This window comes from Epargyreus clarus, unplaced genomic scaffold (genome assembly GCF_041222505.1).
Source record: "Epargyreus clarus isolate Ecla_fem2 unplaced genomic scaffold, WU_Ecla_fem_2.2 ptg000001l, whole genome shotgun sequence".
NCBI lineage: Eukaryota > Metazoa > Arthropoda > Insecta > Lepidoptera > Hesperiidae > Epargyreus > Epargyreus clarus.
Window position 1 is genome coordinate 10,964,956 of NW_027332209.1, and position 72,089 is coordinate 11,037,044.

The following is a 72,089-nucleotide window of genomic DNA, read 5'->3' on the forward strand; positions in this document are numbered from 1 at the left end:
ACAAGTTATCAACACTCTTTAAGTTTCTATGTGACAGTCTACCTATCTTAAACCAATGTTGAACTCATTGTAAACTTGCACCTCAAGATAAAGTCGTTTCTTCCGTCAAGTTAAAATGCCTACGCAAATTAAGTTTGCCTGAAAGCTTAAAAATAGAAACACCCCTGAGTGGTTAGCTTAACTTTTTATTTCACCCATTGACGTGTAAAAATTGGTTACACGCGGAATGTTAACTTGTTAAAGTTAGGTACTAATACTATTACTTCTGTCAAAGATACTATCACTTAAAAAGATTGGATTAAATTAGACTAATAAGAACTGTAAGGCAGAGATTTTTAAGTTAAATAGGTTGGTAAGGGATACTATAATTTGTTATATTATGCTGAGTTATACTACTCTAGGTATAGATAAATCTTTTTGACGGAGAATGTCTTAAAATATCTTACGTTAACAATACAACTGCTAAAAACTAGGAAATTTTACGTTTTCGTAGTGGTAAATTAAAATTAGTTAACTTTACATAGTACTAAGACCAAGAATCAAAATAAATTAAATCAGACATAAGATTGTAATACAAATATATTTATACGGGTACAGTATAACCATTTATTGTCGTTCACATAAAAATCAAATCATTTCTAAGTTTACATCACTTAGACGTTTAGATATCGAGTGCCCTAACTGAAGTTTACATTGTAAAAAAATCGATCATTCCAACAAATGGCAAAAACCCGATGTCAACATCCACAACCACATTTCTAAACTCGATACTTTCTCAGATATAACGTTACGTGTCTCAAATTGAGCAATTTCTATATCCTGTCCCACATCTGTCAGGAGGTAGAAAAAAGTATCCGTTGAAACGTTTAATTATAGAAATACCAGTAACGGAATTCGTCAATCAGTAAGTAAACTACTAGAATTTATGTATTTTAATGAAAAGTTAAAGGTATCCATTTTGAAGGTAGAATCCTCTGTGGTTCGACTCTTGCAGTACCACCACCATACCTATTTCTGCCTAATAAAAGTAGTGTTAAGCGCTGCTGTGTTCTGGTGTTGACAACATTTCTAACAGATAATAAATGACTAGCTGACCCGGCAAACTTTGTACTGCCTCAAAATCTATTTATCAAATATATTTCATATAAAATATAGCCTATGTTACTCGTAGATAATGTGCTTTCGAATGGTGAAAGAATTTTTAGGTCCAGTAGTTTATGAGCCTATTCATTACAACCAAACAAACGAACAAAGTTTTCCTCTTTTTAATATTAGTGTAGATAATTTCTTAACCCTAGGATTATTTTCACGTATCTATTTTCTACCAAGAGATATGAGAATCCAAAAAATAACGATCGTTTTCGTACTGTTTTTCTTTAAAACCAACTATTTTTCTACTAAAACGACCTGCCAAGTAAAATATTTGATAAATTGCACGGAAATAACTAAATATGTAATTAAAATACGTTCTTAACATTTAACATGTGATTTTTTGGTTTAATAGGAGCCTTTCTATAGTTCGACTTCGAAATGAACCCTACGGAATTTTCTACAACGCTTTTCACGCCGCCTAGCGTCGAGTAGCGTCCCGAAAACCTTCACATACGGGAGCAAGTTCCACATACTGCACTATCCCTTTCATATCGCCCACGCGTCCCTACATATGAACGAGATGGACATACATCGGCCATTATCTCCGGCGCTTTCCACTCGAGAAAACGGACAACCCTATCCGTCTCTATTTTCACCCTGTACAAGCTCGATTTAGAGAGAGATAAAAGCTTTTTCAAGGTTATGTTTCGAGCTGGACACAAGATGACCCACGGCTATTTTCGTCGTAGTTTTATTTTTGTACAGCCTCCCCGAGAAGTGTTTGTCAGGCTTGACAACATTCTCATAAGTACTTTAGTACAACCTTTTGCTAAAATCTTTTCGAGAAATAATTAAATTTCAAACTCAAAATATTATTTTTTATTAAGATACCTAGACTTAAGCAAAATTGATAAAAGATTTTGTAAAGTACCTACTGGTTTTATATTCAATTTGTTGTAACATTCACCTTTCTATCCAAAAAAAGTAAAAAACCACTAAACAGAAACATTGACCACCTGAAAACGGTTTAAAATTTCAATAATCGAACGCGGCAATTCGAAAAGTTCTCGAAGTCAGTTGAGAAACAATTATGAAAAAGTTCTTTTTCGTCGCCGTTCGCGCGCCAGTTAAGTCTCGACTGACACTCATAAAACTTATTAAAGTCAAGGACCGACCGAGATAAGTTCCTCGGAGCTTCTTAAGTAAAATAACGTTGGGGAAAAAATACTCCGTAGCTGTGAGTGAGAGTGAAAGATCTTAGTGGCTTTCTCGTCTCGTCGCTACGTGTTGCGTTTAGCGATACCGACCCATTTATCGTGATCGCCTTTTTTATTATTTAACCGGTGGATACTTTAAATTTTTCTTACGTTTAAGGGAAATGTATGGAAAATATTTTCACTGTACCTAGTATTCGTACTATATGATAAACTGATGGTTATTACGGAGTAATATACATTTAATCGGTTGTCTACAAGGTGTTCTGAACTCTACATTGCCCACCATCTACGGAGACCGTAGCCATCGTAGCACTCGCTACGAATCTTCCTGGTAAAAAAACACAACTGATTTGCCGATTGATTAAAAATACATTCGACTCGATTACTTTCAAAACATGCCTAGTAATTAAAATGGAAGATATTTTGATATAATTAGCACTTACATTGTACAGAGACCTTCAAACATTTTTTTCTAAATTTTAACATTAGCTCGCACAAAGTTCTTCTACGAAAATACGAAAAGAGTTTACGAACAGAAAATTCTGAAATAAAGTTATCCTTCGGCTTTAATTAACGCTTTATAAAAACGTAGACTGACCGCGCGACGCTGGTCCATTCAATTAAAAATTCCATCTCCTAATCGAGTCATGAAATATGCAGGCAAATATTATCCCTTTTCTTTTGTACGCGCTGCATCTTCGCCCCACCCGCGCACGCACACCGACGCACGGCACTTATGATTTATGCCTATCCCTTTCTCTCCCACGCATCGGTGGTAGGGGGCGCGCGGTGCGATCTCTGTCGAGCAGCCGAGGCGGTGGCGACCGCGAGTAACCCCTGGCTACTTCATACGGACTCGCACGCGCCGTCGTCGGCCGGCCGAGCGAGACGGCGCGAGTCGTGGACACGAGGAGGCCGCGGAGCCCTCGCGCGAAGGGACACAGGACAGACGTTCTCGGACACCGGGCGAGAGCGGGCGACCGGCCGCGCACCTGCCTCGCACCGCTCCGCACGCGACGTACTCGATCGCGACGCTACGACAATCACAAACAAAATAGACTGTTACCCCGCATTCAATTATCCTGTTCTGTTTTGGTTCCATAATTTTTAGACACGAAAATAAACTTTCTCCGGACGCTCGTTATTTTTCCGGAAAACTTAGGAGTGAATTTTTAATTGCACCGGACTGAAAAGTGAATACGAACAATGCAGGAAAAAGTGTGAACTCTACGAACGTCTAGCTCGCAAAATTACAAGATCGCCACTAGGTGCGGACAGATTAGATTACTGAGACGTATTCGAGTGTTGATAAGACTTTATGACCAGTCAATTTTGGCTAGTAAACATTCGCCCGATGTGTAAACTGACTCACTGCACTATGAAAAGGAAAAAGTAGAGCCGTGAAATTTAAGTTTGCAACGATGAGAAAATCGGGAAGATGACTAAAACTTTTGTTTTGGTTTGTTGCCGTCGGACTTTTGTTGAGGATAATTCCGTGACATCTCGACCCTCGTTATCAAAAACGTTTTAAACAGGACGATAAGCCGCCGGACCGACGGCGGCACATGTGAAGTGCTCTAAAAAACTGTCGTCTGATATCAAGATATTTAGATAAAATTTTCTGAGGATAAAAGAAGTTGTTGAAGATATAAAAATAGGTGACCAAATCAAGATGAGAATCAAGATGCCAGCTGTACGCATCGCGCAAGGTAAGCTATGATTATTTTATCCTTAATCCCTATATTTATTTTTATTTTTATATACAAATTTTCAGTTATAAGTTTCAGGTCCATATTTCTGTTTATTTTTTTACAATTTCACATGCCTAGATCCATGTAGTGTAATTTTATTCTACAATAAATCATTATAATTTAAAATATTTACGATAGTTTATAAAATAAGAGTTCGAAATATAATTTAAAAATTAGTATCGTAAAATTGGAAATGACGAAAAACTTACAATGATTTCCCGGGATTTTTTTGATACTATACTATGTCACCATCACCATCACCATCACCATATGTGATTGTTGTATCACAATTGACGTAATAGCTGAATATTCTTAAAAAGTTATTTATTTATTATTTTAATTTCTTATAATCGCATTTGCATTCAAAGATTCTCACACATTTTAGTAAGTATCACGTCATCGAGGACAATAAAAAAAAACAATTAATTTTTAAATGATAATAAATTTACTAGCTACCTCTAAGCAAAATTATCGGTAGTTTTAATTTTACTTATTTATAAGATTACCATAAAATGACAAATAAAAAAATCATATATGTAAAAACGAGAGAAAATAATCCTTAGAATTATTTAAGTTATTAAAATTCTGTATATTTGATATTGAAAAATGATAATGACTGATTCAACATTCTGATAACTAAATTCTAGAAACTTACCATATTTCTAAAAAAGGTAATTATATTTTATTATTATCCGTTATTACTATTATATACAAGCAGTAAGCCTAATGTAAGTTTTTAAACTACTCGTACTAGGTAATTTTTAAACCCGTGTTCTAACATAACAAAGACATAATTAGAGCCAAATTAATATAATAATTGATTGCTCTACATTTCATACTCTATAATTTTCCATGGATATTAATTTCATATCTGTCAACAGCCAATTAAAGTGTGGTTGAAACTAGAAAGATAACGTATGATTAAGTTTGTTTTATTTGTGGTCATCTTGACCGCTTACTCGATAAGGCAATCAACTCCATTATCTATTTAGGTTGAATTGACAAAGTTCCGTGAAGTATCTATATATAAGTTAATGGTCAGTTTCAGGAGTGAAGTAGTAGGTACTTATTACAAAAGTTTTTTTTTAAATATTAATATATGACTTACCTAAGATAAGTGATACATGCAGTCTAGGCCTGGGCATTACCTTTCTCAAATATTCGTACCTGATACAAAAAATGCTACCAGCCTCTTACCAAGACAACACCGCATTTTTTTTTTAATTTCCAAGGTTTTGTTATCTCGTCTTCATATGCTAAAAATAAAAAAAACAAGCGTTAATCTTAAAAATAATCACATATTCTACTCTACATGAATTTACCAATAAAACACTAAATTACCTTTTTGACAATTGTAAAAAATCTGACAAATTTACTTAAATAAATATCGAACGTCGGATAAATCGTAAGATTTTATTACACTGTACTATTTCATCTTAAACAATTAAATTAATCTTTTAACACTAGATATGACCACTGTTAACACTAGTGACTAGATTTTTTAACTATTTACAAACCAGTTTTAGGCAAAGATTGTTTTCATGCCATCTTTCTAACCAATTAACATTTAAGGTTACAATTACAGTAAAAATCGTATTATAATTCAAGTGCCGCGTAGATATTATCTTGGAGGCTCCGCCAAGACTACTCAAATTCACAATGAGTTAATTATTAGTTAAGCTTGACGCCGGGCGCTTGGTGTCAATATTGCAGTACTGCGGTCACATCACTGACCAAGAGCCTACTTAGCTTATGTTGATACTGGCTAACTTATAAGTCGATCATTACACTCCTCAGGAATCTCTCGTTTACTATTTCAATCTTATAACACCATGAGAATTCTTTTCACATGTTAAAACACCAAATGTAAGATGCGGTCATTTTACAAAACGGTTATTGAAAATCATGGCACATTAATTTGATATTATCTTCCTTTTACCATACTTACTGAATCTGGACACCGTCGCACATGGAATCTATATGACATCTATAATCTAGTTCAAACATTATTGAAGGCTTACCTAGGATTGGACACAAATGAACACAAATCTGGGATTAAATTATAAGATATTGTGTAGGGGTCTCTACCTTACCTCTGCAAAGTTCGCCTGTATTTAACGCTGCTATTATGGATTATTGGTGGTACTAGTATCGTATTTAGAAGCACTTAGAGATGCACACTTAATGCGAGTATCTTGTACTCCGTTTTTCAAACTCTTTTTGTAATATACACCTTTGTAGTGGGCAGACATTGGCAAGTCAAAAACAATGTTATATTTTCGTTATAAAATTATGTAAGAGATTTATAGTCTGTGAAATAATTAGCAATTGGTACATTTGCCTGATTTAGATTCAGCGAACATTAACGATAACCAAGGGGTTTATTGAAGTTAGATCAATATTCACTGACCAATTTTCTACGATTACTTTGACATCATCTCACATTTTTTTATAATATAGAAATAACAAACAAGCATGCAGTCTACCTGATGGTAAGTGGCTACTGCCATCTATAGACATCTATAATTCCCAGATAAGATTAGATTCCTACCTGAGGTTGGTCACAGATGCGTTACCCTGAGGACTAAGTTGGAACACCTCCGCTAATATTCCAAACGCAAATATGAAATTCGCTCTACACCAACTCGAGCGAGACTCTATTCAGAGCCACAATGAGCTACTTAATAGCTCAGGGCTGAGCGCCCAGCGTTCATGGCAAATATTTGCACAGTACTGTGGTCATCTCGCTGACCGAAAGGGATGGGGTGAAAAGACTCGTGTAACCCTTCAAATATTTAAGACTTTCCCGTAGCTTTCTAAGGAAAGGACACGGTAAATATTCTGCGTTGTAACCGAAGGTGTAACGGGGTAAAATGTAGGTTGTATGTGAGCATCAGTCTTGAGAGAGTAAAATATTTAGATTAAAAACATAGTTAAGTGGTTTGGGAACGTAAATTATCTATTTTAAAATTATTATTTTAGATTATTTGAAAATTATTGCCAATGTACAATTTTATCATACAATTACGTCAACCCATTTTTACATGTAATAAATATGTATCTAAGTCGTCACGCTTAGCAAATAAAATGTTATTACTGGTTAGCTGTTTATTAAAAAATATATCTATTCAGTCTATTTATTTGTAACACTATGTTTTTTTTACTTTTTTTTATAATATAGGAGTAGCAGACGAGCATAAAGTCCACCTGATGTTAAGTGGCTACTGTCGCCCAACTGTCTACTGTCAGACATCTGTAATCAACCACAGATAGGATTACATATTCCCACCTGAGGTCGGCCACAGATGCGTCGCTACCCTGAGAACAAAGCTGGAACGCCTCGGAAAAGTCTGTCTCCCTTACCACACCCTTCAAACCGGAACACAGCAGCGCTTAACACTGCTGTTATTAGGTAGTAATATGTGTGGCGGTGGTGCCGCCGGAGTCGAACCACAAAGGGTTCTACCACCTTCGAAAATACAATATGGATATTGATATTAATAGTATGCCTATATTGCCTACAATATTGCAATATGGTTATTAGTATTAATAGTGTAAATCAGGTTGACGTTAGTAAGAAATTTAAATGCTATATTGATTTTAGTAATATTTTAGCAATACAATAATTAGGATTGAAATAAAATTATGTGGACATATGAACTAATGAAATACATACAAAAAAGCAATAATTTTACAAAAAAAATATTTTGATAAATCTCTATGAAACAAATAAAATGAAACAAATAACCATTAATAAGAAAACAAACATTTTTGACCATAGATTCAAAACTGGGTACATTTTCTTGTTAGGAGTGAGTAATCTTTACTAATCTATGTTTTTGACTATCAAGTATTGAATGATAGTCTTTATACCAGTTCGTTATTCATAATGCTTTTACCAACCTTACAATGTGCTTCTAATATTGAGGTATAACATTAATACAAAGTAAACCGTTTAACAATTTACCCAGTTAATTAACTATCGAAAGCGATAAACTATACATTGTTTCTACTTCTCTACATTATTTTATGTCCAGTGAGAATCATGTCCAATATTAAATTTGAATTTTACCTACTTGTTAAATACTTAAAAGGATTTTTATAACTTGTAGGCAATTGGTTACATTCAAATTTAAAAATGGTTTTACTTAAATCCATTATTTCTGTCTTATAATTAACGCCAGCGGAAAGAAATATCCAAAATATTTATTTCATCAATTAGAAACTATCTTCATGAACCTAATTATAGCCGCTCTATTGTTTTCCGAGCGCAGTTCCCAGTGTTCTCACTGCCCAAGTGCCATTTTTATTTAATTACACATTTTATTCAAAACCGTAAGCTTAACGTTCTCATGTTTTACTTTAGAATTCTCTAATGGTCAGAAGTGACAAATTTAATATTTATTATCCTCTTAAATGGGACGGGTAAAAAACAAAAAAATATCAGCAATTGTGTTTGAATAACTATAAGTGAATTATACATAAATTCAGAAGTTATTTAAAAATGTAAGTAGAATTTAAATGAGTCAACGAATAATTTGAATTTGGAACTCGTTTAGACTACAAGAGTAAGTAGGCACTCATTATGTCAAACGCATGCGTGTGCGCCGGCTCCAGCGCTCGGATTCTTCTCAAACCTAGCGTTATCGCACACATAGGCAATTAGTCCAAGTTGACCGGAGGCGACAGCCCACTGCGATTGGTCGGTGGCAGCGTGACGTCACCGACGACGACGGCCTTCGCGCCCGATTGGTCGACACGCGTCATTTCGTCGATGACACGTTTGTTCTTATTTTGAACGCAAGAGTTCCGAGGTACTCGCTTTTTGTTGTACACAACAATGGAACCCCCATTGTACGGGAAACATATTTGTGTGTCGCGTAATTATTATTTCGCTTCCAGAATTAGACTTTGCGATTCAACTATTATTAATTAGGAATGGCTCCGATTTTGAACACTTCGCAAACGTTGCCGTAATTGACACGGGTCACAGATTAAAGTTTAAAAACTGTCTAAAAACTTTTAGCGCGATCTAAATTACGGGACAGGAGCTATCTCCGTGAGATCCCGTTGGCTTTTAAAAACCCTTCTCAAAAGTGTGAATTAGGAAATCGTCAAATTACTTTATCAGATGCGCGGGCCAGACGGCGAGGGAAACCGTTGGCGGAACTTTGGGAAAGTTTTAAAAATCCACGTTAACTTTCCCGGTTTCCACTCCGGCCCTAAATAAAATATTAACAGACGCGCAGATTTGTTTTTGTTTTAAACGTGTATTACTAATTGATATGGGGTTCGTGTACTTAGTTACCTACATGTTTTATTAATGGTGCAACTCTTCATGATTTCAGAAGCAACACCTAAATACATTGGACTTAGTCCTCAAAACCAGTCTTATAATTCGATGTATTTTTTCATCTTAAAATATAATCTGTCTCCTTCAATTGATTATCTGTACCCTTAGTATGAGCTTTTACGGTTTTACAAAATTACTGTTTTTGTTTTTGTTTAAATATTTCCCATACAGTTCTGATACATCAGTTCTGATACAATCTGCTAGGGGCGCTGATTGGAAATGTATGGGCAAATACACAAACGAATACCAAAACAGTCATTATAAAACCGTTAAATCTCATACTAACCCTTAGTATGAGTTGGAAGCAGACCAACTGGTCACGCTCCTTCATTTTAACCAACCTAAGAAAAAACAAAATCCCACTGATAGTTAGTCAAAGTAACGAACTCAACTTTGTATCCTCGTTCGTATCCGTCATTGTTTAAAGAAACTAAGAGTATTATTTTATCATTAGCAATTGCTTCTTTTTTCGAGAATTGAGCGGATGCGGCATAAAAGAGCCGCACGTCAATTTAAAACATTGCCTATATCTTGTCTTTTGCCGCTTAGCGATTCAATATGTCTTCATTAAGCGAATATCGAAGCATCGCATTTACAAGCGGAACTCTCAATCTTGATCCTTGTCCAGGAATTATTGCTGCAACGTTCCTCTTGATACTTGAACTAAGTTCAACTTGAAATTCCTAGATAAGTACGGATTCTACTTAATGCATCTGGATTTGTAACTTTGGTTTCACTTTAATGGATGCAAATTTGTATTACCTACTTAAGGAAAAATTGTTAAATTGTAAAATAGCCGATTGTGACATAGATCATAAGTAGATCAATAGTAAGAATTAACTTAAAGTTGTTTGAAAATCAAATAATTATTATACAGGTCACAAAAATACAAATATTAATTCAAATTTACACATACATATTTAAATATACATTTTCAGGAGTAAAATTATACACATATCTAAGTATTAGAAAGTAGGTATAGTATATGAATGTTCTCTATATTTTGTTAAAATACGTAAAATCTATCAATCACTATTTCATCAGTATAGAAAATGACTTAAATTATTAATTGTAAGGGAACATCTCAACAGTGGGATGGCAAAGAATTGATCTCAAATATGATATAATTTGTATAATCGTGGGAAACGATATCAAGATTTTAATCCAACGAACGTTCAGTCAACGAAATTCAATAAATTTAATTCGTCAACTGAACATATAAATTCAGCAATCGACGACCATTAGAGCAAGACAGAAAACAAAACAAAACATTTTATTTGCAAAGTTGATATTTAAATTATGGGAATAAAGTTAATTTAGTATTAGAATAACTACGGCCCGCGGCCACCCGTTTTGTATTTTCAACTGGACTGGCTAGTTTTTAGGGTTCCGTACCCAAAGAGTGAAAACGGAACCCAATTACTTAGACTTCGCTGTCTGTCTATCTGTCCGTCTGTCACAGGGCTCTATCTCTGGAACCGTAACAGATAGAGACTTGACAGATAGAGATTTTTACAGAGGATGCATAACGGTGGCCGCTATAACAACAAATACTAAAAATAAAACAAAGTTGAATATTAAAGGAAGTCTTCATACAACAAACCGGTATTTTTCGGCATTTTTCCATCTAACTGTTAAACCGTACTAGGAAGACAGTTGAATTTTTTACAGAGTATAACGGTTGTACGGAACCCTCCATGTGCGAGTTCGACTCGTACTTGGCGAATTATTTTTTATTTCGTTTCGTGTCCGGACCGATCGGCATTCTGTATTTGTGATTCTTAAGATAAAGATGTATGGATTTACATATGTTATGTCAGCGGAGGTCCAGGGAACATTTAAATTGGATTTATTAGTCCGCTATTAAGAAACAACTACGTTGGAGGTTTTCAAAGCAATACAGTCATGTTAGACGGGCGGGCTTTTTCTTAACTAGAATGAGTTAAGAAAAAGACGCCCGTATATATTTATTTAAAAAATACAGCGTTAATACGAGTAGTTAGTGGATAGGACCTACCTAAGCGTTTTGATAATCCAAGAGAACCTTAATGAGCATATTCAATTAATGTATATTCTTCCTGAATTTATAGTAGATAATGCGAAAAAAAATTACTTATTTAGAAAACATTTTTTTCCCTGAGGTGTCATTTTCATATTTAATGGATACCTATCAATTCTCACTCAGTCTAAATGGTTAATTAGGGTTTTCGCAATCTTAGACATTGCCCAATGCCTTGTAGTAGGAAAATAACGATTACATAATACTTACTTAATCACCGCAATTAGGTACTAGAAAATAATAGACAGGTGTAAGATTCGGTAGCATTTTCAAAATCTTCAGCTTTCAAAGCTTACACTATTCAAGCTTATAGCTAAGTAGCTTTGTTGTTATATTCTTTGAAAGGCCACAAACAATCCTTCCAGAAACGGATTATAACAATACAAATCACATTACAAACAAAGCAAATATTGATATTTTTCGTAAAGGTGTTAGCAACTCAATCCTTAACTACTCGTAGATATAACCGTAAGATTATAGTAACACTTCAAATAAACTTATCATAAACAGGCAATCTACATTGTGCTGTAACTTAAGTTGTTTGCAGGAATTTATTAAGATTAATCTATTATCTATTTGAACTATTCTTGTAAATGTGATTTAAGATGAGCGATGACTAAAATTTTATAATGATTCTACAACATTCTAGTAAAATAAGTGACTTTAATATTTTTTTAAGATTTGTCTTGACTACAAATAAAGGCATTTTGATAAATTTTGATTAAATCAAATTATTTTTTAACTGGTCTAAAATGCTAATGAACTACTACTACAGCATAATACTTAAAGGACTGTTTGCTTGTATGCTATTTTTTAACAAATATTTCAAGTTTCTTTACGAGTTCGCAAAAACTTTACGGTAGTTTCATAATACATAATATATTAATCTTCAAATTTAACAATTAAATCCAAATAATGACGCTGACTATACAGGTCTGTACTATTTTGCTATCGTTTTATTAGAGCAGATGAAACCCACGAAATGAATTAAGTACAAAACCTTTAATAAGACAAGACAAGCCTTTATAAAGCCCTATTCAGAAAGAAATTCAATTCGGCCCGTATTGTGAACGAAATCTCCTTTGACCAATGTCCGCCCATTAGACTCTATTACGAGGCTAGTAAAATAAATACTCAACCCAAATACAATGGGATAAAAAATGTTCATAACAAGAATTAATTTATTGTAAGCGGACGATCAATAGGAGAAGAGTGGGTGGACAGTTTCTCAAGAGTCCATCTTTGTCAAGCTTTGATACCGATTTGTTATTGTCGGCATTTCAACGGAGTCGATTTAAAGTTTGGTAGGTGTTAGAAACGTTACGTTTCAAGGCTTAAGGCTTCGCTGACAAAGACCTGATTTATAGATCACTGCTCACCTTAATGAGAATCTAACTCAGGCTACTGTTTTGACGATTTGAATTTCAAATCTTGATGTAGATTAAATAACATTAATTGCAAACGTATAACGAAATCGATTTTCCAAACAATAGAGATATAATCGCACAGGTTGACAATGGAACCGAATTCGATAGAGCCACCTGAAGCTGGGATATTTTCCCATGGTCAAACTCCGATAAACACCTTAACAAAAAAGAACGCCTTTGACAAACATTTGGTCAAAGGGATTTTTTTGGCCAAAACAGCTTCAGTGTGCACCCACATGACTCGAATGTCGAATAATATTGTAACAATACGGAATAGGGTTGGCACCCAGTCGCCTTTAGGCAAAATAACTATTGTACATCATTATACGTGGCCCTTTCATCAATTTTAATAGAAAAGGGTTTATAAGTGTCACTTTCTACCTTTTCTATCATTTTTTCGTTGTATGCATTCAATGGAATAGATTAGAGTGAGATTCGTCCTTTTGGAGTTTATCCAGCGTTATAAAATGTATTATATCGGTTTTCTGATCAATGATTTTTTATAATGGTAAAAACTGAACAAGACATTTGTATACAAGAAACCCATAGAATAAAGATAGTATGTAGTTAGTTGAAAGTGCATTATAAATAATTTGCTTAAATAATAGAATGAAGTAATCTGATCCGTCTACAATTTCTATCTTGTACTTATAAATGACGCGTGGTAAAACTATTCACATGGCCATTCAGAAAGTCCTAGTTTCGAACCCGTGTTAAGCTAGATTAATCTATATCTGTTCCGGATCTTATTTATATAATTCTAGTGCTGGAACAAGACTATTCATAAGCTGGTATCTACTTTGATATTTCAAAAACTTGTAAAAAAAATCATAAATCCGCAAAAACATCACTCACAACCGCCTCAAAACTTTGATTGACGTAAAGATTGCAGTGTTACTACCTGTTCCTTTATATCCTTGCTCTTGAATCATGCCTTTGACCATTGTCCAACCTTTTGATCCAACCTTCGGATTCAATCGCAAAGCATTCCTTCATGTCAGGTTGGGGCACATGTATTGTATTGAATTACAACCAGTTCTGAGTTTTGAGGTTTGCTATGGTCGATATTATTCGCGGTTTGACCACGTGGTGTGTAGTCGGTCTATTTGATCGGCCATTGGATTGAAAAGAGTTTCGCTTCGATTCCCGATGGGTACAGATGGGTACACGTTTATATCAGAAAATTATTTCGTGCTTAGTTGTGACGTCTCAAGTTAAAAAAAATTGATACAATTTTTTATGTAACTTGAAGTAATTTTGATTATTTTTAACAAATTACGAAAAAAAGAAATATATACAAAAATATAGTTATAATAAGCGTACCTTAGGTAATTATTACATATCTTCATTATATTAAAGTAGTATAGACCGCGTAAAACTGCTAGTCCGCTCTGAATATAGAAATGAATCGCGTCGCCATAACAAATTGTATGACTACACCTGCTCGCAACAACTTCAGAGCGGACTAGCAGTTTGGCGTGGACTATACCTACTATATTAAATATTGTTAATATGAAAATAATATAATCAATATTGACAATAATATTGTATGTATATGAACATACTGACCTTTAATTATGTATACAATAAACATGACGTTACAAAATGATCAGTAGTACTACCTCCAGTGTTGCTTTGACCACATTGTTACATTCATAACAATAACATTACAATTACATTAACATACGCACAATCAATTTTTCGACAATCGAAACACGATCCCATTGCCTAAACAACGAATAGACAAGAGCAATTTTTCCAACCGTTTAGCCTATACCCATCAATGTTGCAATGTCTAAAGGCTCATTGTTTCTAAAGATTAAGTGGGTGTTAAAAATTATAAGACAAAGTCAAAGGAGTGAAAGATAGACCGATGTTCATTTATGATTTATATTGTGTTGTGGAGTATGTTGGTGTATTGTTCGTTTGTCGGAGCAAGTGTGGGCGTTCTGTTAGATTTATAATAGCTCGCCCTTTCCTTTAACTAAATTATGATATTTAAGCGGGATTCAATACTTGATATCTGCTTATTCGTGGTCTAATCGCGTCCTGCGTGAAAATTTTAATGAAATGTTTATATGTGTAAGTTTATTTTTAGATTCTATTATTGAGTCCGCGTGGGTAGATGGCAAATGGAAGAAATTTAACATCTCTCTCAAATACACCTTTACTACCTAAGCTGTACTATTTATGTTTTTTACGTGCCACTGATCTTACAGTATTATTATATAACTTATATTACGCATCACAGGCAATGTTAGGGGAAGTATTATGTTTATTCTATATGTGTGTCAATATTTTCGTTCCACAGTAAAATAGGTAGAAACATTGTTTTTTCTTCTTTTCTCAATTTCTCAATATAGTTCTAATTTGAATTTGTCTTTTATAATAGTCAAGCAATAATAATGTCATTATCATTATCTATTATCAAACCTATGTCGTGGATGTTATGGTCACGCCCTAAAGTACACACACGCCCAGACATAAACCAGTAGCCCAAAATCTTTATTGTGGAGATTCTGGCCAGAGATCAAACTTGAAATCCTCTTTATGTCCAACCGTTCATCCAGCTGTGCTACGATCGTTAAAATCAGATGGAAGCACTAAACAATTTGGCCATTAGTTGAAACCTAGACTTATAAAGATGCCGCATTTCGCATGATGTGTTTATTCGTGAATAACCCGTAGGTGTCAGTTGCATTTCCGGACGCTCCAGCGGCATAAGGTCGTATCTGCATACAAACGCTGGGAGCTTTCCCATACCGGGCACTTCGTGACCGCTCGCCTTGTTAACGCGATGACCCGAGCCGAGATTATGCACTTACATCCGTTTGAATGATGACTGCTTAATTGAGGCCATGTGAAACGTGTGCTTACCGTAAACAAAGCGCAGCTTTTTGCAATGTCCGTCTTATATTATATATGACGGATGGTACGACATAGTTTCGCATTAATACCGGATCTTAAAACTATATACATATAACCATCATCAGCGCATCATCATCAACCAATTTCTGTCTCACTGTTGGACACGGTTTCCTCGCAGAATTAGAAGGGTTAAATTATAAAAATACAGCATGTAACGTTTTATTAAGTACTTTTTTTAATAATATTACATGCTTACAGTTACGTTGTTTATATAAGTAAAGTAATATCTAACTGCAAAGACACTCAGACGGGGTCAGAACATCATAACCCTCTAAATGTAAGTACGACCAAATCCGAATACTGTCCAGCTATAAAGATAGCGAAATTAGCATTGAATATTTACTGTAGGCGCTTAATGTCACTGCATAGAAGCAATGGCATGTATAAAAAATACCTCTACATTTGTCTGTACGTAAAATACAAATAAAAACAAGCATAATTAAATATAAATTCTCTTAGAGCTTTCATACAATTTTATTGCGATAACGTAAAAATGACTGACTGTAGTAAAATGATTTACACTAACTCATAAAGCACGTAAACTTATGTAAGTAACATTATCAAAAACCAATATTTTTTACTAATCTCTAAAAACAAGCAACGCCACGCTCACCAACTAGTGTTCCATATAGGACACACTTGAGTAAACCACAGAGCGAGGCTAACTGTAAACGCAGAGGCGAACAGTACAATAAATTTGACGGCGCGGCCGCAACCGAGATCGGCTTTCTTCCGATCGCCAGATAACCGAGGAGTGACCCGTGCGAGCCAAACATGGCCCATTGTCTAAGACGGTTCACGTCAGGTGAGACACGGAACGATTAGAGCGGTACGATTACAAATATCACGATACTAAATTTGTTTCATCGACTTTTCAATTGAATTCCGATTTTCAAATAAGGAAGCATTTTGTATAAAATGACACGGTTTTCATGATTTGTCGGCGAGCGACGGGTTAAGGGCGCGGACCTTTGCAGCGATTGGAGGCCATAATAGTGAATTTATTTCATCGGTTTCAATTGAGCTTGTTGTTTTGAATAAGGGTCTACTTTGAATAAAGAGGTAATGTTGACTTGATTTGCTTTCCTTTTATAGACGTCGAATGCGAAAACATAAAAGTAACATTTTAAAGATTAACTTAATTACTTACAGTATTTTTTCTTATATACAAAACGCATGCTTAATATTTTTATTAGATTGCGTTCATCATTTGTTTCTAGTCACGTTTCTGTTTTGTTTGCTTGCATTTGTAGGTACAGTTTGTTGCAATGTTCTTGATAAAGTATTTTCATTCTTTCTTTCTATTTTGTTAAAGGCAATAAAATGATAATATAATAGTTTTTCTTATTTTTTCTCTAGACACGTCTACGCATGCGTAACTCTGCGTGAACTGCGAACTATTAAAACTGTGTGACTTATTTCACACAACATTTAATTGGCCCATCAACGCCGTAAGCCCATATTTACTGTACGGTAGATGACAGTTTCGATTGCCATCGCACTCAAAGACATAGGTCATGGATCTTAGTCACACGTAATAAGTGATTGAATATAGAAATAGACTAAATATGCATAAAAATAAAAATAGTGTATATTAGTAGACTTTCATTTTAAAATTAATTTTGCCATTACGATATTCATTATGATTTTTTTATGGAAAATATAAATCTACTAAAAATTAAAAAATTAACTCTTTTTTAAAATTAAAAAAAATACATTAAAATGTTCAAACAGGTATTCCCTGATGCGATTTAAAAATCCAATTCCGTTTTCGGTCCTTTTAAAGTAACCATGGACTACATTGACCACTTAATATTAAATGAGCTAGAGTTTATACAATCACTTTATTTCTTACGTTTAAAAAACCCGCTTAGAACTTCCGTATAAAAACTCTCCCCGCTATCATGAAGCAAACAGAACTATCTAAGATTTTTCAAATTTAGAACACAGAACCACCATTAGCGCGACACAAAAAAAAATCTAAAAGGTTAATATTTGCCATCGTCCGGTCTCTCACGCTGTCACCGCGAATTTTTTCTTATAAAGGTGGCATCCAACCCTTTTGATCCAACGCCATCAATACACTTAACAATAGTGTCCACAAAGGATTCCTTGACCAGAATTTACCACATGTGTGAGAAATTTTTTTGCAAGTGTCACTTACTGCGTTTTGCCTCTTAACCTAAATTCACTTCCTGTGTTTCTATCAAAGTGTTTATTTCATTTCTTTATTTTTAACCGACTTCTCTTTAGTGAATATAATCAAATGTTCAATGTAATAAAATTTATATCACAGTAGAGATGTTATGTCGATTATTAAATTTTGATTATTAATTAATAATAATAATATTAATATTGATATTATTAAATTAAATAATGATTTTTTTTAAATCTAATAATAGTAGGTAGTAATCGTCTTTAATGTCATTGATTTGCAAAATCTGTATAAATACACAGTTAGTCAGACAAAACATATTCTCGGTATAAGTAGGTTTTACCGTGACCAATGACCCACACGGCTCGCCTGACCGTTTCCACACTTACCAACTGATTCTCAGGTCCTTCCGGTACAGATGTTAATCATTAATCAAGTCCAGGTTAATGAACGTGAAAATAAACGTTTAGTAATGAATTATGATAAAGATTTCTAATTTCGTTAGTTAAATCTCAGCCTTACTGTTAATGTGTGCAGATTGTTTATGACTTGTAATAACGGTATTTTAATTAATAAATAATGATAAAAAATTTAACAGCAGTCACTATGGGCAATATATAGAAAAACCCTATACTTTCTATACCGTTTTATCACTACTTTTAAATATGTAACGTGAATATCGAAGAATGAAAAGATATAATAATTACTTACAATATTTTCCGCATTCGCCTCAAAGAATGCGACCTCAATTTTAACAATACATCGAACACAACAGCAGTATTGCACGAATTTTTAATAATATAATAACTTGAAATAACTCCTATACACGCCGCGAGGAACCGCAAACGCGTCAATCAACTCCCGCGCATCACGCGTCGTCATTGTCCGGCCTTAGGCTCCTTAAACACGGGGCTGTTTTGGAAACTGTTTTCTTTTTTACTGTAAAAACTTAGATTTAGATAGATAGATTAGATTTAGATTTCTTACTGTAAAAATTTAGATTCTTAACGTTTTGTATTGCCATTAAAATTACTTACCAATGTAAAAATATTGAACATTATTGTTTATCATGACTAATTTATTGTGTTTTAAGAAATGGTTATGTTTCAATGCATAATAATATTTTTAAATTCAAAATTGTTATTAGTAGAAAGGTATTAAAAATCGTTGTTTGTCATTATGGGTAATTTGATAGGTAATTTTATGAAATGATATTAATTGACCCATAATCATTTAATAATCTATCTGTAGGTAACGTATTTTAATTGTTAAATCTTAAAATTATGATTTACGAATTAGAGGGGACGTAATTAATTTTGGATGCCATTAGAAGTGTATCTTGTGTTTGAATGCAATGCAACCCTTTTTAACAAAGCAAAATAGAACTAAAAAATAATCATATCCAGTAATGTTAAAATGCATTAGTACATATACTAATGTTAAAATATGAAAAAAATCTGTTTCCAATTTAATTAACCAGCGTCTGACCCGCCCCAAAAACGCGCCGCGTGAAGCCGCCCTTAATATGAGCGATCTGATCTTAATACAAGCGGTCCGGTCTATAATTACCGGACTACAGCCACCTGTTGCGTTTTCACACGCTCAGGTAGAATCCGAATCGGACAACGGTACGTAACTGTATCCTTTTTTGTTCTACCATCGATTGTTTGACGCGCAATTTTAGGAAATGATCGTTTTCATTATTTATCAATAAAAATAATATAATTATAATAAAGTGTTGCTTTTGCCATTCATACATAGTACGCGAAAATATATTTTTTAACCTTTTATTAGTGACTTTCTGGTATTTAATAACTTTCTTAAATTTAATACGTTATCCCATAGGCTGCGTAAAATAGTATCATTTAGCCTCTTTACATGGATGTCGTAGTAAGGATTTAAATCAATGGTCATGAATAGGTATGCATAGTGAAGGCAAAATTACTCTTCGAAAGCGTAACTCCAGGAGGTGACTTATAAAGCTTAATAAAATAGATTAAATTTGATAAGATCAAATACCATAATTATGAACTACGGTTTAAATGTTAACTTCAAAGTGAAACATCATTTATTAACCATATTTTGTTTTTTATTATTATTTTATTATTTCACTATATTTTATACAGCTTTGCTGCTATCGGACGAAAGATAACTAACGTTTTTAACCTGAATACAAAATACAGCTAAAACGAAAATACATTTCCTCCGTGCTCCATAATTTGTCCAATCTATAAAACAGCACACGCAATTTGCGCGACCTAACGCAAATCGAATTACGATATTGTTTATCGCAACCCTCATTATTTGCGTCAGGCGTCACCTACCAGATGTACACTAGACGTCAATCTCCGATGTTTGTTTACGTAGAAACAGCAAACATTCGAACGTAGGGTCACTACGAACATTTTGGTCGCCAAATTTGATTGTCATAATTCTGTTAGCGGTAAATAGACGCAAATCCGGACGAAGATTAAATATTGACGCAATAATATCGGAAAAATACGTTATGTAGATTTCTAAACTGTCCCTAAATTGTAATATCGAAACGAAGTTTATGCTTAGAGATTGAAATTAAACCATAGTTTTATATTTTCCAAAAAAAAAACAAAAATAAAAAAGAAAATCGAACGCAATGCTGCTACAGATTTCATCTAAAAATCTTGGTAAGTAATATTCCCGAATTGACTGCGTTCTTACCAGCGCTATACCAATTTCTTGTAACAGAAATGTAGCGCTAGTGTGTACTGATTTGAAGGGTGTGGTTAGGCAGACTCACTTATTTGAAATAATCTAACTTAGTCCTAAGAGATCTATTACATTTGTGGCTGACTTCAGATTCAAGGCTCTGAAAAGCTATATTTTTAGTTTTTTTAGAAACATTCTAATGTTCACTGGATCTTAACATTTGTATAATCTTGTACTGCAATGAACGATATAATGCAGAAATTATATCATAATAATGCAGAAGGCTTCATAAGATTGTGTTTGATTCCGTTTAACAATTTCATTTTTAAACTTTTAAACTAATATAAATTAAATTATAATATAAATTATATTGTAATTTAAATTTTTAAACTGAATAAAATTTGTTTAAAAATTGTAATTTTTTAAAAACTACATTGTCGCATTTACAAAATGGCTATAATTGGCTTATTACGTTACAGTAATTCATGTCACTTACACCGACAGACTAAGCCCAGAGATTTGGTCCGCACAAAAACCACGTCGAACCAATAATTCATGCTAAATATAACGCGACACAATTATAAGCCATCCATCCGTTTAGGTCTGTACAAAATCATATTCATTCACTAATACCATTTTCGCAGTGACATGCACTTTTTGCTATTCAAATGGGGGACAGTTGGAGTTTTTTTTGTATGGAGATTTCGTCTTGGTCCCCACACTTGGTTCCGTCGACGATTACGCATATTTTCGCTCAACGTTATTAGGGGTGCCGTGTGTGAAAAAAATGTGCTATTATAAATAAAAGTATAACAAAAGGATGGGAGAGCGATCGGGGTCACTAGGAAACGGCGGTTTTGATACGGGATTTTTTTACCTGGAGTTCGGGGGGCTCTTTTTTCATTAAATTTTGGGTCTCAAACTTTATTCAGCTAGCCAGTCAGTCTGTGTTCATCTGCGAAGATGATCACATGCTTTACGACTTCAAGTTGTCTGGTACGAAGTGCCCAGTGGTCTCTCGGACTTGCAAACTGTTGTATCAAGTTGATGTTTTAGTTCTAAGTATTCATGGACAGTGTTCAGAAACTATTCTAAGTTCCTGTGATCCTTCAGTGAACGTATCGAAAGAAAATGGATTTGTCTTCAAGGAGTAAGTCAAGATTTTTCGACTCTGGCATCGACTTAAGACGAAAAGGTATTTTCTGTGAATTTTGTTAATATTACCATACAAAATCGGTCATAGCTTTTACTTGGGAATTCTTGTTTGTGTTTGATCGAAGTAGGAGTTAATATAGACAGGGAGGGTCACAAAAGGAGGCAATAACCAGTGGTGAAGACAAATTGGAAAGTAATAAGGCAGTGAAAATGATATCTGGCCCCGAAACATATCTCTGTATGAATCGCAGAAAATCGGATGCCATTTACATTAACATATAAATGAGTACGTAAGTGGCCTGTGCGTCGTATATTAGGTACAATTCTATAGATCGAACGATACGTATTGGCTATAAAGAGATGTCGTTAATTCTTGCGTACTCAAATTGTTTATTATCCAAAAATATATTCTAACAGGCTAGCTTTTATATGACCTTTTCCATAGGTTTTATGTAGTCCAACTGACAATTATAGACAAATATTTTTTCCCACAAAAAGTAGTAATATTCTATAGATTTAAATAAACATGGTAATAGCGTTTATAAGTCTATTTCGTGACGAAAAATAAAAATATTTTTATTATTTTCAAGTGGTGCGACATTCTAAAAAACCGTTCACATTTTTTTATAAAACGCGCGTTTAATTTCCCACTTGTATATAACACGAAAAGCTTACAAATTCGCTTATAATTAGCCCGCGAAATAAATGAATGCTGTGCCTATATAATATTGCAACTTAACCTGGTTCTGCTTTCTTCATTCAGACTAAAAGCCTGTAGAGCTTAACATCAACAGAATAAGGTTTTCGAATAGAAAGCGTAATGCAAAGTGCTTATGCCAAGAAACCTCAGTATATCAACGTAAAGCGATATTTAAAAGTATATTTTAGATAAAAGTGCATTCCTCGGCTGCATTGACCGCAAATTTGTAGCTGCGGAGGCAGTATGTCAAAATAATGACCGCCAAGTAATAGGCTAGGCCCAAGCTCTGCCAGTGTAATTTACCAGCTTTTGTTTGGTGAAAGCTAATGGAATTTTTATCTATGATTTACGCAAATCGCCTCCGACTAAGGCGTTTGCTATTTTTGCATCGATTATAAGTTTGAATTCGTTGTATTGCGAATTCTAATCTATGTAGTTCTAATAAGAATATGTTGAATTTTTTATGTTAATTTTTTTTCACAATATTTAAAAAAATATAATCGGTTTTTAATTTAAAATTATAATCACGCTTTGGACTAGATTTTTTATATATAGAATTTATTTACAAATAGAATTTGTATATTTAATATATTTCAATGAACGTCAAACTGAGCGTCCTCTACGAAGCAGATCACTTTGACAACCACTGCGCTTAAATCGCTAAAACTAAAACCCTTGAATTTTAATATTTTTGACAGGAGAAATAACCTTTTATTTTTCGCTCCACACTTTATTACTGACAAACTTGCAAGGGTTAGTGGTCGCTGGCACTTTTCCGACCGGACGTCGCTATGACCCCACTTTTATTGCCTCGGAAAATATATATCTCTGTTTTGCCCGGAAAATACGGCTACATGCTGTAGAGAATGTATCGCATCATATGTTTTAAAAATTGGTTGAGGACATTTTGCTGGATTTTTGTTGCCATTCCTTTATGTACTTAAACTTCTATAAATGGGTTTTATTAAAGAGCGTCAAGTCCTTCATGAAAAAGAAATACGTATTTGTATGCTATTTTTACCCTTTATATATCTGATTTGTGAGATTACCTACTGACTAATTTATTGCTGCACGTTCACAACTAATCGGTATAATAAAAAAAATCAATAGATTAGAATTTATAAAATAAAAAAAAAAATATGTTTCTAAAGTTTACATCGTAAAATTGATTTCATTGCCAACCGACACGCCAAGCTGGTCAAGGGTGAATTTTAGAGGCCCTTCAGAACTTTACAAAGAATTCTTAGGACTGTATTCCTCACGTTTTCCGTCACGGTTACAGCAACTGATACCTATACTTAACTTTCATACAAATATAACTTCGAAAATTCATTAATTCGTACTTGGAAATTGAACCTAAACCTCAAATTTAAAAGGTTTAAACTCATTTATTAATTAAATAAAAATATTTTTAGAACATTTCGTATTGAAATGTTCTAAAAATAATTACAAATGCTACGCGAAAGCTTACTTTAAGTCAACACCTCAAAACTATTTACGGAATACTTTCTAAAATATTATTATTTTATTATATTCTATAAAACTATTCCACACATGAACCAGTGGAATAGAAGCTCTCGTTGAAGAAGCTCTCGAAGAAGATACGGTTCGTGGCAATAATTACTGTCGGGCAGTTAACGACAGAAGAGAATTAAGATTTTTGCCATAAATGCCCGTCGAGGAGATAAACCCGCGCCACGGATTAGGGGTTAAGTGTCCGCCTTAACGGGTAGGTTCTTAGGGTTGGGATTATCGATATCGATTTATTAAAGCAATCGTCATATACCTGTGTTCAAAATGTACAGGATGCTTAGAAAAATCTCAACTTGAAATGAATAGCAAACTCGGTGTGCTCTGTGAGTTAAATTTTACAGTCGTAGGTTTTTTTTTCAATTTATTTATTAATACAATTCATAGACGTCAAGTGTTAAATAATTGAATATAATGGGTAACTATGCGTCAAGAATCTATAACTGTAGTTTTTAATGAGATTTTGCCTTTGTATAATAACGACATTACGTTAGTTTGATACCGATACCTGTTAAATACTAATAGGGAAAAAATAAATTTTAACAAAATAAATCGAAATAATACCTACACACATACAAATAATGTACGGTATTGGCTCTTATAAAGCTGAAGCATGAAGCTTATGACGATAATTTTTGAATAAATCTGGTGAAGTTACTGCAGCTTCTTAGAAATTGTGACCATTTATCGAATCCACATCGCATCCCTAAAGTGTTGTGGTACAGAAAGACAGTCCGGTGTGGCGTTTTTATTGACACTTGTACCGTGACAAATATCCTTCGAATGGCGCACATTCCTTCCCTTACGCACCACGTATAGAATATGTATTTTCGTCTCTATCTATAGGTATGTTGGTTTGGAAAAAATATTTCTAGGATTCACAAGAATCTAAGAATTTATTTGAATCTTAGAAAGAACTATCTTCTCCATAAACATTAATAATGCATCGTGGTTCATCATATATGTTATAAGAGGTATTTAACAACCAGAAAATATATAAAGATGCCACGGACTAAGTTGTAATGCTTCGTGTAAGAATGTAACGCTTTTATCAGTAAAATTATTTAGTAAAAGTTAGGAAGCAAACATGAAACAATATTAATTACATATTATAATTTTACTTTAACGCCAAAAAGCATTGTTACTATATCTATCTGCCTGTAAGTTCTCTACCAATAAACTTTAAAAAGCATGCAAAGTCTACAAAATCGCACATCGTCAGCGAATATCTGGCTTAAATACATTTCATTCTGAAACACCGTGCCCAGCAGTGGGGCATCATGTAATCATGCACCAATTGGTCCATATTACTAATTCATAAATAGCCTTGGTGCAATAATACAAAGTAGGTACAATTAGATCTCGTATAATGTATGGCACGAATACTATGACAACTGTATAATGAATTATGTTAATTCAAATGAGAACATGGGTTCTAAGAACATGTTTGCTATGTAACATTAAGTCACTAAGTATTTTTAGTCTCATAAATTAGAATAAAATTATTAGTATGCAAGTTATTGTGCAATTGTGCCGGTTTTCTGAGTAGAGACCTTAGGGTCGTATTTTCATAGTAGGTAATATTGTTACCATGATAAAATAAGATCAAAGTACCTAATAGGTAACTAAATCTGCTATATATAATAATAAGAAAAGTATATAGTATGTTATTTAACTAATAATAATAATAATAAACATAAACATTTATTTCAGACAATATAGACAAAGATACAAAAGTATAATTGAATACAGAGGTCCATATCATATATACCTTACAGACTAACATACATACTAATATATACTTATAACTAACTAAGTTAAATGTAGAGTCATCTACAAACGTATGTATGTAAGTAATACGTTATGAAAACATAGAATTTAAAAACGTAAAATTATATACTTGCTTTAAAATTTATAATGAATGAATTCGCTTTGAAATCTGTTTGGAACTAATCTGTTTTACTAATACAAGTGACTAACTGGAGTATTCCACTTTTGGACAATATAATCCTGACATTAGTCACCGGCGCCAATGGACATCTGTTTACACAATTATTCCTAAAAGCACAAAAGTTATAGAAACTGGAACTAAATCAAAACCCCTCAGAACAAAGTAGTAACAAAGTACTAGTCTATACTACTTCAATAGTATATTTTTAATTAATATTTTTGTTACCTTTTGATTCCAAAATCTATAATATACCAAATTATATACTGCGCTCAGACTATTATCTATGTAGTTAAATGTTACTTACATAGTGTATGCCGATTTACCTACATAGAATGTATTGGCCATATTTTAATTCAAAATAATAAAAAAAACACTTTTAATAGACCTTTAAAATGCGACGTTCCGTACCAAAAGCCTAACATGCATTTCTGTTGTTCTATTTCCGTCCAATACTTAGAAACAAAGAAAAATATAAACACCGCCTACACTACATTATATTAATTGGAAAGCTTAGCTTACATTCCATTTAGCGGTAAGTAATTTACTCGATACCCACGTCGATGCGGCAAAACCATTCGGTGTGAATTTTCAATTTTTTACTACCAATATTTTTCTATTAAGGGTTGTCCATCTCTCCCCCCAGGCGGTGTTACGTTACACACCTAAAGCGAAAAAGGTATAAAAAAGAGAGAATTCAAATCCCTCTAACGAAGAGGCCAATACACAAGAGGGCTCTGTTTTCCTCTGGTTATTTCCAATATTCGACCCAGTATTGGATATCAGTAACACGATTACTGACCCAGCCTTAATTCGATCAGTCGTGGTCGTTTTTTCGGTCTCCGAGGATTCTCCATTTGTGTACCTGCTCGCAAAAACGTGGTAAACTCATAATTCATTTACCTACTTTGTTGAATCGCTAAATGTTGTTTGTTTTTAACGGTGTTCAGTTTGGTAACGATTTATTACGTTACTTTATTATTCAATGCGGTTTAAAATACCTATAACGAATTGATTAGCTTTTTATTTGCCCATCTGGATTATAAAGTCTTTGTCATTTTGCGACAATCTAACTTTTATATATTTTTGCAAGAAATTTGACCTTTTTTAATCAATTTACATGTTATGCTGTGATTTGTTAAATATTTACTTATGGCTTTCAGAAATTGTTTTTTTTACACTCGGTTCTAAAAATATTAGAATTTAGCTTCCATTGTAAAATTTAACTTAGACTTTATTTTTCTTTAAAATGTATGTAATATTCTATGACAGATTTTTAAAATTGAATAGTAATGAGTAAGTTCTGTTACTTACCTACAGTTATTGTAAATTTAATTTTAACAATATATACCTAGAAACAAAAAATTTACCTCTTTAATGATAAATATTACAATATTAATTAATGCTTAATTGTTTATCTTCTTAAATGTTTTGCCATGTTGTTAAGATCGGAAGGTTATTAACAATCGATAATTAGTTTATTTCTTAGTCAAACCAAACTTAACATTGGCTATCCCTTTGCCCTAGGGAGCAAAAAAAAAGATAATCAGTCGTTTTTCTCGTTGGAATTACGTCGGATAATTCGATTAGCTATCGGTGGGCGAGAGCGTCCCCTTAAGAGGTAATCCTGTTTTATAGGTGCGCCTCCTTAATTTGATAGACTTGGCCGATCTTGGCTGGCTACTGAACACCTTTTTTGTTTATCTGTACACAGTAACGTTCAATATTGTAGTGTTCGATCAGTTTTATAGGGAATTGTAGACGGCTAATTGTGTGAAGGTACGCGTATATTTTTGTGTATTAATTTTAATAAATAGAAAACTAGTGTCAGCATATGGACTTACGTGTGACTGTTCATATAAAAATAGTCTTTACATAAATTAAAATACCAGAAAGTTGTACTTACAAGACCAAGGAAACTAAACAAATATTAAAACACTTAAAATATAAAGGACCTATGTATTTATGTACTACAATGACTTTGTTACAAAATGATCTTGACTTTTCTACACTATAAGTTAGAGTCATTACCTACGGCTAATATAGTAAAAATATAAATAGTAATGGCTACAACACTTTACTAACAAAAAATAACAGAACATTATAGTAACGTATAGCTATAGCTATGTTTTGAAAAGATAAGATTTCAGGTTGGTAAAGAAAATTCAGAAACCTTTATTCCAACTGACCGGCCATACCGAGCCCGCCCATCGCCTGGCCCACTTCGCCATTCATGGCTGAAGGCGGGCTGTGTCAACAGCTATTTAATGACGTCACTCATCCGCACACCATTAAGCGATGCGGCTTGCGGCTGCGGCTTGCGGCTGGCCATATACCTAGTAAAGGAAAATTTAGTTTTCGTTACGGTTACTACTTTAGTACGGACTATTATTGACAGCTAGAATTCATAATGCTGATTAATAAGGCATCCACAAACATGAACCTATCAATGTAGGACGAAAGTCTATGCAGATATATTGCATCTTTACTCCATTTTTAGCCATCACTATTGCAGTTATAGTCAAGGATTTTTTTGTAAGGCGTGAATAAATTTCGATTCGTTGATTTAAATAATATGATATGATGTATCTTGCAACTTTGCGGCAAAGTTTGTTTCATCATAACCATTACGTATTTTTGACTACAAACATTTAAAAACACACTTCAACAACAAACACTCAAATATATGAGGATATAATTCATTCTATATAAGAATCATTTCATCGATCATTCAACTTATATAGAGTCTAAACTACTAATGTAATTAATAGGTGCATGTAAAAAAAATCGAATAAGCCCCTCAAAATAGTATATTAACAACTCTATATAATTCCAAGAATCACAAATAAAACATCCGCACAGATTATAAACAAAAAGAGAAGGACCGAATCGCAATTTGCCGACAAGGCTTTATACCGAAAGGCTTTGAACTGAATGTCCATTTCCGACAACTTAAGCCATTGAATAAGGTTATCAAAGGCTGACGTCAAATTCGTGCGGTGGAATTTTAAACACGCAAACACACAAACAGACAACAAAACACGCAATATTATTATTGCTTATCAATGGCAACGGTAATTTAACAAAAAAAAAAAGGATTGCACTCCGGGAGTGCCGAAAGAAATAAATCTTGAATAAGTTGTTAATGTTGTGCGTTTTGATATTTTGGCATGGTTAGGAAATAATTTTGAACGATATATATATTACATTATATTACATTAATACATCTTACGAATTTTCGGCCAGACCACGTGTTCTGACGTGAATTTAACATTTTTTACTCATCACAAAAAGTGCACAATGCCGCTAAAGAAGTTTTTACTTAAAAAAAAATGGCAGCCTGTGTCTTACTTATTAAGAGAAAAGCATGTGATAAATACAGTCGAAATACTGGTAATAATAGTTTACTCAGGTTATTTTCCTGCACAATGTTTGGGAGTCTACATTTGTATTAACGTACAGGAAAATAAATATGAAAAATAGTAAAACAAAGAGCGTTTTCTTCTAAAACGTATGGAATAAAAATAATTACATAATATGTACGCAGAAGTTACGTTTTTGTGGTCGGTTTGACCGTCGCTTCGTAAGATGCAATTATTATTTAGTGTATAATTGTTATGTATAATGCATTATGAATTATAAATTACAAATAATAGCATAGTTAAGAATTTGTTAACTTACAATTGTGTGTTGCAATCTTCTTACATAATGCAAGTTTCTTTCTTTCTTTGTTATATTAACCTAAAAGCTATACACGATTACAGTTAAGAAACTTAAGTTCAAAAACAAATCAATAGTGTGAACTAAGAAAAATACTAATTTCGCTGTTATTACTTTAAATGTCCTTATCATCCTCATATAAACACAGGCATATTTAAAATAAACCACTCATAGAACCCCATTCACGTACCTACTTCAATTACGTCGGTATAGTCTGCGCCAAACTGCTAGTCCGTTCTGAAGTTGTTGCGAGGAGGTGTAGTCATACAATTTACTATGGCGACGCGATTCATTTCTATATTCAGAGCGGACTAACAGTTTTACGCGAACTATGAACATCTAATAGTGGTAGCATAGTCTGAACAAAGAAATTACAGAGCGTTATATTAAAAGTATTAAACTAATGCCGGTTACACATTCATTGGGTCGCGCTTCGAGTAACAATCAGCACTCCCCCGCAAATGCTCAGTATTATTTTTATTTGGAGTTATTGTCGTGAAAAACGACCGATTTCTATGGCACAGTACAATGGGGCGGTTTGATCCCCTGCCAATTAATATCGGCCACGGTGGTCATAGTTGTGTCAAATCGGACACATTTTTTTGTTTGAATCGACGATAACACATAGCTATCAATCTTTGTATATCAGAGCACATTCATAGATTTGTGTAAACGAATGAATGATAGGCCTAACATTTTGTGTTGATTTATAAATATTCGAAATTATACAATACTGGCTGAACCAGCTACTCTTCGGTAACTCAGTCTGATATTAACTGTTAGGGAAGTACATGGTAGTATGTAAGTAAATAATGTACCACTTATTCGTCTGATATATATAATAATAAAATTGAATTTAGGCGGATAATTTAGAAGGATTTTTGTAGTTTTGAGGATATAGGGATAAAAAGGACCTAAGAACACTTTTATGACTATTTTTTCGAGAATTATGCATACAAATATACATAAACTGAATTTTAACACAAAATTAAGAGAACATACGTATAAAACTCAGAAAACCCGATTATCCGAGAGCGTAAAAAGCAAACACGAGTGCTACTTGTTATAAATTAGACAAAGTTTCTCAAATTAACACTGTTACATTGCAGTGACGTCGGGACAAAATGTAATTAATAATTTATACGACAACGACGGCCGAGTCGAAAGTTCCTTAACACAAGTAACTCGTACCCACGTGTGGTGACCTTTTCCGAGTTGAAAAAACAAAGCACAAATTCAACTGGCATGCCACACGGTGTCGTAACGAGCTAATTTAAACTTTTGACAGTCCTAGGGTGGCTCCCCCAGCCGTCACCTGAGGCAAGGAGCTGGCTAGACAAAACTTTTCAATAAATCAAGCGATAATGTAGATGTTCACATTTTGAGCACACGTGGACTAACACTCTTGTTTTTGTAGTCTCGATCATATTTTTGAAAGCTAATACACTATAAATCATAATGGTTGAATGTAAAAGGTTACTACTAGAAAAAGACTGTAGAAGCGTTTATGCTTTCGGTTCTCACAAAGTATAATTTCAGCCGAATGTTTAACCTATACTTTATTTTCTTATTAGTTTAAAGATTTTTATTATACAATTAGTTTAAAGAATTTAATGGTGGTAGAACCCTTTGTGGTTCGACTCCGGCGGCACCACCGCCACACCTATTTCTACCTAATAACAGCAGTGTTAAGCGCTGCTGTGTTCCGGTTTGAAGGGTGTGGTAAGGGAGACAGACTTTTCCGAGGCGTTCCAGCTTAGTCCTCAGGGGTAGCGGCGCATCTGTGGCTGACCTCAGGTAGGAATATCTAATCCTATCTGGGGTTGATTACAGATGTCCATGGGCGGCAGTAGCCACTTACCATCAGGTGGACTGCATGCTCGTCTGCTACTCTTATATTATAAAAAAAAAAAAAAAAAACCTATCAACTAAAAAGTTACCTACTATTCAGACTTGTTACGCTGTACTTAATTGTTTAACTATTTGATTGACTCACAACATTTTTTATAAAATATTGTCTACCTATTAAAAACTGAAGTATCTTCAATAGTTGTTAACTATTTTATACGTAAGTGGGACAACGTTATCGACCCTTTCAAAACTGGACAACACCTAATAAATCACTATTGTATTATTGCGGGTGTACAATGCTACAGTTTAACTTGCATTGAGTTATTAAATAGCTATACCATCCCTTGAATAGCTCCTAATAAATCAGTACAGTGGAAAACAGCGTGGGTGTTTGCGCATGTGTAGGCTGACCACTGTCCAGTGGCGAGCGGAGGGCGTGGTTACCTGCGATTTGTTCGATACTTTGCACTCGATATCAAATTTCCTTGAGCGTACACACCAATAGGGTTCGGTGTAGTTCGGGTGATTTCGCTCGGTTAATTTTGTTTAGTTGATTTACGGGTTTGACCGTTTGTAGGCGGTTTTAGTCTAAGTAATGTAGTTAGCAAGGTAGCAATTTGTAAGTTTATTGTATTCAAATTTCAGTTGTATACGTCACTATCATTATTCAATTATGATAAGTTTATAAATAAGAAAAGCAAATAAAATATTGTGAGGTATTTCCACTTATTTAGTTACTTCAATTTACAAATAAATATCAATGGAGGTCAAGGTAAATAATACTGAAAAATATAAAGTATAATGAATAGTAAACTAAAAATACCTATTGTTTCGTTAGGAAGTGTGCCATCATTTCAAAAGTAATATTTTTTGTAAACATCAATTAGTGTCATCTCAATTCAAACAAGCCGTTCCAAATCAGGAAGACACCGTTCAAACTTCCTTACGGAAGCGATTAAAAAACAACCATTTGCCACGAGCCGTCACCTAAATGAATCTGTTAAGTAACATTTACATAACAAACCCCCTAAACAAACACATAGGACACGGTAAACAAAGCGATCAAACCATGTAGTTCTTGCTATATTAATTTAATACTCCGGTTACAATCGACCCCTGTGTACTCAAGAAAGTACGGCCTACTTTTCTTCACAAAGAGATTGAAGGAAAAATAATAATAATAAGAGCGTACGGAATGTAAGGGCGTCTGCATAGTACTTATGCGAAATTAGCTCGTGAACGCCTTTGATGTACCGGCCAATTGTGCCCCGCTTGAATATGAAAGCGCCTTTATAATTCTTAGGCGTCGATGCCGTGTCGCCTTTATTTATTAGGCAATTAATGGGTATGTGCCCCGTATGAAATGAGTCGTATTAATACATAAGCGGGATTTTTATTGCACGAGATTTCAGATTGCAAATGGCGTCGATTGAGTCGTTGCCATATTAAGTACTATATATAACTATTTCCATTTTTTAGTAAGAATTCAAGATATCCGATGCGTACATTCAATCTGATGTTACGTTGTAAATATGAAAGATTGATCATAAATGCGACGCTACGCCTGAAGACTTAGTTGAAATGCTTTATTTAGAGGACCATGTCATGTTTAGAGGACCATGTCACATCCTCAAAATCTAAAAATACATATTATCACTTAACACTGTTTTTTGGGCGAACTGGTGTATAACATTGAAAAGCTTATAATATTTAAAGTCAAACAATACTTAAAAATATTATTCACTTTTTAAATATGATTGAGAGCGGGCACCCAAACCGAGCTACCAATTATCTCCATTGACACGAAAACATAAAAGGTGTTATGACAGCAACTGTTCATGCTATTAACTTTCCAGCCCTAACAAAGTAACCCTTTCAAGTGGACCACAAGAAGGACTGTCATTATGCATTCAGAGATAAGTGGTCAATACAACTGACACCTTAAGACCGTGACTTCTTTAACTTACCCTGTTATTATGGGTTGCAATGAGGGGTATAGTCCATATGTCATCCGTGGTTTAAAATCGGCCTTCCGTCATCCCAAAACCTGTGTTTATAATGACACGGTCGTGGCAAATTATTTTTTGACCCTGCCATTTGTCACCTGTTCAAATAATTCGAGTTGCCGAGACGCGGCTTTGTGCTAATTGTGTAAAACTTTATTCGATATTATAAATAACTTTGAAGTGAACGATGTATAAATAGTAATAATGAGTATAGTTTTCCTGTTATGAGTAAAGCAGCAGTGTAGTGGTCTGGTTTAAAAAGTGTGATAAGTAAGTATTTAAGGAATACTAACTTAAACCTAAAGGGTAGCTTTTCACTTAGGGCTGACTTCATGATTGAACTATTTGGAATCCAACGTTATTGGACAATGTCCACTTACCATCCAGTAGCTACGTGATCGTTTGTTATATCTTTTTCAAAAACATGTAGTATAAGTGTACCAAATTCCTTACTTCTTCCTAGGGTCCGCGTTTGAATAAAAACACCATCATTTCAAAATAGTGAAGTCTACCAATCAATACTAGACCTGCATGATGGATTAAACTAAACCTATTTGTAAAATGATTATTAATATTAGTAAAGTTTTGATTAAATAATTGTTAAAAGGGCAACATTGACCCGTCTGACATTTTCTGTCTGGCAGTAAGCCAATGTTGTGAATTCTCGCGAGTAAACATTTATACTAAAAAGAGAAAAAGCAATTTTAACATAATCTTTTATTCTTTTATTATAGTATTTTAATTATATACAAAATTACATATATACATAATTAAAATACTATAATAAAAGAATAAAAGACTATGTTATATACATTGATCGGCCTTTCATAACCTTTATAAAATTGTAAAAGAAAAACAATTCCATTGTCATTGGCGATAATTTATCATATCTATAACATTATATAATATTATGAATAATATTCCATAATAATAATAATAATATACACTTAAATATTTTGCGATAAATTAAGAATACATCATACTCCGTAGCGTATCAATATAGATTCAAAATTACCTCTATTGTTATCTTTCTTCTCCCTTCTTTCAGTATCACCTCAGTTTAATTATCTATCTCTCTTTTTCTTTTCTTTTTTTATTGCAGACATTACCTATTTTTTATATTCCCTTTCCTTCCAGCGGATGCGGACAGCGCGGCAGAAGGCGGAGGCTCTCCGCCCGGCGTGCCCGCCGACACGCTCACGTGCGGGGCCTGTCGCCGGGCGTTCGCCCTCGCTGACATAGTCCGGTTCATCCAGCACAAGGTCTCGTCTTGTGACAAGGACCTCACTTCCTATCACTGCTACAGTGCTGGTACGTTCTGGAAATAATTATACTTTATTATTATTAAAACTTCCTACTTCATCAATACAACGCATACTTATATATTTTTATTGCAAACGAAATATCATTTACTCTTTTTTTCTTATAAAAGAACGTTAGTTAAAGGTACCCAGAAATGTATAATATTTTACTCCACTTGTTCTTTTATTTTATTATGTATAAATTAAATCAGTGATAATCATATTAGAGAGACAATACAATGCAAAGTCATCTGCTAAAGCACGTAAGAATATGAAAGTAATACCTATACGTACCAACAAACTTACTAAATTTATCTTTCCAGGACCCAATTCTGACCAAGAAGATGGCTCAAGGCCTGGTCAAGTGGCAAGTACCAATTCAAGTGGCAGAAGACCGTCACTTCTAACTGCTAGAAGACCACCCAGCAGCAGGGTGCACACCCCACCCCTCGCAAGCCCTTCGATAGCCCCTCCAGACCTTCTAGAAGATGGAGGTGCATCGAGTACACCTAAAAGGCTATTAGAAGGTAATATACTTCCCTATTTTAACTGATAACACTCAAATAGAATTACTTACGTAGGTAAAATTGAATAGTTATATTTATCTACCAATTAGTCTTTGGGGACGTACTTGAAACTTAATATTAATTTAAATTCTATCCCACAGCTTGTTTATAGGATTAAATTATAAAGTTCAAATGTAGTGCTCACTCTTAGATTAAACAGTAGTAATTCAATACAAATTGTTACATTTAATTATTATTTAACAGAAGGAGATGCTGGAGTATCAACGCCAAAGAGAAGGGCATCTACGTCACCAATGCCTTCCAGTTCACCTGATGAAGATATTAAGCCCAAAATAAAACAGGAGCACATGGATACCTCGGAGTCACCTGAACACCAAAAGAAATCAAGGACTGAGATGGCGGACGCCGAATCAAACACCATGCATAGCGGTAAGTTACTTGTAACTAACAATTATTATAAAAACAAAAACTCTACTGTTTAAAAACGTAGCCAATCCATAATTAAGAAGCATCCAACGACACCTCATAAAATCTTATAGGCTGTATAACGTGCCACAATATGAGATATACATACTCGTGCATACATATGCTTCAAAATATAACCTTACACAGTTCGGTAAAGAGATATTACAACTTTGTACAAAATACACGTATTATCAAAGAAAAAAAACTTTTGATTGCCACTACGTGACATTGAAAATTTAATCCATACAAAGCATAATTTGATATATCCAACAATGATACGTTTTCACGCCCATTCCAAATATAGAAAAGATTTCATTTCAAACGACCGCGTCATCTTCCTTTTTCTGTCCAGTATTTAGTGTTTTATTAATGATTCCTACAATCCGTTGACGAGTTCAAAGGATTTGGCCCTTGGAGACAATTTTATCGCTTCCCTCAGTCTCCTTTGTCCTATAACGTGCAAGATGTTGCACAATAACAATGCTGGACGCCGTTCAGAGAATGCTTACGTCATGATTCGTCCATATATTTTGGATACTGGCTTAATCGCGTCACTTCATATAGAAATAGTTTTACAGGGTGTTAGAACTAGAAATTATTATTTTTACTAATATTATAGTCTTCAAAAGTAGTATTATTGGGAGGTTACGATTCTTTCTCATGAAGCATTTAAAAGGAATATAGTTCAGTAAATTCTATAAGACATATTACCATAAGATTAAGAAGTACATATGTGAGAATCTGAACTCCTTTATCAAGATAGAGCCTCTAACGGGAATAACGGTTTCATTATAAAATTAAGCTTTAAAGCTCATTCAAGTTAGAGGACGGAACATCTGTATAAGCGAGCGATCTTGCGGGGGTGGTTCGAAAAATAATCTATCCGAGCGTAACCCTTTGTGCGAGCAGATGTGCCGTCATTTGACACTTTTGTATTAAACCGTTGCACAACAAAAGCTTTCTTAAACCCGAAAATTGTGCACCGTTCAAAATTTCCAACCCGCATTTTGTCAACCGCTTTGTACAAGGAGCATAAGCGGTCGGAACAGTTTACACAAAATTACCTACCAAAGTATTCGCAGTTGATAGAGAAATACAAACTTGTAGACCAAACTCCTACACTTAATATGAGTTTTTACGTTTTGACAAAAATGACTGTTTTTGTATTTCGCATACATTTCCAATCAGTTCTGATACCGTCCGCTGGGAGCGCTGATTGGATATATATGGGCAAATATGTAAATAAATACAAAAGCAGTAATTTTTGTAAAAAAGTAAAAACTCATACTAAGGGTACTGAAAAGGAACATAAAATAGACCATTTTGTTTATATCAATAAAGAAATCTTGCTGACACATAATAAGATTGCGCTATCGTCTAAACGTCAAATGCAGCTTTGCTTCAACACCAGTTGTTTCGGATTATTGGGTTTATCTAAACGTTCATATTAACCCCTTCAAGTGAGCTGTCAAACCAGCTACATTCAATAACGCATGAGGGCCCCGTTGCAATAAAATATTATATTATATCAAATTGATAACCAGAAACAATGCATACCCATCTATAAATCTACTAAACTCCAGCTTATTGTCAAAATAAAGGTATAATTCTCATGGTGACAGTTGAATTGTGACCTCGTGCCGACTTAAAAAAGGGATCTTAATTTTAATTGTATTATTTTGTACATATTAATTAACCCCATCGCTGTAGCAGATAAAGGGGATGTTTTGGAAGAAAAAAATTTTTTGCATGAGCACACGATTGACGTATGCGCATTGTTATCTTGTGCCTTTTGTGATGACCCTTATGTTAACCATGGCTGTACAACTGACAAAAGAAGTGAAGTTTCGTGAACCGGTGATTGAATATTCAACAGTTCGTCTGCTTGTTTAAAGTCCAATATTGTAGTGACATTCGTTGACTTTAACGACTGTTTGGACAAAGCCGATTTTGATATTATAATTGTCAAAGATGCTACTGAGGTTCCATTGTCAGGAGCGGTCTTTTATAATTTTTTCAAAGATAAAAAATGTTTGGCGTGTTCCTGACACGTTGTACATGCTCATGCGCTCTCCGTGACCTACGGAACTTCTTTGAGCGTGACACAATGGACGAGGATATTTTTAGTTTTTGTACGGTCGGGAAGGTGTCTAAGTGGCGGGTTTTAAATAAGTGGGTTTTAATTTTGGATGTGACGTCTTTTCTGTGTGAAAGGTGAGGGGAAGATTGTCTCGTGCCTATCGCGTGTCCTTTGACTGTGTGGTTCCTGGGTATATTTAGAATGAAACCAATACTCATACTTACTTTATACAATGCACTTTAACTCTCATAAACAGGATACATTAAAGTAAATGCTCTGAGTTTTAGTTTTGGGTATTTCTACATTTTTGTTTTATTTAGCTACTGTAGATCTTAACAAACAACGGTTTTACATGTACATTGTTTTCACAAGTTGTCTTCGCCGTAGTTATTTCCATCACAAAACGCCGGAGAACCGATGGTCGTCATTTACTTGTATCAAAATAAATATTGGACCAAGTGTTCAGTGGGTCCAGTGTTTGTTCTCTTTTGTTTGGCTTACAAATTAATGAAGGATTGTCGGGCCAGCTAGGTATTTTGTATTCAAATTGTGAATGGTGAGGATGGCCTCATTAAATATTTGTCGGACATAGATTTCTGATCCTTTCAATCCCTTTGGATCGAGATCAGGTTAACATTTATATAGGCATAATGTTTGTGAGGATTTAGTATTGGTTTCCTGTACTAGGCTTATATGCTAAATATAATATCATAATAATTGAAAATTTGTAAATATTATTACTGACAGCATTTTCTGAGTCTCTTAACTGACCCTGCGTATAATGATAATACTACGGTAAAGGGATACCCATATCGATTTCGCGGGACCCCTCTCAGTGCTCGCTGATAAAAATTATCGTTTTAAACTTGAACGTACACGGTCTACCGCATCGTAAAACGTCGGTCAGCGAAGTCTAAACAATGACGCTTTCTACTTACCCGCTCATGCAAAATAAACGTTACCACAAAAGAGTTTCATCGAGACAGAGTTTTAGATAAATCCCCCGTATTTGTGGTCTAATTACGCATTCATAGACCGTTTCCTTGATCGCCCCCGTAAATGATATCTTAAGTTCCGTCCAAGATATTTACATATCAAGACATGTTTTCTTAAGGGTCGGCCACAAAGGGCCATCTCGACGCCCAATCTTTAATCCTATCTCGGGACCTTTGCGGGCAAATTTAAATTTCTTTAGAAATATCGTCCTTATTATGTGTCTGCGGGTTCTATTCCTTGCGACGTTCGTGGGTGAGATAACGTAAGTTAAGTCCGAGAGGAGATTGTTGAGAAAAAACTACCGCTAACTTCGACCAGATCCCATCTTGGGCGAGATGCTTGTTGAAAACTGATCTTTAACGCAGGATGCTCAAAATCGCATATCGATTGTCATCTTCGGGATTAGTACAACCTTATTTTGTATATGAGGTGATAAGTCTTTATGAAGGGTCAACCTTTTCTATAGTGAGGCTCACCCTTTTAGTGAAAAGAGTCCGTTGATAGCTGATTTAGGAATAGTGATAATGCATTCACTGTGTGTAAATATATCATAGATTTATGCTATGATAGATTGCTTTGCCCTTAGCAATGCTTTATGCGTATGAAATATGTTTGACAATGGTTTTGGAATATTTATACGCATTCGTGGTATTGGTTTGGTGTGCTTACTATAGTCTTGGTCATGAACTACAAATATTTTGATACAATCGTATTCATCATTACTCTTAACATGAAATTGATACACTATAGTTAACTTTTATGTAACGCTTACTATATATTGTATACTTGTTTTTGAAAACCATTAATAATAATCATTAATAAAACTGAAATTCTATAAAATTTCACTTTCATTCATCCTATAAAATTATATTTATTTTCATAGACCAATTACTATTAATTAATTTATTTAATCTATTTCTACATTTACACAGAAGCCTAAAATTGTATATGCAATAACTCTGTTACTTATTTAATCAAAAATATCAACAAGCATTACTTCAGAAATCAATTTTAAAGCACGTCCACTTTGATGTCCCCACTCTTCCCCTGCATCGTTTTATTGTTTTTCCTCAATTTTTTGTAATATGTGGTAATGGTCGTCACACACGTGTCGACAACGGTTATTATGAGTTTAAAATAGCCCTCGCATCTGGGCAACGGCGGTCGTGGACCAATTTCGGAGATCACATTTTGGTGTCTCGTAAGAGGATTTTGGACATATGTGGAATGGTTCTAGGGATAGATGTAGACGTTGGATTTGTTGTGTTAGTTATTTTTGGGCCCCTTATTAGGTTTGGGTGTAGGTGAATGATTTGTGAAGTTGAAATATATTTTTCATTTCATTATTAATACGATGAAAAGTAAAAAAGTAAAGTTAGCTAGATTTATTTGTTTTTCGTTAATTAATTTGATGATTTTTCAACTTTCGTCTTATCATTAGCAAGAAGGTATTTGAAAATTTAGGCAACTTTATCTTTAATTTCAGTAAGACACTATGTTTCTGTTGATTTTATAAAATTTAATGCACTTAAAGAGAAATACAATTTTAATTTGTTCGTGATTATTATTACAATTTTTTAAGTAATAACTGTGGACTACTATAGAAAACTATGGAGGGTGTAGTCAAAAACATCGAAATTATGAAACTTAGTGGAGCTATCAATAACATCACGCCCTATTTACATAGGCGTAACTGATTTCAGGGAGGGTGCGTTCGAAACAATTTGTGAAGTAACTCGATAGTTTACAGAAATCACAATTTAGCTGCCGATCGCAATGGGTGCGGTTACGCCATCTTGAATTTATGATTTTATAACGAGCCTTTAGGTAAGGCAATTCTAAAAGGAAATCGGCGTCGAATTAGATTTAAAGCTAAAACAGCTTTTATGGTAGACATGAGCTGCATAGTTATAAAAGAAAAAAAAAGAATTAAATCAATCAACGAGCAGTACCTATAGTTCTAGAAATTTACGTAAGTGATGATAACATTTTTTTTAAATTAAGTTGGTATAGGAAATTTTAATTTAAATTGGGTAGTTCATATGTTATGTAGTCGTAATAACAATAACGAAGCAATTATTTGTTGAAACTTAAATTTTACAATTTTACGTTTTTGTGTACAGCATTAAGCAGCAGTAATGTCTGGCATAAATGAATATTTTGAGAACATTAGATTACAATTAGCATTGTTGTATCAGGATTAATTTTACATTATTTAACAAGTCGTAGCAAAATTTTAATTCTTGTAACTTGTCGGTGCGGGGTCACTTTTTGTACTGTTAACTCAGTAGGTATTATTGTAAAACACTTGTGTACAGTCAGCGCGGTCGTATCGGTCATTTCATTATTTTAAATGTTTACTTTGTCCCAGACGCTCACATTCATAATGCATGCGTCATCCGAACTTCAGATCTGTTAGCTGCAAAAAGTATCTAAAATATGTTCTTGGAAAATGAAGCCAATATACAATTAAGACAATATACAATAAACATAATTACCTACGTCACTGCTTATTGATATAATTAAGTATTGATAGTGTAGTGGTTGAAACTCTGCCTCTCAATCGAGGGGTCCGAGGTAAACTCCAGGCACGCATCGGCATTACAGGCAACCTCTGATTTTTTTAGCTATAACATAAAAAAAGTTTCGAAAGGTATGTGAAGTCTAACAATTAGAATTTTTCCAGCGCGGTGGACTATGGTCATCTCTCATTCTGAGAGGAGACGTGTGCTCAGCATTGGGATAGTAATGGGCTAATGCCAACAATAATCATATGTTATTTAACAAGGCTATTTTCCACGTCATATAGTGAATAATTAGGAAATTAAAAGGCAAATGGATAGAAAAAACGTATTGTAAATTGCTCAAGGCTGATTTTTTCATGTGAGCGCCAGTTAAACTAAAACTCTTAGGTCACAAACAATAATTGACCTACATTTTAATTTCGTACACATGAAATTCTTAAAGCCTACGCTATTTATATCTACCGATGTCTAATTTTATTACACCTAATTTTAATAAATGTCGCAACCATTCGACTTTTGTGACGCTCGTGCCGTGCGCGTGAAATGTTCCATCTGCAAATTTTATTTTCCATACCGACGTAACATGTCTCCAGTTATGGGTCACAATTTGCACCATTCGGGTTATAACCAGGGGGTGGGCGGAAAGGGAAGGCGGTCATTCAACGCAGCGGCGCGACGGACATCCGTCGCATAACAAGTCGATGGCGAACTCACCCCGCTCTTATAAATATCGCATAGCTTTGAAAATAGGACACCTTTTTTCAGTCGCAATGATTAAGGTTTTTCTCGGTATTTCTCGATTGGAAACTTGCTTTTTTTGTGGGATTTTAATGGTGTTAGAATCTTGGTGTATTGGAGCGATTTTTATATATTTAATACTCGTTTTGGATCATTGTGTATATATGTTATAGGCAAACTCCGAAGCTCCGGCGCTCCTAGGTTGGACTGGTCAATCCTCAGGTCAGACTGAATGACTTAGTCAAAGCCCAAACAAATGTAAATTTTCGGCCTTTGACTAAACAATTTTCGTCAAACCTGGGAGAGACTAATTTGGTCAGGCAAACGTCAAAGCACAATTTTATTAAATCGGGGTTTGACGAGTCAAACTCCGATATAGGTATGAAGTGTCTTATCTTCGTATATTTGGAAGTATTTTATCATTTAAGCAGCTTTCAAGTCTTAAGAACCGCTTAACTCTGCCAGTTCTGACACCTGATTGGTCAGCTTACGTGATTTTCACTTTTATATTTGAGATGCTTTGAATGCCGTGTGGCATTAGGCCCACCTTTTGTACGATGTGCAATAAAGTATAAAATAAATAAATAAATGCTTTGGAATATACGGAGGTTAGTTTGTAAGATTAGGTATAAAAAAATAACATTTTTAAAATTTTGATGTTTATTGTTTTAATAATTTAAAAAAACCTAACCTAACCATACCTAACCTAACCTAACCTAACCTCACTCATCTTCAATTTTACACAATTACACGCCCGCACGCTCAATGAACGAACATGAAATGACAAAACAATCGGTCGGAACACCGCGAGAGACATTATGAACCTGTTTAAACATGTTCAGATCAACGTTTGACCGAGTTTTGCAGTCGCTTCTAGGATTGACTAGGCCAAAACCGAAACAGAATAATTTACTTTCGACGTTTGACTGAAAAGTTAGGAGCTCCTGGGTTTGACTAAAAATACTTCAGGCAAAGGGCGAAATTGAAATGTATTTCGGGGATTGCCTGATGGCTTTGGCCAAACCTAGGATAAACCAGTCCTTCCGCGAAGAGACTGTGTATCGGACTTTGACTATAACATATATATTTTTTTAATAATTCGGGGTATAATAAATACATGTATTTACGATTATAGTTTGCAAGTTAAATGAATAATACGTACCTAAAGTTTTGTATATATTGGTATCTTATTGATAATTTACATTATAATTATTTAGGGCGTTTTACAAATGAATAATAACAAAAAAAATACTTTTTACAAATAGCATTACCTACTTCTTTGTCTTACCTTTCGAAAAATAACTAAACATACCTAAAATTGTTATCTAAAGCTAAATTTTCAAACACTACTTTAACTGAAATAAATTGGATAATACATTGCAAAGTTCCTTCTAAAAAGTTTTCGTATAAATCCTGAACTGAAGTTGTTTTTATTCAGACCGAAAACAAACATTGAGAACAACCGAATTGTACCTACTACCTACCTGCTTTTATTAAATTTTCTAGGGCTTATAATACCGACGGATTTTTCAAAATTAAATAACTTTTTTGTACCATAATAAACCTCTCAGAAACAATATTATTAACTTAGTATTTCTAATCAGATTCTACTAATTGATAAAATTAATTAATATTTACCTACCCGTATATTTCGAACAATAATAGCACTTAACAAAAAAAAAACAATAATAATAAACTAATAAATTCTTACTTTATCCTTTTTATATCCAAAGCATAGTTGTGCAACATAGCACTTAAACATGTCTATGGCAGTCTCAAACTGTAGTTCCTAACGGTGTCCGCGAGAGGCGCTGGTGTGCGAACAACTGTTGTCGGCCGGAAACAGCGCCGTCGGCTTCCGGCCGAACGTACTATATGGACCGCTGAGATTTCATATTTTCTAGCGCTCTCGGAATTTTATTTACGACATTTTCTGCCCAAGAAAGTACGGAGTGTAACGCCAGGCGTTTGAAAGAATTTCCTACAAACGTCTTAATATCGAGGTGAAAAATGATGAATGCCAATTTATCTGTATATTTGTCATATCATATTGTAATGATCATAGCAATTGATTTTATACAAAATGAGTTTTTCCCATTATTTCAATTTAAACATGAAGAAGCTAGAAAGAAAAAAATAAAACTGTTTGAAAAGTTTGAAGTCACTTATTTGCATGTATATTTTATACAATTAGAAAAAGTTTCAAACATTTCACATTTTATTTAGGTCTATGCATTATCCTGTGTTTGGTCCAGATTATCCTTTGGAGCTCCATGCTTGGCTTGACATACCCAATTCGAACAAAAGTTTGACATTCTATGGAATTTAAACATTAAAATTCGGATGTTCAGAGTCTTTTCACGTTACTGCTTCATTAAAAGTACTTCATGATGTCGCGAATGGCGGTTTACTGACAGATAATGAACAAAACTCACGTTTTATGCATTCAGATATCAATCTCGACGGTAAAAAAGATCTAAGACAAGATTAATTAAATCAAATGAATTTATGCCACCTATTAGCGGAGTAAGATGAAGATGTCGATGGAAATGCTAATTTGCGACCATTTTTTAATGATTGTCTTAAATTACTTTGAGAATTCTTTGTCATTTTAAATACTCTAGGGCCAATGTGGTTATCGATATTGCCGCTCAATTAAAACAAAGCCAAAACTTCCTTTCCTTCCTACCTTAGGTATTTGATTACGTTAATCTGCATGTGGACACAATGACATGATGGTAAGTGACTACTGCCGTCTGTGGCCATTTGAAACCATTAATAGGATAGACCTAAAGAAGGCCACAGATGCTTTATCTTACCTTACTTTTACGGATACCTTTAAGGATGATGGCAAGCCTTATATAACCTATAAAGCTACTAACGTCACTGCGCTTATAGCTATGTGCCACTAACAAATTGAAAACGATCCGCCAAGTTAAGTAACACCGATCCTTGGTGTTGAATGGATTCTATTAGCTAATTATCATTAATGTTTCCGTGCTTCAGAGGATTAAGTGATTTAATTTTGTGATTCAACTGCCATGAAAGGGATTCAATCCTGGAAACGGGGTAACTATGTCTTCTTGTAAAATCTTCTACTGTAGGTCTTCTTCTTACTTATTTCATTGGAGGTTCATGTTCAACACAGGACTTGAGGTCCACTAAAAGGCTTTAAAAGACCTGAAGAATAAATGCCCTACACACTTATTTCTCGTTATAGTAGCTATGTTCCCATTGATGAATTCTGACTTGATGGATGTGATAGGCCACTCATAGGTTGTCCCTGTAGTTCCGGGACCAAAATAGGGCTACGGTATCCCCTGCCTGTCGTAAGAGGCGACTAAAAGGGGCTTCCGGGGTTGCGGGCGGTAAGAGTGGGAGCTCAAACCGCCCGGCCAGCAACCCCGGGAAGGACGGCGGTATGTGTGGTCGCATACCGTCGTGTACAACAGACAGTGCGGCGAGCGGCATGCTCACCTGGACGGAGCCCGACGGGGCAACGCGCTAAGAGGACTCCGGTTGCGTTCCTCTGGAGATCCCGGAGTCCTTTACGCAGCGCCGAGGACGGCCACCGGGGGGGTTTTAGTGCGGTAAGAATCCCACATAACTCTGTGTCGCTCCCACGGCACCGAGTACCTTTCGAAGGTTTCCCCCTCGAAAACAAAAAAAAAAAGGCCACTCATAGGTACAAATAAAATTATTATCTCAGGAGAAGAATCTTCAGGTAGGACTTCTGTTTAAATTTAATTTCAAATGTCTATCTGCCACTTAACTTACATGATACCATCGACTAAAATAAACCGAAAAGTCAAGTCTGCAGTCTACACCCAATCCACCAAACGCAGACGGGTGTAGCAACCCAAGCCTAAAGTTTAACAACCGTTTCGATTTCAAAAGGCGATCGTTGATTATGGCATTGTACAAGCCAGTGGGGGTGAAATTTTTAAACGCCACCCGTCTGGACTCCCCCCACCGGATGCGTTAAGGGAGGCCGTTTAAGCGCGGACAGTAATGTCTTGCATTGTTTTATGGACAATGCCGTAAATATAGGCTTTATTAATCTATCATGTGGGTTGGGAGTTAATACGTAACCTTTGAGGAGCAATTTATCTGGCGTATAAGGATAATATAACTGGATAGGTCTAAATATTACATTTTTAAAGATAATGCAATTTATTTAATAAAATAATTACAACATAAAAATATTGCATATTTATTATTATGAATATGATTCTTTGTTAATTTATGTATCGCAAAACTTTATTTTTATAACTTACTTCAATAAAGTTCAATTTAAAAGCATAATATATACATTAAAGTCATAGATTTTGTATAAATTGTATTCCTTTATACTTAGACTAAATTTTACAAGTTATTTTACATTCAATCAGCAAATCTCTCTCAAAACTATAGGTTCTTAGTAGGCACATTTTTAAATACGTATTATCTATTAATACCCAATGTGAATACACAAAAATGAATCAATACAACAGATTACAAATAACCGCTCATCGCAACAGTAAGCTCTACCTACCATTGCCACACGTTAAACCTCAAAACCATCGAACCGAGACCAATACGAACCAATACAATCCAAATCCGATCACCCACACGGCTTTATTGTTTAATTATCGCCATTATAACACACAAAGCGAACGAGAGATCGTATCACGGATTCAAATTACTACGTAATCTATAAGCTTCTACCAATCGTGTTTCGTTAAGGCTACTGCCGTTGACTTTTGATGTTATTATGACAGTGATCGATATGGTCTTCAAAGGGAGTTTTTGTGGGATTAATGCATCTTGATAAGATGGTGCTGGGGTAGATGTTCCAACTTAGTCCTCACGTTCATATGTGACTCACTTTAGGTAGAACACCAATTTAATTTGGCGTTGATTTATAAAATGTTGCTATCAGATTGAAAATGGTAGAACCCCTTGTGGTTGGACTCCGGCAGCACCACCGCCACACCTAGTTCTGCCTAATAAAAACGTGTTTAGCGCTGCTGTGTTCTGGTTTTAAGGGAGACATACTTTTCCGAGCCGTTCCTTAGTTTAGTCCTAAGGGGTACCGGCGCATCTGTGGCTGATCTCAGGTAGGAATATCTAATCCTAACTAGGGTTGATTAACGACGTTCGTGGGCAGTAGCCACTTACCTGCTCGTCTGCTACTCTTATACCTCATAACATTGGTATGTAGCTGCTATATTCTAGTCTGGTGTGTAGTATTATTATGATAACTGTTAATTCCATGGCCTTTACTAGTCCCTTAATATCAAAGGTACATGCTAGATACTGTTATATTGAATTTGAAAGTAATGTAGGAGGACATTTATTTTTTTCTGGGCAGCACGATGACCAATCTGTAATACAATGAACAATGCTTTGGACAAAAAGGTCAAAATATATTGATATTATGATACATAATATTTATTAACAGGGTGTTCAAAGATGTCACGTTTTTTATTTGATAAATAAATTCATATTTAATGAAAGGAATTGAATATTGGATACCTACCCGTATACAGGGTGAATTTTTAAAACGGGCCTTCAGGGCCAAATCCGAAACTATAAGGATTAGCGAAAAATGCTGAAAGGAGTTACGAGGCCGATTTTGATAAAAACTAAAACCGCATCATTAGTTTTTTAAAATATCTTTTACCCTAGCCGGGAATCGAACGAGTTCATTTTTAAAAAAATTACACCCTCTATATTATTCCACCATCTGATAGTGTCGCTTAAAAGTATCAAATTCTGGGAAGTAATGTTATGTGACAAATTAAAGGAAAAGGAAAATTTTGATGAAAATACATATTTTTCCATACATTGCCATACTAATCCTTAAGGATTATACATAACAAATGATTTATGTGTAATTCTTTAGAAACATACGTAAGTCATACCATTGAAGAATTTGTTAGTTAATCAACTAATTATTCGATGTTATAACCGTGACATACGGCTTAGTATGAGAAAGTAATAGTTTGGCAAGTAAATTACCGCCGTTTTTAGGATTTATTTTTTAATAAAAATAGATAAGTGATTAAATAGTAAATTGTTATTGTTTGTTGTTTATAACTACGTTTCAACAGTAAATATAATTTTCTATATCTCTTTGTTTAGTTATCACTCGGATATGACTCGAAAAAGACATTCTCGCAAATTGTCAATTTTACATCTGTATTAAACGAAACTCCGCCCATAGCAAGTTAAATCTATTATAATGGTCCTAAAAGTAACCTTAACTAAGTCGGTCATAAAAATATAAATTCTTGAAGAACAAAACGTCCATTTCGAATGATTTGAAACATTGAGCCAAAAAATTGTTAATATGCAAAATGTTTAAATTGATGAATGGCGGGAACTTAACTGCCAACTTAATATCAAAAAGTATGTATTTTCTTAAAATTGAGGCTTTTCCTTAAGTTTGTCATTTATCATTACTTCCCAGATTTTGATCCTTATAAGCAACACTATCAGATAGTGGAATAATATAGAGGGTGTATTTTTTTTCAAAATGAACTCGTTCGATTCCCGGCTAGGGAAAAAGTTATTTTAAAAAAGTAATGATGCAGTTTTAGTTTTTATCAAAATCGGCCTCGTAACTCCTTTCAGCATTTTTCGCTAATCCTTATAGTTTCGGATTTGGCCCTGAAGGCCCGTTTTAAAAATTCACCCTGTATACGATTGATTAAAATTTACCTACTCTTATTTCTATGATTTTTAAAAAATATTTTTATGTGCTACGAAAAGAAAAACATTTTAATATCATTTTATAATAATGATTAAATTTATAATATTAATTTAATGATTCCATTCATTCAAATAAATCATGAAACGTTTATTTTGCTTCTTTATTCTAATATTCTCAATTTTATATGCGAATATTTTTTATTCTTAGTATGATGTATACATGGTGTTAATATTTCCTCAATTTCTTAGTTTATTTTTAATATATTTCATAACTTAAACTGAAATACTTGATTGTGTAACATATTCGTTTCAGCATCCTCCTGTAGATGCGTTCTTTCCGGTCGGTCACAATCTGACCGTTACATTTCAATAATCGTCTTAACAGTCGAGATCGCTTATCGGGCGCGCCTACTATTTAAAGTGATGGGAATGTACCATCTGATCAGTACTTTATTTTTGAATGTAATTATATCTTGAATATTTATATCGTAATCAGAAATATTTCAGTGAAGAATAATTTGTATATTGAACATTTTTTACGAAGAAAATAGTGTACCTAGTAGGTATGTGAAAGTCAGAAACTGTATTGCATAGAATATTAGTCTTGTACTTTTCTAAAACTTTGCAATACCAAATAGGTAAAGGTTCCTTAAGTTCAAAATAAAAATTAAACTTAATGTTAAATGTCTGTAGGTACTTAAAGGGATGGATAGTGTTAATTTTTCCGATGTTTTATTCAATACATGGCCAACACAAATTCAGTTGAGACTACGAACGTATTAACGCTATCTTTAAGGATTCTACGATAAAAAAACCCATATATTCCCATCACTATGAGCTCGTTGAGACGTAATACAATACAATGGTGTCCACAATAAAATTTGTCTCGGTCTTACAATGAGCAATCAAATTACCGTCAAAAGTAGGGTGCGGGCGAGCGCGCCTTGACCACGTGACTGACGAGGCCTTCTGGCCGAGTCACAAATCTGTTAAGACGCATTGTAGAATTGAATTAACTATTACAATAATAAACAAACATTAATCAAACAGCATTAGTTACAAAATTAACAGAACGACCCAGAAGATGTGCGTAATTCACCTTCTATTTTTGTTTAACCATGAATTCATATTTAAGCCTTGCATAACTATGAGATCACCATTTTGACATGAAATCTATAGGAAACAACAATGAAAAATATAAAAAAAATCCTATAGTAATATTTTGAATGTTGAAGTAAATGTTATGACAAAAGATAATGTAAAATAATAGTTTAAAAATCATAGAATAAAAAGTAAAGTTGCCTACGTAACATGAACACACTATTCATTTTTCTCTTACCGGGATAGTGTTACATATAGATTTCAATATCAACAGTCTTAACCCGCGCGTGTACGTGATTCCGGCCCGCATATATTTCATAAGATTTTAGAGGTGCATGAATCACGCGGGACACGAAGGGGCTATCACTCACGGCTGCCGACGTACCGAGCCCTTGGACCTCCGCCTGCTTAGCATGCGTACCGCGCGCCAACCCTAGGCCCACACCACGATATGTGAGAGCTATTACTAGACACTTTGCCCGTGTTAATATTGCTGTAAATCTCCCATCGGCGAACCTTTCCATCTTCCCATCTGTTTTGAACGACGCAACATATTTCTGAACTTTTTCTATTTGTCCACAGAACCGAGTAACTACGTGTGCTCGACTTGCAAGGCGCGCGTTCATTCGGCGTGGCGATTGCTTCAGCACGTACAACACGTGCATGGCGTTAAAATCTACGTAGAAGCCATGCCTCAGCAGCAAGCGAGCAAGCAGAATCACTCGACGTCGAGTACGTCTTCATCGAGTTCAGGCTGCTCGTCTACTGGCGCTCCACTCCCACCACCGTCTCTACGACACCATCCGTTACTGCCACCTCCGGATATGCATTCACCGTTCGGCGTAGGGGGTCTTTTAAGAATGCCACTCCCAGGTAGCCTACCACCCTTAGCTCATCCATCAGTCCCTCCAGCACCCTTATTTGCTCGACCAAATCACCATGACCATAGGTTTAGAATGGAACAACTTGTATCTGAGCAATTTCGCCATCATGGACTTAATCTGGCAGCAGCTGCAGCCGCCGTAGCGGCTAACTCTCTGCCACCTCATCAGACATTTCCATCGCCGGCGGATCGACCTCCCGTTATACCAACATCTCTATCGGGACGAGAACGCCCACCACCAGTATCCCAGCCCCTTTCTTTAGAACCCCAGCTGGATTTTTACTCGCAGCGCTTGCGGCAACTGGCCGGTACGACCAGTCCAGGGGCGGCCACAGGCAATTCCAGCTCTCCTAGCCCCAGGAAGCATTCGCCGCCGTTCGCTTCCCCGTCGCCCTCCCGAGTCGGTCAGACTCCACCGGCGGGCGCCGGACCCGGAACGGTGGAAGCGCCTCGAGAAGCCACGAGGCCTCACAGCACTATATCACCCGAAAGACGCGTTGAACCACAAACGGCAGATGCGCCGCCGCCAGAACGGCCTTCTTCCACGCCTACCGTTAAACGTAATAATGACGATGCTGTACATACATGCGAATTTTGTGGAAAGAAATTTAGATTCGAAAATAGTTTAATGGTACACCGACGAACTCACACGGGTGAAAAACCTTTTAAATGTGCTGAATGTGACGAAACATTTGAAAAGGCTTCTAAATTAAAACGACACATGAAAGTTCACCGCGGAACTGATAGAAATACAGAAGACGGGGAATCTGCTGGTGATACTGGTGAAGATGACTCAGATGATGAGCTCGAAGATGAGGAATTAGATGGTGAGGAGGAGGAAGAAAATGAAGATGGTGAAGAGGTTGAAGAAGCTGAGGATCTGACTGTGTCAAATAGTAGCGCACCAACTGGTCCTCCGCGGAAACCAACGCCTGCCATACCAGCACATCCGCCTACAGCTTCAGTAGTTGGCGAGTTAATGGATAAATTTGGTCTATCAAACATTGCCCAGTATAGTGAAGCTTTTAAGCAAGCACTACAAGAATCTGGTAATTCACTAAAATGGCAGCTAGCGAAGGACCGCGACAATAACAACGGTCCTCCTTCTGACAAACCCAATGGTATGCCACCTACAGCTGCTCTACGTTTGAAAGAGGAGTTCGCTAAAATGCCACCTCAACCTCATCCCCTGTTCAACCCTTTCGAGAACCCATTTGAAGCTTCCAAGCGAATGAAACTCGACATGGACAGGGGTGAAGGTTGGTGGCTCCCTACATTACATGCTCAGCGTCCGCCAGAAAATATATTCGACGGACTTAAAAACAGTGGAAATGGGTTGCTTCAAAACCCTTTGCTCAAGAGTAAAGATGGCCGTCGCAACGATACGTGCGAGTTCTGTGGCAAAGTATTTAAGAACTGCTCAAATTTAACTGTCCACCGGCGATCACACACGGGAGAAAAGCCGTACAAATGCGAGTTGTGCTCGTATGCGTGCGCGCAGAGCTCAAAGCTGACGAGGCACATGAAAACGCACGGCAGGCTCGGCAAAGATGTCTACCGGTGCAGATTCTGCGAGATGCCGTTCTCCGTGCCGTCTACACTAGAGAAACATATGCGGAAGTGTGTTGTGAATCAAAGTAATGGTGCTCCGCTCGCTTTATCCGATGACTCTAACGCGTGCCGTGACGAGGCGTCGTGACTCTACCCGTGGGGTGGTCTTCGACTGCCACCACCCGCGCCGCCGAGCCAGATTTTCTGAGGCACGGCTCAACAAATGAATTTTTTGTTGCATCCCTATTAGAGTATGAACGTAACGCAGTGACTGTCGTGCGATTGCGGATATCTTGTTCAATTTCTAGTCTTAAGGAATGAATTGTGTGGCGAACCTAATATAGCAAACGTTGCAATACAAGCCCAGTTATTCCTAGCATCGAAGGGCATTAATTTAAGCGATATATCCTTAGTGACATATCCTCGTGTGAGCCAGTGTTGAGAAATTCCGTTGAGTTGTTAATGTTGGTTTGAATGTTTGTTTTCTTTGGAGGCTGTACTTGATCTTATGTTACATTCTTTTGTTTTGTAATGTTTTATTGTAAATGTGGAAACCAATGCCAAAGTTAGCTATGTTGATTTACTTTATTCCTTAGTTTAAGCTGTATAGTGTCAATTAAACAGTTTTTCCAGTATTGTCTAAGATCTTCATAGTTTCGAGTAGAGTACGTGTTACGGGGTAAGTTGTTTCGTAATTATAGGCTATTCTGTACAATAATAAGAAAATGTTTCCTATCCTAGATAACTAATGTAAATATTATAAGTTTAATGTAAATGGAAGACCTACCTATAATGTTCTTATTTATAAACATCAATAGTTTCAAAATTAATGAAATTACAAAATTTTTGGCAAAAACGGTGAGTTTCCTGTAATCGATATTTTAAGCATTGTAGAAAACAAAATTGGAAATCTTAAGGGTAGGTGTTAATGTAACAAGGTACTTCAATATTTAATTAGTATTTAAATTTATTAAATTAAAAAATATCTTTATGCATTCGATCTTGATTTCCTTGCTTTATTTTTGTGATAGGAAGCTTATTGTTTTTTAAGACTGAAAATAAATTCCAGTTTTGTTTTTACATTAATGTTCTTGTGATTATTGATTCGTGGAAGACATTTCACTTCGTACCTAAATTAGTCCAAGTGTAAAATCTTTCAGTATACGTACTTAATGTAAATTATAATAGAATTTATATTAGATAATTGTAAGTAAATTATAATAGATACCTACTTTTTGTCTCCGAAATCCGTCTCCTAAAGAAATGACTAACTATAAGCCGATTAGACCCTCTTCAGACAATGTTTTGATTAATTTTCATAAATGTCATCTGAACAAGGTCTAGTCGAATTTAATAAATTAAATACCGAATTTAATATAAACCAATAAGTCATTATACGATATCTATTTTTTATTATAATGACTTTTTGGTTTCATTTTGTTTCGAAGTTATCTGACATTGATTATTCCTGGGAAAAAGATATTAAAACTAAATTTCATGACAAAAGAATAAAACATTTTATTTATTCCGTACTTATGTATGTGATGTATAACCACTATATGCTCATTTATAACCTCAATATGTCCTTAAATTACGAAAATAATGCAGATAGAGCATACAAAAAAAAACAATAAAAATTAAAGCCAGCTTTACTTTTAGTCTTACCCTTAATGTTTGTTAATTACCATTTTTATTGTAATAACATCTCATCCTTCAATTTAATATGCTCTGTCTGTTTTTCGTAATCTATGACATCAAACTTATAGATAAATGTCAAACAGTATTTAGGAAATTGTGAATTAAATAAGTAGTTATTAACATTTCAATTTCGGAGGACGTAAGGAGACAAAATAGCGAAACAAAAAAACTAAGACAAATTTTATCGTGTAACTATGTGAAAGATGAACTGTTTTTATTATTTTTCATTTTTATTATTTTTATTTCATTAAATATCCACGATTTGTTAATCAGTGTTGTTGTTTAATTTACCCTCTTAATTTGAAAATAATATTTTTACCTACATTAATTGCATTTAACAAAAAAGAATAGAAGTACCTACATTGACCATAAAAGTACAAATTCTGTATTACGAGTTGATTCAATCACTTAGATTATTCTCCTAATCAAGCAATTAATCAATAAAATCAATTAATTCTTATCTTGTTTTCGATAGGATTAAGACATTATTTATTAGCTAGCTCTAGGGCATTAGGGCTAACATGCCGTACAGAGAATGCCATGAGACATTACTTTCACCCTTTATGATACACTTTTTAAGACCTTGTAAAATAAACATATTAGATAAAAATAAGAAAATCAGTGTTGGAGGATAGATAAATACCTATTTAGACCAATAATTACATTCAAACAGTTGAAATCTAAGTAATTCATATTTTCTGAATAAAATCTGGAATGAAAGAGCTATAGGAACTCGAACTTATATGGAGTTCAGTTTGATGAGTTCAAACGACTCTATCACATTCATAGATATATTATACTATCAGTAGGATAATATGTCTATGATCACATTATAAACAATGACAATAGATACCGTACCTACATGCGTTACCATTGAGGTAAAATTTAAGATGTTATATACGTTTACTTCACTTCAATCTTACAAATTCCAAAGAATATATAGAAATAGTTTTAGGTAATAATACAGACAGATGAGATTTAATTATATGGTGTATTTACTCTTGCGTTACTTTAACGATATCTGCAGCAGGTATAGATACAAATATAGAATGTAGACAGGCTCTAAGGAATAAATTAAGATATACTCGTAAACCGCAGACTATAGGTACACGACCATACGAGAATATTATCGTCTGCATGGGTAACAATATTTAGGTTTTTATGAGAACAAATATCTGATCTTAAAGTAAAGAGTCAACTCGTACAAATTAGACATTTTTATAATACATAAGTAGCAAGCGAGGTTGCACTCCACCTGATCGAAAGTGGCTACTGTTGTCCATGGACATCTGTAATCAACCCTTAATACTAGTCTTACCTGAACAAAGATGCGTTGCCTCGGCCAACGATTCATCACGCTACCCCTGAGGACTAAGTTGGAACGCTTCGGATATGTACTCCCTAACGACATCTGTACCCCCAAGTCGACGCTTCGCTTCGCTTCGTTTCGCTTCGCTACAAATGTCGATGCTTTGAATGACAACCAACCAACACGATACACGCACGTCTAACGAAGGCATAAATTAGTAAATAATTAATGAACATAATATCGATTTACTTTTGTCGAAGGCATTCAACTAATTAAAGTCCAAAATTTGTACGCTACAGAAACTTTAAATAGAACTGAAATTGCTCAATTAAATCCAGTTTAATAATTCAATCGAGTCATGGTAAAATAAAGAAAACAAAAAAAAGAGATCTAAGGTAATTTAACAACACAGAAACCATATTACTATTATTTATTATTTATAATATAGGAGTAGCAGATAAGCATGCAGTCCACTTGATGGTCAGTGGCTACTGCCGCTCATGAACATCTGTAATCAACCCCAGATAGGATTAAACATTCCTACCTGAGATCGGCCACAGATGCGCCGCTACCCCTGAGGACTAAGCTGGAACGCCTCGGAAATGTATGCCTTACCACACCCTTCAAACCAGAACACAGCAGCATGTAACACTGCTGTTATGAGGCAGAAATAAGTAAAAATATTTTTTATAATATAAATTCCCTCATCATCTTAGAACATGACATAGGTACCTTAGAACCACAAAACGCAGGAGGTTTTCCCATAGCCATCACACTTGACTATGAGTATTGGTGACCTGGAGGCATTCATTCGAAGAAAATTCAATCTCTACTCCTACTCCTTCAATGATCTACTCCTACGCCTCTTATGGAAAAATTGTGCTACATATTTGATGCTATAGTAAATTGAATTATTGCCATGAGCATTATGATTGTTGCAAAGCGTAGGTATAATTATATAATTATATGCTAAGATACCGAGGTATCAACTTTACATTACAAAGTGTTTTTATATAGATTGAATATATAAAAAAACATACATCTATCATAGATTAGTAAAGATTACTCACTCGTAACAAGAAAATGTACCCAGTTTTGAGAATTGAAATAGTTGCGTAAAAAAGTTTTGCCACGTCTCCGTGCTAAAATGTCCCTAAATCATTTGAAATTATTATTATAAATTATTTAATTATCATGTAAATAACGCAGTATTAGTTATTTATTCGTAAATTTTCTCTAAAAATGTTTTATTTGTCAAGAATTCAAAAAAAGAACTTACTATAATAAGCCATTTGCGGCTTCATTCAATTTCAAGGCGGCGAAGTATCTTTACTAATCTATGACATCTATAAACAAGTTCATGAAGAACAGGGTTTCTATCCGAGGCCGATCGCAGATTCGATGCCACTCCTGGAAAATAATACTGATGATCGCCTCATTCATCATCATTATCATCAACCCATTACTGTCCCACTGCTGGGCACGGGTCTCCTCTCAGAATGAGAAGGATTAGGCCATAGTCCACCGCGCTTGCCAAGTGAACTGGTGAATTGGTGAACTTCACATACCTTTGAGATCGCCTCATTGTTGATAAGTAATTAGGTAGGTACATTATTTATTTCGTTACTAGCATTTTTATATATTTTCAAAATATAAGATACGATAAGGATACGATATTCGAAGAAAAATACTAAATAGGTTTTTCAATAATATGCTAACTTAGCTAAGTAATATCCAATTCTATACTAAAAGTTGGGTGCGCAATGTCAAAATTGACTTCAAAGGTTAATAAATTACCTTCGTTGTTAATATAATACTAAAAAAATGACACTATTTCCTAAACTAAGATAATTTAACTCAGATACAAACTTTTAGTGCAACTTTAACAGACACGTAAAACGCTTTAAGCGATGCGATCCTAACGCCATCTATTGCCGAGTAGCAAGAAACAAGAAAGCTTAGCAAACATTATTACAACAATTCTACAAATTTTACCTAATTGTACAGGTTGTAGGTACGGATGCTATTTAAAAATAAAAATAATATGTATAATGAAGAACTTATAAATTTTATTATAAATAAAATTTCGTACCAATAATTATTCAATATCTCTAAAGTCGGTACCGGTAACTTTATAAGTTTATGCTATAAGTTTAAAGTTTATATTTTTAACGTAAAATATCATTTATAGGATTAAATAAAAAAATACATAATTTAAAAGCTGTTACTGAAAAAAACATTTTTAACCGACTTAATTTAAAGTTGTCGTAATTTTATAGTTAAATTCAGAAATTAAAGTGTAATATTTTAAAATAAGATTATTATAATTTAATAAGACTCCACGCAAAAATATAACTATAATTAATTTATTTTATGGAAGTTATGAAAAAAATACCCGTAATAAATTCTATTAGCTGCTATTTTCTATGCCCAAAGGTTATTATTATTTACCTATAAACAAATGTTTAATATTATTTGAATGCAGCCATACTTAAGAAAATATAATATCTAACAACAATCACAGAAGTTATTTCAACTTAGACTACTTTAAAATACATAAATATATTTTGTCGTATAAAATGTTTTGTGGCCACACACATTTCTAATAAGCATTACAAAATTTAATAACCGCACAAAAATAGAATAATAATAATTTCAAATCTTATTGGAACATTATTGATTTCAGCCAATAGTACCCGAATTATCTAACAGATGGCGTTGAGTGTTATTGTAACGCTAAATTATCGTATTTAATATACGTCGTCTTATAAGACGCGTAAACTATTTCTATGAGAAATATTCTAATTCAAAGATTTAAGTTAGAGGCCATATGATTATTTAATAAATAGCATATCTAATTAGCTAAATAAGTACCTACCTACTTAGGTAGATTACATAGATATGATATTTAACTAGGGTAGATATATAGTAACTACATTCGAAATTTGAACCCTTTGTAGTTCAACTCCGGCGGCACCACTGCCACACCTATTTCTACCTAATAACAGCAGTGTTAGGCGCTGCTGTGTTCCGGTTTGAAGGGTGTGGTAAGGGAGACAGACTTTTCCGAGGCGTTCCAGCTTAGTCCTCAAGGGTAGCGGCGCATCTGTGGCCGACCTCAGGTAGGAATATCTAATCCTATCTGGGGTTGATTACAGATGTAAATGGGCGGCAGTAGCCACTTACCATGTTGGATTGCATGCTCGTCTGCTAAAAAAATCTAATAAGTACTTTGTCTTCACTATACACTTAAATACTCGATATTTTCAACTTTACCAAATTCGCAAATATATCATCTTACTTTCTCACTAGCTCAATCGAATTTTAGAATCACAAACGTATTTCTTTCCCAGAACCACACCGGTGTCTGCTAAACCCGTAATACTTTCGTAATTTCATTCATTCAACATGATCAATAACGACTCCCAAGGACCACATTCGTTGTAATAATTGTGTCCTTAATGCCCAAACTTTTCTCAGAGCTCTCCAGAGGTTGACCACGGAAACCTTTAATAATTAACACCTAAACAAAAGTTGGCTTCTGTTATTTATGGTAATGTCGCAATGCAGTTTGAGTAGCGTAGTGATTAGCGTTTTCGAAACGCATTTGAAAGGTCTAAGGTTAGCATCTTAGAACAGCTATTTAATATTTTGTATAACTACCTACTTTAAGTACATTTTTTTTGTATTTATACCTATTCTAGTAGGACATGTAGGATGACTTACGAGTAGTAGAGTTCCAAATCCTTTTTCTTATACAAACCTCCTAAAACAGTACATATTTCTAAATAGTCTGTAATTCTAATAATGCATTAGGTATATCGCAAATTAAACTTTGTTAAAAAATATACATCACAATATTGGTAGAAAAAATAATGAGGATGAAGTTATGTCTAGCAAAATTTTAATCCTGTTAGCTTTCTAACAGCTCTTTAGATGAAGTGAAATTCCAGGAAATCTTATAAGATTAACATCAAATAGTAGTGGATATTACCTATTTTTTTCAATAAAATTTTAATTGCCGTTTTGAGAAATTGTATGGCATTAGCCACAAACACTTTCTATGGTTCATAAAAATCAATAAACCTGATCATTATCCACGTTCAGTTCAGTGTATAAGGCTTTTCTGTAATATCATATTTTTGTAAATGTTTAGAAATCATATAAGAATCACTCCACTAAATATATTTCTTACAAAATATATTAAGTTACAAAGAAATGTACACCTATTCTGTAAAAAGGAAAACAAAAATTAAATACAAATTACATTAACAGAATAAAATTTAATTTGAAATTTAATAAACGAAACTGAAATTCAATTTAAAATCTTACAAAATTAGATTAATGAAAAACAATTAAATTCGTTTCTATGAGTGCGTATATTGAATTCAACCCGTTGATGCTAATTAGAATCGTCCACGCATCGTGCGTGCCCCACCGCTGACCAATGGGCAGTGGTCGCTTTGGCCCCGCCTTCTCATCGGACACTGGGCACGCGCGGGGTTAAGCGAGTTTTGTGAAAGTATTTTTCCTATTTGAATATTTAATATTTAAAAAATTGTTCATTTTTCAATTTCTCAATGCTATTTATTTTGTAATGGGTGAATAATATTTTTTTAAACGGTTATTATAATTGATATTCATAATTTAGTTTGCTGTAGGTACCATAACAGTTTTGTAAAAATATATTTTTTTCTTTTTTTTTTAATAAATATTTTTTATTCTCCTCTTATTAAAAATTAACAACATCATGACTGTGATGGTGATGATTTATTTCCCTACATTTATTCTTCAAATTATTAGTAATGATACCTATAAATTTACATTTAATTAAAATGACCTAGATGAACTATTAGGTAATTGAACAAATAAAAATGTTACTGAATCAGTATCCTAATTAAAATAATAACACAACACACAATAAATTGATTTTATTTATATTTCAAGATACACATTTATAGATACAATATTAATATCACATCAGATACCTATCTAATGTATTGTAAAAACGGTTATAAAAAGTACCTAATAAAAATATACGAGTACCTACCTAATAATATAGGTAGATAAACCATAGTAGGTACCTACTTATCTAGGTAGTGAGATATTACAGAGCTTATCTTATTATTATTTTTATTTTTAGTAAGTACCTACTTAGATATGTTTTTACAATTATTTTTTCTGCAGATCTCTTTAATTCCTTATTTTAATCCAAATATGTGCATTATATCCAAATATGTGCATTATTATAATCTAAATATGTGCATATAGAACAATTACTATTTTTAAAAGTATACATTTCATTAAAGATCAGATAATATTACAAAAATAAAGTGACCGTTATAATTTATAATAACACTCGCCTATTATAAAATGTCGGCCATCTGCTTGTCACACAATAAATTTGCAAACTGCATTTTGCATGCGAAAAGGGGTCCTTTTAAAAACAGGTTTTTATTAACAAAAATATAAAAGTATCATTTATAGTTTTACATTTTAACTTGCTTATATAATAGCTTTATTGCTTGAACATTTTTGTTATTATTCAATAGATGCATACAAAAATATCTGCGCCCAATAAATTTAAATTAAATTTTACCTGAATTTGATGGATGCACAGCCGTGCTAGACGCACGGCTGTGCATCCATCAAATTAACTTAAACAAATACTAAGGCAGTAGTAGCCTTAGGTGTTTACACCTTAACTGGTGTTAGACATTTTTACATCAGGATCTTTCCCAAAATAATTTACACTTCATTTATTTTAGCTCTCCAAATACCAAACTTTTAATGTCAATTTAAATAAAGTTACAAAATAGGTACATTATGAAATTGTAACTGTTATTTAATCTATCTCTATCACAAAGAATCAAACCTTACAACCAATTACAAATCAATATTTTCCACACAACAATAAAACAATAATAGGTGCAGACATATTCACAATGCGTAATAAAATATTATTAGAAAAATAATATTTTACCCCAAGTGAGTGAGGGTTATTTTACCAGAAAACAGGGAATTGGGTTATAGAGGTCAGTCTCTACATAGGGGCTGCATTGAAGGGTTAAAACGCCCCTGCAACTGGACACATTGCATTCTGTTCATATTGTAACGGGTTAAAAAACCAGTTATGGAACGTGCGTATTATTAGGTATCTACATTACTTATATATTTTTAATATTAACTCTTAACATCTAAATGTGGTATTATAGTTATCGCCAAACTGCTAGTCGGCTCTGAAGTTGTCGCGAGCAGGTGTAGCCATATCATTTGCTATGGTGACGTGATTCATTTCTATATTCAGAGCGGACTAGCAGTTTTACGCGAAATATACCTAAACTACTTAAATTAAAATCTACGTAGGCGGGTGCAATTTTGTATGAAAATCCAGTTTTGTTCACACTGACCGCATTTTGCCGTGTAGGCACAACAACAGTGCAACAGTGTGGATGTTGCCTGAATGCAGTGTGTATATCCAAATCACGTAAGGGAAGGCCAACTACTTTATCGCAATGTTGTAATTACCAAAACGCAGTTACATCGATATCTATAATCAACCCTGAGGTCTAAGATTCAACTCTTCGAGTGAGTAACTATGTTTCCTTTACCACACTATTCAAACCAGAACACAGAAAGGCTCAACACTGTTCTGAAAGGGTAGCCTTTAATTGGATTTTGTATATCGTTATTGACCTATTGTACTAAATGCTTTACACAACAAAATAAATAAATATATGTTATTAGTACATACCTAAGGGTAGGTAGGTTTCTGGAATAAACTATGTATACTTTGAAACTACACACTATACCAGCATTAGGGTGATTACACAACCCGCTAAACATGCGAAACGTTTTTGACATTCGAAATCTCCATAAAGACTTCTGTAGAATGTAATGAAAGCAAGACTAAATATAGACATAGATAGTTAGAACCACTGTACACTGGCCTTTAGAACTCTTTAGACATTCTCATTTTAAATAAGAAAAGGGACAACAAATAATCCGTGAGGGGTCTAATTTAAATGGGTAAGATGCTCTACAATCCGAATCAGAATTCAAAACCGCGCGCTCTCTTAATCCGTGTTGAGGATCACAATAAAAGGTAATACATTTAAACTCTGCAAATTGCTGTGCCATCGCCGACCTTATTGTGAAGGGCGATGAGATTAGATCGCCTTGTTTAAGACAAAAATAAGATTATCCAAGCGAAAGTAGAAGGTGAAAGGGAGACATTTTGGGCTAAGGCTTGATGTACAGTGAGTGACGGATCAAACTATTTGTTAGTTTGTAATAACTATTTTAATAAAGTAGGTAGTAGTCGAGCATCAGTGTTCGAAATAAGGCCATAGCCGACGAATGGTTTTTTTTTTTTTTTTTTATCACAAAGTTCTAATCAAAAAATAAAATGGTTTTGTCGTAGGTATATGTAGATAATTTATGAAAGTAAGCGTTAGGTATTAACAGGGTGCTTCCTGTAGCTCTACTGCCGTGGCAGGTCAACTGTCACACTGCTGCCGTATAACCACCACATCGAATTATGAAGCAAAACCTCTATTTTTATGGAATACTTATATCTGGTCTTAAGAATATAGGGATATGGGTAAAGTAAAAAAAACATACAATAACAACTATATCATAATTTTAGTTATACATTGCTGCCATTTCTTTGTTTCGCACATAAGATTTAAAATAATTTATCTTTATTTAAACTGTATATAATTTGTAGACAAGAAAAAAAGTGCATCAAACTTCCAAAGTCCTTTAGCTTTACTCTAAATAACCTTAGGTTTAATATCATTCGTAAGCGCTGCTGTCTTCTACTTTGAAGATTGTGGCGAGATGTTCCAACTTATTTCTCAGCTAGCAACGAATATGTGACCGAACTTAGGTAGCTCTAATCCTATTTTCTACTTGTAGGAAAGGTCAGACTAGGTAATACTAGGTATGTAATATTAGCGTTTCAAATCCTATGCAGCTCTGATTTTTCAAAGTTATGTGCGAATTAGAAATTAATTATCACTTGCTTAAATGGTGAAGGAAAACATCGTGAGGAAACCTGCACACCTGAAATAATTTAGAAAAAGATAATCTCAAAGGTATGTGAAGTCTGCCAATACGTACTTGACCAGCGCGGTGGACTATAGCCTAATCCTTCTCATTCTGAGAGGAGACCCGTGCCCAGCATTAGGGCAATGATGGGTTGATAATGATGATGAATATTAGCTTTAACGAACAATTATTCGTTCGTTTCTATAATTTAAAAATAGCAAACATAACTGATGTTGTAAGGCAAAATCGATATACGTTGGTTCTTCCGGAGCCGGATCATTAAAGGTCTTAACTTCTACCTTCGTACTTCGACGAGCCTTCGTCCTTCGTTCAGTGTCAGCTCACCCTTACAGCAGGTGGCGGTCGCGGGACATAGCCGCCTAACGCGCCACTCATTTGAGTCAGCAATCAACTCGCAAGCGTGAGCTGAACTCATAAGAGATCCCAAATACTTTGCGGTTTCATGCGTGTAAACAACAATTTACGAAATGTAAAGTCCTAGAAGTTCTCAAGGCTAATGTTAAAGATTAGGAATATGAACACAAAATTTATAGAATACAAAGGTAAAATACAATAATTTTATAAATTATGTAGATATTATAAGTAATAGAAATAAGACAATTATACAGATATTATAAGTACTTAATAGAAATAAGTACTAGGATCGCCATATACTCCACTGCCAAATTTTTGTTTGTCTCAGAGTATTATGTCATAGAGTATTGTGTTCTGGGTTGGATGTGCTATTTGCTACATAAATCGGGACATAAGAGAGATATAAAAAATCAAACTAATAATAGGTAACTTATATCTATTATTAGTTTGCTTTTAAATTTCTCATGTATATTCCATAATAAGAACGTGCTTATTATAATGCTATTGGAACGCAAATCGCCCATTGTTAAGTACATAGACTTAGAGTTGCCTCGTTCCGCTAGGCAATTATTACACGTAATTATTATTATTTGTACGTAATTATTACACTTTATAGAAATTTCATTGCAACGTGCAAATATTTAGAGAAACTTGGTCTCAAGATCATAGCCTGTGGATATTATGTACAAAAAGCATATATCACACTTAAAATAAGACATAGCACGTCATAATGAAAGTGCTCTAAGTTGCAAAGCATTGTTTGACCCGAACTTTTGTCTAGATACCAAAAAAGTGGCCATTTAAAAAAGGCGGCACAACGTGTCGGGTAATCTCTCCCAAAACAAAGGACTGTCGCGCATTAAGGCCCACAGAATTTGAAAGTGGAACTCGGTTGGATTTTCGTCGAAATTTTCGGGGTAACATCAGGGCCGGATTTGGTCTGGAGGCCCTAGAATGAAGGAGCGAAGGCCCCCAATTATTTTCCGAATTCAAGAAATATTATTTTCCGTCGAACCCTCGAAACATTTATTGCCAACAAATAACCAAAGAATCTTACTACATTATTTGTTGAAATAATTTGTGGTGTGCGGAAAATAGACTATTAAATTGTAAACATAATAGTAGCTAAGCCATCGGTTTTTTTTTCTATTCCAGGGCCCCTCTGTCGTGGAGATCCTGGGGCCCGCTCCACCTCCTCAAAATCCGGCCCTGGGTAACATTATACCCGTACATTAGGGCTAAGTGATAGCGTCACATTTGTTGGATTAATTCATCATCCGAATTGCCGTGGCCAGACTGATGGGCCGGAACGCCCGACTCCCTCGCCCACCCACCGGTTCACCCGATTTACGTATGGAGTTTTAAATTGCGAATCGTGTAATTTCTTTAGCGATCGTACGTTTGGTCTTTTGGTGTGTGATTTTATGTGTATGTGTATTTATTTATTGCTAAAAGTTGATTTAAGTGCCAATATATTTTTACTAAAAATACTCCTGCTTTTTATATCCCAGATCTATTATCAAGCAACTACTTATAATGAGCTAATGCAATTAAAAAGTACAGGTACTATTCACTTCCTAGTTCCACGATCAGATGGTACCAAAAAACTTTATTCTTATTCAACAAACACTTACAACATTTCAATTTTTTAAACCTATTAGAAGAAGACCTAGGTAAAATCGAATTCACCAATTCGCAAATATTTGGGTGTAAGTATTAGACCTACACTTAACTCGTTAAAATGTATCGCAAAGTCAGTAATTATATGGGGTAATTTTCATATTTGTCTCGTAATAATTAGAACACGACATTTTCTGAACACACTAGAACACGATATACACGATTTACCTAGCTTGCAATATTGAAATTTAGTATTAAACTTTATTTTATGTAACTTAAATATAATAACGCAAATTACACCCATAACTGAACAAGAACTTAATTACATTTAACATTCATCCATATATCTACATCGATAGATAATCCTTACATCGTCACAATATCTATACGATAAAATACATTTGTTCGGTAAACTTCTAAACTGTATAAAACAGAAAGCAAATCAGCGATTGTGGCTCAGTTGCGCTCGCGCCCATTGCCCTTTGCCCCCACCCCCGCGGGGTGGTCCCCACAGGACACTGCGAGTGTAAGGATAAATGGGAGGGCTGGCTCTTCTGGTTAAGTGTAGATTTTCCGAATGCGGTGTTGATGATGGTTCACTAGGGCTTGCGTTTAGTTTATCGATAGTACCTAAAATATTTTGTGATATTAATGTTAACATCAAAGCATCTGTATTCTATATCTACAATTTTCTTTTTCATTAATTTGTAAAGTAGATAAACTTATAACTAACGACAGGTACAATAGGTACGAAAATAATAAAATGTATTGTGGTCACAATTTATCCTAATGTCATTATTGTTTTAAACTAACTTTGCAATAGGCAGTTTACGACCTAGTGACGGTTAGAGCTTGCTTTCAAAGCATTCGGAGGAAGCCATAATCGATTAACATTCAAATAATCGAAACTTAGAATTACCAATAATTAATTATTGGTAATTATTGGTATTATTCCTTTTTCATCACTTATAACTTTGTTTCGTAGAGAATGAAAAAACTAAAAAAATAGTTTAAGATAGCACGAGCTATGCTTTATTTAATCTTCTTAACATGATTAAATGTTAAAATGACACTAGATATTTTTGGAGTTTACTCCTTAAGAAACGATTTGAGTTATAAGGCCCGGTACGGAAATTTTATGAGGAGTAAAATCAAGTGTAACACGAAAAGTTGAGGCGTTACGTAGAAAGAGACAAACATATATATCCACACTTTACGCGCAACACCAGTGAAGTCACTGAATAGAAATGTCATAATTTTATTTTTTTGTACTAGTGACGTGAAGGAATGCGTTGTATCGGTAAAATAGGTTCACAGACTACATATTAAAAGTATTTTTAGCCACAAATAAAACATAGATAATTTAAAATAAGCCAAATACGAAGGTGCTAAACTCGGACATGTATACATTACAATCCCTCCTTTTTATTACAATCATCATATCCTCTCAAAAAGGAAGTAGCGTTTTTAACCAAAATATGAATCAAGAGTGCTTTTATTAATTTAAAATACAGTAAGTTCAAATCCCATATGAAAGTAATTATTACAATAAAAATAATTAGCAATATATAAAACATTAAAACGTCATTAACTAATTTGTTTACATTTTTGCATAAATTAAGTTATAGGTTCGATCATTTATAAACACTGTGAAAAATATGAACATTGGCGCCATAATATGATTAACAATCTTTTATGTACGTTTTTAAAGAAGAGTAACATATAAAATCAGTAAGCAATTGAATAAGATATAATATTAGCAAAATAAGTTTTTAACATAAAGAGGCTTTTGTAAGTTACTGATATATTAATTTAACTTATAAAAAAGTATTCTAAATTCTCTGGATTCACTCATTAGAAACACTCTTGTCAAAATTCTTAATTGTAATCTTTCCGAATATGCATGGTCTCAGGCTTCCCTTCCTATTCAGTACGGAGGTTTGGGAATTCGCAAAATTTCCAGTGTATCCCTACCGGCGTTTTTGGCTTCTTCACATAGCACGCAAAGTTTAATTGACAAGATACTACATAAAATGTCTTTTAGTAATCCTGAAATTGCTTATGTGAACGAAGCCGAAACTGCCTGGACATTGGCCTGCCCAGGGCAAAATTTTCCTGATGATAAAACTGTTCAGAGATTGTGGGACGAGCCCATTTGTAAATTATACCGAAAACAACTTTTAGACAATTCACCAACTCTTTCAGAGCGGGCTCGTCTTTTAGCAGTCTCTGAAAAAGAGTCAGGTTTTTGTCTGCAGGCTTTACCATCATACAATTTAGGTACGTTTTTTGATAATATTTCATTTTCAATTTGTGTCTGCCTGCGTTTAGGTTTGAAAACAAATGAGCCACATCGCTGTCTCTGTGGTGAAAATGTCAGCCAGTTTGGCCACCACGGACTGTCTTGCCGCCGCAGTGCTGGTCGCTTGTCGCGTCATGCGTGTGTCAACGATATCATCCGAAGGGCCCTTGTTACCGTCAACGTGCCGGCTTGCCTTGAGCCGAATGGTATTGCACGTGACGATGGCAAGCGGTCCGACGGTATGACTCTCGTTCCCTGGAAACAGGGGATGTCACTTGTATGGGATGCGACTTGCGTGGATACGCTGGCTCCATCCCATATTTCAGTGACCTCGACGCATGCAGGTGGTGCGGCAGAGGCGGCTGAATCTCTGAAGCGGCGCAAATATGCAGCCTTGGGGGAGGGCTACATATTTGTGCCGTTTGCGGTAGAGACACTGGGTCCGTGGGGGCCAGAAGCACGACGGTTCTTCAAAGAAATGTCGTCGCGTCTGGTTGACGTTTCTGGAGACCCAAGAGCTGGTGCGTACTTTGGCCAAAGAATAAGTTTGGCCATACAACGTGGCAACGCGGCCAGCATTCTTGGGACTCTACCGGGAGGCAGTGATTTGGACTCATTGTTTTATATTTAATTGTTTATATTTCCTTAAGTTTTAATATTTCTTTTTTGTTTAAATTATATTTTTTGTATATACTGTATATAGATTTATAATTTGTATATGTAAACTAAAGTAAACATAATCTTAAAGTTTAAAAATAAATAAATGGGAAGAACTTATAAAAATGGATGCATTATTGATCAGCACCATCTATCAACGCTAAACGGGCAAAATCAAAACAGTATTATTTAATATTTATTACAGAATTATTGCTAATGAATTATGTTCAAAATAAGTTATATAAAATTAGCAATACGTTTTAAATGAATTCTAGAATTATAAAACATTCAGAAACAATCCAAATTACATATAATAACATGTTTATTGAGTCTCATATAAATTGCATCCGTAAATTGCAACAAGGATATTATATAGATGGCAAAGAAATTATAATTATTAAGTTTTAAGTTATAAAACGTTTAACATTGTTTTAAATATAAATAATTATATTATATTAAAATTTACTTTAATATAAACAATTATATTAAGGTACCATTATAATATTTGGAACCAAAATACATAGATTGATAAACTTGCAAACTTACAATTTATAAAACTGGCCACTAGATGGCGCTATTATACCCATGCGCCCATATATACATCTATATACAACGTACATAAACAGCAACCTAACCATCAAGTTTTAATGTTTTGATTTTAAAGTTTTCTTGTACTTCTATGCATTGACGTGTATTTTTATGTACTATTAAACAAATCATCAAGTGATTAAAGTTGAAAAAATAGTTGAAAATATGCAAGAAATTGATTTAGATGATAATGAAGAAGAATCCAAAAAACACATGGATGCGGTTAATTGGTATTTTCTATTCGATATATATCATAATTATCGTTCGTAAGGAGTAAACTCCAATCGTGCGTCGTAGCTGACACACACACACTTTTTTCTTTTTTCCTGTTTTTAAATTTTTAGATGATTTAGGAAATTATTTAAGAAATATTATGTTTACAAAATATTAAGTAATCTGTACAATACGATGCGGGTTGTCATAGAAAATCGGTTTCTTTGGTTATCGATTTGTACAACACACGCTTAGTCCCTAGCGAAGGCATGTGTCAAAATGAGTCTATTAAATTGTGACGACTCTATAATCGTTGACTATGTCTATGACATTGTATTTAAGCTTTTATGTGACTACAAATTAAACGATCAGTAGCGCACGAGTTACCATAACGATGTGATAGGTACGTGGAAAAATGTTTTAAATTACTATTCTAATTCTGGGTGTAAGTGTTCTTCTGTTAATAGAAGTAAATGACTCTTATAATTGGTTGGTTACGACATTGATATATGAAAATTTAACCAGAAATCATGTATTCAGTCACTTTATTGCTGACTACGTCTGGCCATTTATAACTCACCCTATACGGGAGGTATCTACCAAGCCAGGTCAAAGAGGCCTTCACCAATATTAAAACCAGAATGAGACTTTACATATATATTAATATGCCACGGCAGTTAAACCACGAACATTTCCATAAAATATCACATTTAATAAATAACTTGACATTGCGATACATTATTTTTTGTTTCTCGAAGTTTGTCCCATTTATCGATATAATCGATACAAGTATCCCCGCTCTACGCCCACTATTCCCGAGACCGTTGGACAGCGGTTGTAAACACTAAACCACAATAAGAGTTTACATACATAAATATAGCACAGCAGTTGAACCACGAAGATTTCCATTAAATATCACGTTTAATAAATAACTTGACATTGCGGTACATTATTTTTTGTTTCTCGAAGTTTTCCCATTTATCGACATAATCGATACAAGTATCCCCGCTCTACGCCCACTATTCCCGAGACCGTTGGACAGCGGTTGTAAACACTAAACCACAATAAGAGTTTACATACATAAATATAGCACAGCAGTTGAACCACGAAGATTTCCATTAAATATCACGTTTAATAAATAACTTGACATTGCGGTACATTATTTTTTGTTTCTCGAAGTTTTCCCATTTATCGACATAATCGATACAAGTGTCTCCGCTCTACGCCCACAATTCCCGAGACCGTTGGACAGCGGTTGTAAACACTAAACCACAATAAGAGTTTACATATATAAATATGGCACAGCAGTTAAACCCCAAAGATTTCCATTAAATATCACGTTTAATAAATAACTTCACATTGCGATACATTATTCTTTGCTTCTCGAACGAACTTTGTCCTATTTATCGACATAATCGATACAAGTGTCTCCGCTCTACGCCCACAATTTCCGAGACCGTTGGACAGCGGTTGTAAACACTCGTGTAAAATTGTCCACGCTCCCCCTAGTCTTTTGTGTTACATATTTCTTTGTTATTTACCTCTACACCTGCATCGGGCGACTCATTTATTTTCGGCTGCCTGGATATTTCGTAGACATACGAAATATTCTCTCTAATTTTCTATTTCGTATGTTACATACCATTGTATCAAGTTATTTTATGAAGATCCTTCCTGTCTTTTCATCTACGAGAAACTTACGAAAAACGCGCGACTTTTTTTTTTTTTGTTTTTGCAACATGGCACTATACGATCTTAATGTCAAGTTAACTAAATTATTATTTAAAATTATTTATACATATAAATGTAATATTCAATTAACCAAAGGAAAATCTATTGATATCTTTTCTGTCGTCTCTATCCCATCCCTGAATAGTTTGATTTTATTTAATTTTCTGTTATCAATTCGAACTAAAAGTTGATCTAAAATGCTTAATACCATTAATGACTGCATGATGTCGTTACGAAGGCAAGAAAAGTGCTAAGGGTGTGTCTATGTAAGTATGTCCTTTATAGTTAGATGGGTAGTGGTACGTCAGACAAAACACTGCGGCTATGAGGAAGAATTATTATTGCTTTGTTCCAATACAACCACATTGTGGTACTCAGGTATATAAACTTATTACAACTGACACGAATGTTAGATAAGATGCATCTCATTCTAAGTATGAAATAAAAATCTATCAATTTTCGCCTTTGTCAGTTTTAGCTAAATGTTTAATCGTATATTTATTACAAAACACTGCCCTTTCTGCAGTTTTAACGGTTTTTATAAATGTCACTTAAAAGACAGTTCATCTAAAGCCCCAAACTTAATATCCACACCAGAATCACACTCCCAAAAATATGTATAACCCAAATAGCGAGAGCGTCAACCGTGACAGTCGAACGTAATCAAAACTTCCCTTCAGTGGTAACGTTGTTCCACCTACGTCCCACTTTTCTCTAAAGACTATTATTTGAATGTCTTTCAACCCGTGAGAAGGGTCCAACACCCCAACCTCCCCGACGCGTGTGCTCCACTGATAATGTAATTAAAACAACACCTTTATTCGGAACAGTCACATTTTGAAACTTTCAGTTTGATGTGGGTTATTTTACGTGGAGTAATTTAGTTATTTTTTGAAGTAAATTAAAATATTATTTCGCGATCTGCACAGATGCAATGGTAGAGTGTTTCAATCAGTCAGCATTTACACCCTTCCACCAATACGTAAAAACTGTTTCATGGCAAATACGAGTGGATGGCGTTGACCACCATTAGGTATACCTCTATGTTGGAACCATATAGCTCCTTCTAGGTCCTTATAGGAATATATTATGCAAATGGCATTT

General features: G+C 34.4%; 1 protein-coding gene across 1 annotated transcript; it reads left to right on the forward strand.

Moving 5' to 3' along the window:
* The first annotated feature begins 3,261 nt into the window (after positions 1 to 3,261).
* Cph (BCL11 transcription factor chronophage) lies at positions 3,262 to 54,411 on the forward strand. The gene is made up of 5 exons (XM_073081139.1): positions 3,262 to 4,018; positions 34,715 to 34,888; positions 35,202 to 35,405; positions 35,649 to 35,834; positions 50,589 to 54,411. The coding sequence occupies exons 1-5, from the start codon at positions 3,982 to 3,984 to the stop codon at positions 52,586 to 52,588; spliced, it is 2,601 nt and encodes an 866-aa protein (XP_072937240.1). The 5' UTR covers positions 3,262 to 3,981; the 3' UTR covers positions 52,589 to 54,411.
* The last annotated feature ends 17,678 nt before the right edge of the window (positions 54,412 to 72,089 follow it).

What these genes read in the sequence shown, in the direction of transcription:
- Cph (XM_073081139.1), top strand. Translation starts at nt 3,982, where the DNA reads ATGAGAATCAAGATGCCAGCTGTACGCATCGCGCAAG. An exon ending in AGCTGTACGCATCGCGCAAG is followed by an intron (nt 4,019 to 34,714) that starts GTAAGCTATGAT and finishes CTTTCCTTCCAG; the next exon opens with CGGATGCGGACAGCGCGGCA. An exon ending in CTATCACTGCTACAGTGCTG is followed by an intron (nt 34,889 to 35,201) that starts GTACGTTCTGGA and finishes TTATCTTTCCAG; the next exon opens with GACCCAATTCTGACCAAGAA.